Source organism: Orcinus orca, chromosome 8 (genome assembly GCF_937001465.1).
Source record: "Orcinus orca chromosome 8, mOrcOrc1.1, whole genome shotgun sequence".
NCBI classification, from domain to species: domain Eukaryota; kingdom Metazoa; phylum Chordata; class Mammalia; order Artiodactyla; family Delphinidae; genus Orcinus; species Orcinus orca.
This window is the reverse complement of record NC_064566.1, coordinates 20,096,467-20,168,555: the sequence shown is the minus strand read 5'-3', so window position 1 is coordinate 20,168,555 and position 72,089 is coordinate 20,096,467. Positions and strand designations below refer to the sequence as shown.

Genomic DNA, 72,089 nt, shown 5'->3' with positions numbered 1-72,089 from the left:
TGGCCCTCCAATTTTAATTTCAGAAATTACAATATTTCTTGGTTCCTCTCAATGAAATTTTAAAAATAACCAAATCAAAGGCAAAACAAATGAAAACAAAAGCAAAGCAAACCAACACACACACACAATTATAAAATAAGTACAGCAAAGTCCAATAAAATCTTGGTATTTTCTCTGAAGATAAATTAAAATATTTTTGAAATTTCAGATTATTTCCAAAATATTTGTATTGATACCACTGCTTTGTAACTCCACGGCCTGTATTAGCTTACATGAGAGATAGAATTATAAAATAGCTCCCAAGTTTCCCTGCCTTTTGTTGTCCATGCCACACAAATCTCTAAGAGGGTAAATATGAGAGATTTTATTTCCATGATTAGATTATGTTATGTGAAGCAGTTGACTTAAAAGAAGATTATCAAGGTGGACCTAACTTAATCACAAGCCCTTTAAAGAGCAGGAAGTTTTCTCTGGCGGGTAGAAGCAGTAAAGGAAGTCAGAGTTTCAATGCATGAGAAGGATTCAATATACCATTGCTGGCTGGAGATGTAGGGGTCACGTGAGAAGGAATGTGGGTGCCCTCTAGGAGCTGAGAGCAACCCCTGGCCAACAGCCATTAATTAAATGGAGGGCTCAGTCCTATAACTGCAAAGAACTGAATTTGCTTAACAGCAAGAATGAGGTTGGGAGCAGATTTTCCTCTAGAGCATCTATATGAGAATTCAGCCTGGCCAGCACCTTGATCTGAACCTGAGATGCTAAACATTGAACCCAGTGGAGCCCATTATACTTTTGACCTACAGAACTGTGAGCCCAAATACAGATTTTTAAAAAGAGGCCAAAGTTTGTGCCAGCACAAAAAAAATAATAGCTATAAAAATCACAGTTAAAAAAAAAAAAAGCTAATACAGCTAATATTACAATACTTCAGAGTATCTGATGCTATAGGCCAAGGTATTAGTTTTCCAATTTATTTTAACAGCATTATTCACTTTTGAGATGAAAACTGATATGTACTCTCAATACCTATAATAAACAAATGTGCACCACTATAATAGAATTGAGACAAGCCTGTCTGGATTAAGGCAGGTTCTGTTCAATATTAATTTAACAAAGTATTAATTTCACTAATAATGCATCACATCATACTTTATTCCATATTCTTAATACTTACCTGGTATTTATACAGCACTGCCAAAAGGTCAGATGATAAATGTTATTAGAAAACAACAGGATAAAGAATAATTAGCATTTAGGGGGACCACTTTTGTTGAGATAGTTAGGGAAGGCCTGGGTGGGAAAGTAATATTTAAGCTGAAATCTAAATGTCAAGATGAAGCATACCAGGTAAACTGGTGATAGAGCATTTCAGGTAATCTTCCACTCATCACCATGAGATGCCTACTACAAATTCTCATTCCTTAAAATAAGTTGGAAAACCATTGGCTTAAGACAAGAAGTCATTATAGGCAATAATTATAAACTGTGTTTTTTTCCCAGAACCCAACAAAATTAAGGTCACAGACTGATTAATCATTGACTATTAAGTTAACCTCATGAATCCATGAATACTGTCACTCTCTCAGTGTCATTAACTCAGCTGGAAAGGATGTAAAGGACAGTTTACAACCAGAAGCACAGTTACTTCCAGCATTTAATATTCCATGGCTCCATATGGAGCATGAGCAAGTAGGACTATACTGAGGAACTATAAATTGAGTGATACAGAAAAAATGCCAGCTATGATAGCACTAATCTTACACAATAAAAGGAGTAATATCTTGTGGAACACATCATAAAAATGTATTTTTCTATGCCCCCTATTCCACTTGAGAAAAAGTAGATCATGCTTATCATTGTGAGATTTAGTGTAATTTAATCAGTTTTGAGGAGACTTGGGGACCAGGCTCATTTCCTATTCACTTAGCCACTTCAACCTGGGTAGGACCCTTTTCATTCTAGAGGGGAAATCTTTTTCCCTTTAGTGAATTCCATAACATATGCTAACAGGGAGGAAAAGAAGGATCCAGTGTAATTCCCCCTTTGACTTTCCTTTGCAGAGTTTACTCTCTGTGGCTCTTTGTACAAATGCATACCACATAATTTTTTTATTATAATTACTGGTTTATACAACTGAATCCCTCCCGCACATGATTGTGCATGTTGCCAAGGCAAAGAGAATATCAGTTGGATATGTTCCAGGATCCAGGATAGCAATTTAACAATACATGTTTGTTAAATGAATAAACCTAATTTGCCCTGTAATGTTATTAGCTGATGAGAGTTCCTTATGTTAATGCTTTAAGAGCAATGGGGGTTGACATAAAGTTGGCCCTTAATACAAGTGTGTAGACTGAATGAAGATAATGTAGACAAATATGAATCTTTTGGGTTTTTTCCCCTATCGAGTAGGTATAATAAATATAAATATTTCTTTCTATGTGTGTAAGTAGGGAAGAATGATATGAGAAATTATGAGTAAGCCAGAAATGAGAACAGGAAACACTCATCATTGGGTATTTGACTCACAAAAATACTATACACACACAATTATGTATACATGTCTATACATAAATAAACATATGTCTCTGTGTATATTTGTAGCAAGGAGTACAATATTTTGTTTTTAGTCCCAAGGGATATACACTGTGCTGCATTTAATTTAGTTCACAATGGAGCCTATTTTAATTAATCTCTGATTAGAGCTGGGGTGGAGCAATTCAGGAATAGAGAACTATTTCAAGTTTATTTAGAGCAATGTGCATGCAGAAATATTGGAAAGTGGTCAGGGATTTTTTTTCTGTCTTACTTTTAGGCAAAACAGGGCAGATCTCAGATGCCCTCACTGGGAAAGAAAAAAGAGGAAGCTGAATGCTTTCTAAAGATCAGATGTAAATCATAAACTCTGAAATGTTTGCTGTCAAAGCACTGATTCTCTGTAAAAATAAGGCATTGTGCATTTCTTTCTTGTTTTTCATTTTCATTTGAAGTGGCTCTGATTTCTACTATTTGCCAAATGTTAGCCTCTCAAAACTGTAGTGCTTGATAGCCTCTCAAAGGGAATTTCTTATAGAATAATCCACTGACATTAATGCTGAGGGAAAAGTAATGCCCATGTCAAAACTATAGAGCAGAATACAATTAAGTGAGACAGCCTGTATGTTATAAAATGAGAAATAGATTCTTTCATTATTTTAAACCTTCCCTATCTCAAGGCAGGATTTATTAGCCACTCTTTTATTTTCTATGAGATCTACAAACTGTCATGGATCAATGAGAAAACAGACATTGGCTTCTGTGTCATCGATTTTGCCCACATGTTAGTATTCTAAAATTCCCATTGCTAATAAATTGTTCTTTGTTTTAAATTAAAAACAGAGAAATCAGGGCATCTCATGTAATTTGTACACATTTAGATTTTTCTCATAGAAGTATTTTTTAGAATCTCAAAAATGTTATACACACATACTAGAAAATGTAGAACATATAGAAAAGTGTGACATATAGAAAAGCCAGACAGCAGGTGAATAAGCATCAATATATAGACGTGGGCAAGAAATATTCTATTTCTTTAGGTATTGGAAAGCAACATCTAGCTCCACAACTGAGCACACGATGGAAAACTTAACCTTTCTCCTGGATCACACCACAGTTTGGGGATCTTTCAAAAGATGAGATTGGGGGTGGTCCTGGCAAGTTGTAATTTGTCCATTCAACTTACCACTGAGACAGCCATTAGCCCATGGCAAGGATCAGTTTACATCCAGCTCTTCGTTGCTAGTTCTCTGCAATCAGTGAACAAGGTGATTGTCTATATGGCTGCTTCCGGTCCTGTCTTATTGAGACTAGGTCTTCTTCTCAGAGTCTCATCCATCGTTGAAGGGCAATCAGCTAACCAGTCTTGCCAATATACCTGCTCTCTCTTCTCCATGAATTCTGATGCTTCAGATCTCCAAATGTTTTCTTCACATTGGGAAATCTTTTCTTCTCCTTTCTTCAAGCCTCTGCTCGATCTCCTCAGAAAACCCTCTTCATTTTTATTCTTCTACAATAAACGTCAATGGTCCCTTGACCTCTGAATCCAAATTTACAAAAATATTCTTGATTGTTTTCTTTCCAGACTAAGGAAAGAAGACTTGACTTGTAATTATTACAAATTTGACAGCAACAAAAATGTGGGATCTTCCTGGACCAGGGCTCGAAGCCGTGTCCCCTGCATTGGCAGGCAGATTCTTAACCGTTGAGCCACCAGGGAAGTCCCCTAGATATTTGTATTTTCTTGAAGAAAGAAATTAGCAACATTGGATCAGAATTCAATTCTTGCAATGCTTGATAATAACAGTGTAGGGACAGCAGCCCCTTCTAGTTGGGGCACGTTTTGTGAGTTCCCTGGTTTACCACAGTCTCCACTGGTTATTTCCACTGACTTTCTTTATCTTCCTGTCCCATAGTTATTTGTATCTGTGATTCCTGTTATTCACAGGTTTCTATAAAAGAAGTGTCCTTCATGACAGTAATGTATAATGTACAATAATGTCTCAAACCAATCTATATATAAAGCTGTGGTTTTCAATATGGGTTGGGGAATTTGCCTTGCTAGGGAACATCTGACAATGTCTGGAGACATTATTGTTTGTACACTGTGAGGGGACTGGTGGATGATTATATTAGAATCTAGCAGGTAGAAGCCAGAGATGCTGCTGAATATTCTACAAAGTATGAGAAAGCGCCCACAAGGAATATCCTTGATGTGGATGATACATATAGTGATTAACTCTTAAATAATAAAGTAGATTCCTATAAAGGAGATCAAAGGATAATGGCAGGTTTTATATAATTGGTGGCCATTGTCAAATTTCTCTCAAGAAAGGCTTTTCCAACAGATGCTGTTTTAATTTCTTATTTATTTATTTAATAAGAATATTCATAAATAAATAAATACAGGATAGATTGTGATCGAATTTGAGAAAAAAAATCCTGGATACATAATCTTGCCTTGATGTACTTCTGAGGTCAAGAATCTCTTTGAAGTATAAACTTTTCCTGTATCTTCTTTACAGTGTTGAGGACACACGTCAAGTTCAAGAAATATTTAATCACGATAATGGGACATTCTGAGGCTGCCTGCTAGAAAAACATTGTAGTAAGCAGTTCAGTGTTAATTAGCATTTGTGGGCATTAACAATGCCTGGGGACTACACAGAAGCTGAGAAGTTATGACATTTTTAAAAGTAATTTCAAAATAAGTAAAAGACTTCTCTTTCCTTTAGTTTTTATTTACTTTCCTCTTAAAAAATATTGTAATTTTTTTTCCCTTAATGATGAGGTTCTGAATGTTCTGAAACTAGATTCAGGAATTAACCAGAGATAAAATTTCAAGAATATCTAGTTTATACAAATAAGGAAATTGAGGGCTAGAGAGAGTATTTTCAGCTTGACCCAAACTCTGATGTGGACTCAAATGACTCAAACGAAATCAAATGGACTGAGGTGTATGCCAGTGTAGGGTAGGGGCCATTGGCTGCAGCAACAGTCTAGTACAGGGAGTCAGAGGGCAAACAGAATGAGGAGGGTGTAGGGAAGTGGGGAGAGCAGTGGCATTGCATGGTATTCTGAAGCCAAAAGAGGTTAAAGAGGATGGGTCTCAGGGAAGCCAGTAGGGTTAAGGCATCCATGAAATTGTGGCACAATGGTGGTGGTGGCCTGGCGTCATGTGTCATGGGCTGAAGTGGGGTGAGATGGGTACTATGCCTAGGGCATTGTAATAGCTCCCTGGCTGAGAATTGCAGTTCAGTCAGAGTTGGGGGCATACATATTTGAGTGAGTAACAGTAGTAGTAGCAATCCAGCATAATGTGTCATGGTGGATGTGGAATGTGGGAGCTTGAGCAGGTACAGAGGGCTCACCTCTGGTGAAGGAAATGATAGATGGTCAGAAGTTCACCGTGTTGGTAGATTGTTTACATATAGGGGGATAATCACATAAGTAAATATACTAAGGAAAATAGAGGCCAATTTTCTGGCCGTCATGGAAGGAATTTGCAAATATGCAAAGGGAGAAAATTACAATGACTCCTGTATGGAAGATTGAAATAGAAAGTATCAGTGTTCAAAGTTTGTAGTATATATAGATCGATATTAAAATTCAGATGCATGTGTGTGAGTGCGTGTTTACTGTGAGAGCTTTAGGGTAACAACACCTCAGTAGCTGTGAACGAACATATCACCCAGAAATCAGTTTCTAAATTTGATGTTCCACCGAAATTAAAGAAACTATTTGAAGATATGGTAAATTCCAGGGCTGGGGTACAAAATATACCAGATGATCCATGAATACCATGTCATGCCTAAGAGTAAGGAAATGCTGAAGGAATGATGGGTACAGGTGAAAAAGACACCTGACCAACTTGAAGACATTCACTGGCCAAACTGGAGACAATCTTAGACACTATTAAATAATAATAATAACTGATTATAAACCATTGAATAAAATAGGAATCCACATGTTCATGGTGATAAAAATATATAAATGAATAAATGAAAAGACATGGAGAGAGAAATTTTTTTCTTAGAGTAAAATGCCACTTAATAAAAGTGGAAAAATGATTGAGTTATGATCAGATTTTGACAATTATGAAAGTAATAACTAATTCAGCCAGGTAATATCAATGAATGCTAAAATAAGCGGGTAGAAATTTGATAAGATATTGGATATTTATATAGTCATAAAACACCTCCCCACAAAATAGTATAATTACTGTTAATTATAATAGTAAAAAATGTAATTTTTTAAAGGAGAAACACTGAAAGTGTTTTTTATTTAAATAATCAAAGTTAACATGGGAAAAACCAAATGGAACTTGGGATAAATCAAAATTATATGCCACATGGCAAAATACAGTGTTGCTAGCTCGAATATCATCATGCAGAAACATTAGAAAAACTAGTTTAGGGATGTTCTACAAAATAATTGTTCTACAATTCTTAAAACAATATCCGTCCTGAAAAATCAAAGGAAGATTAAGGTGTTCCAAACTGAAATAGAGCAAAAGGATATGACAACTAAATGTGACACATTTTGGAATAGATTATTTTGCTATAATGGAGATTATTGAGATAATGGGCAAACTTGAAATAATTCTGTGAATTATCTGATAGTTTTAGTTTCATTATATTGATGGTACATTGTAGTTATATAAGAGATATACTTGATAGTATGGCATCATGTTGGCTACCTATATTCAAATAGTTCATGGCAAATAATTACCTTGCAACTTTTTTGTAGGTTTGAAATTATTTCAGTGTATACAAAAAGATAATATTTACTTTTAAAATAAATTTTAAATTTCTTCAGTGTATTATGCTAAGAAAAGAAATGTGACTGTCAGAAATAATACCTTTTATGATTATCTTCTTTTGCTTAGTAATGTGCATTTAAGGTTCCTCACTGTCTTTTCATGGCTTGACAGTTCATTTCTTTTTAGTCTTGAATAATATTTTGTTGTCTGGATGTACCACAGTCTAGTTATCCATTCACTTACTGAAGGACATCTTGGTTACTTCCAAGTTTGGGCAATAGTTAGTAAAGCTGCTATGAACATCCATGTGCAGATTTTTGTGTGGACATAAATTTTTAACTACTTTGGGTAAATACCAAGGAGCACAATTGCAGGATCATGTACTAAGATATGTTTGTAAGAAACTGCCATTCTGTTTTCCAAGTTGGCTGTACCAGTTTGCTTTTTCACCAGCTCCACATCTTGTCAGAATTTGGTGTTGTCAGTTTTCTGGATTTTAGCTATTCTAATGGGTGTGTTATGGTATCTGATTGTATTTCTTATTTTAAAGAACATAATCGACACTCAACATACCATAAGTGATGTACAATGTTTTCTAAGGAAAATCAAAGTCAAAAGTGGTTAATCATAAATGTAAAAACATAGTGTCATAAAGAGATACTAGTTATAGACTTAATTTTTTTTAACCAAAGTATATGAATTTTTTAATAATAGGTGAATAAAATAGAGGATTTAAACACAAATGTATATGTTGTAATCATGCTGAAAAAATGGGATGGATCCCCACCCAAAATTTGTTTCAGATACTGAGACTAATTGTTAAGTAATTAAAAAGGGCAACTCTCATTGAACTCCATTCTATGTGATGTTGACAAAGCCTTCTATAAAGTAGATGAACTCAACTGCCGTGACTCACTTCATCCTAAGGGGCTCCCAAGTAACCAGTGGATTTGGAAGAAGGCTGAGCCACTCCAGGACCAAGGTATCTGGCAACGGAGTAAGGATACGAGAAGCCTCTCCCTTTTGCAAGTGGGATATACCAGAGGGTTTATCTTTCAATCCATCTTATAGCAAGTAAATCTTGGTAGTCTTACTGAATCTGTGGGGTGCTGCTTTCATGGTCAAAGGAATAACAGGCCGCGGGGTACAGAGTGTCACAGGTTCAGGGCCTATGAGATACAGGAGAACCTACTTATGTGGTTAGCAATTGCTGCATCAATGGTGTATATAGCACAGGGCTGAGGAGGGCAGTTTCTTGTATCAGAAGTCAGTGGGCAACTTATGGCCCTCATGGATTGTCTAGAGATTCCAGGAATCATGAGAGGATGTTGCTAAAGCACCTACAGATAGCAGTCTCTGGGACCATTAATGGAATGCTTGTTGTATTGCAGTTTGGACAGATTCTAGAGACTTGTTGGGAGGAGACCCATACAAAATGGGCCACTTTGCAAGTAACAGTGCAAATAGGCTAAAGTCAAATTCATAAATGAGAAATATGTTGCCTCTCAAGACAGAAAGAGTTTAAAAGAAGTTGTGGATGCTGAAAGAGTCAATCGAGAGTCAATGCTGTTTCTTGTCAGTGTTGGGGTACAGCTCTCAGTTTACCAAATAATTTCCAGAAATTTAACTGAGGTGGTGGGGTCTTGCATTATGTGTAGGCAGTGGTTTATCCTCTTTCTGTGAGCTCCTTTGTCAGTATTTGTTGTTTTATGATTGAATGGGGGTCAGTAATTTCAATAATATTGTCTAAGGAGGTCTTAATGGGTAATACCACAGCATTAATATGGCTAAAATGTACCAATTGACAACCTTCATGGTCCTAATTAATCCTGGGGATCAAATTACAGTTATAAATTGGGATTCCACTAAGTTTTTCTGTGGTTTGAAATTTTCTTACTGCTTTCACAAATTTTAAGTATCAAACTAAAAGTATTGTTAACCTAATCACACTCAGAAAAATAAGTACTAATTTGATTCTCTTTTGATTTACCCACATGAGATTTAGTCTCAATTCCAAGGCTGATGACACCACACATATAACCAAGAAGATACAGGAAAGTTTATAACTTACATAGTGGAGGGCTTCTGGGGAGAGAAAGGCAGGTTTCCAAAGATGGGCAAAACTGACTTGAGAGAACAGGGAAGGGAGACTGACTTGGAGCTTTAATGGTGCTTAGTGGGTGGAGCTCATGAAGATTTTCACATAAGCTGGGACTTGAAGTTTGAATCTCTTGCCAGTGTCAAAGGGGGGAGCATCCAGGCTTTCTTGTCAGCTTGCCTAGATGTGGGACAAAAGGGGTAAGAAAGAGTGGTGAGGATAAAAACTGTCAGCAGTCAAATATCAAAAGATGGAGTCTAGCTCTTTAATACAGTATAATTAATTTCCTGCTTAATACATTCTTTTAGAATATAGTTCATAATTTTTGTTATGAATTCATTGTATCTCAAGAATAATATAATAAGTTAATTGTAAGGTTATAGCAAAAAGCAGAGCTCTCTGAGCCATTTGGAAGAAACTCCTAATTTTATAGTGAGAAAAAGCCCCCTGAGGTTTACTGTTTTTCTCAAAGGGCAAATTCAGTGAATATTTCACAAAGAGTTCTGGTCAATATATTTAGGCAGGAGTCTAGATGCTTTTGTTGAACGTAATTCTTGCCCTCGGGTTCTTATAGTCTAGTAGAGGAGACAGACCAAAAATAAAACAAAATGAATTCCAACAGAAAGAGATGTAAGGAAGTCACATACACATGATATTTGAGCAAAGAAGAGAGAATTCCATGTTAGAAAACATGGTCAGGATATGTTTCACAGGGAAGAAAACATCTAGGAGGTAACTTTCATAATGAGTAGAAGATTTTGAGCCAAGATTTCTACCTTTGGTAGAGGATCCATTACATATAAATAGTCCTTCACCCTCAATATGAGAGAAAGCAGGGGTAATAAAATATTTCTCGGGCACACGATTTATATGATAAAAACCACAAAACATTAAGTCAGTCTACTCACTTTTCCTAGTATAACAAAGTATATGTTTATTTTCTTGTATTTGCATAGTAGATATCCTAAATTTAATACAATTTAAGATTTTTAAGTGGTGTATGTATGTCTCTGTGCACAAGAGTTTAAACAAGAAAACAAATTTTATTGGATTCATAAACCAGCAAAATATTCATAAAGTCAAAAGATGTTGAATTTATTTGTTTTGCCCATTTTGCCCATAGGGGAGTACACAGTGGGATTTCAACCTGAAATCATGAGCTACCTCTACTAATTCCTGCCAAGTTATTGAGAAAAATTTCTCAATGTTACAATTTTACCAGGTCTCTTTCTACATTTTCCTTTGTTAATTAACTCACTAATCACACAATGATAATAGCAGGTATAGAAATTAATTCAAAGACATTTATTTATCACTTTGTATGTGCACGATAATGTACTACAAAGTGAAAACGAATGGAAGAACAAGACATGGTGATCCCTTTTTCTTATGAAACTTCCATAGCATACAAAAACAAAAAATCTTACAAAGGTATACAAAGAAACAAAATAAAAGTTATGTTTCATTATGAATCAAAATAGACTCAAATCTGTACTTTAGTTTTCTAACTAAAACTAACATTATTTTAGGGTTTTTTAGTTTTTTAGATCTATACTTGAAATTTATGAAATAATAAAATTTCCAACCATAGAAAACTTAATTGAGGGATACATTATTTTTAATCCAAAAGAGAATTTTCAGAGCAAAACTACCAATTCAGTTAGCTATAAGTCAATTATTTATTCCTCAGTAAGGATTTTCTAAGTACTCCCTCATCTACCTTGGCACATTTTTTCCAGACTGCATGTCTGTACTTCAGCATGCAGCCAGGAAAGGGAGTTAATGTTATCTATCGCTCCGTTAAAAAAAGAAAAAAAAAATCCTCAAAATTTATTGGCTTAAAACAAACGTTTATTATCCCACAGTTTTTGTGGGTTTGGAATCCAGGTGTCCCTTACCAGGTGTACAGTGCTTAAGTCTCTATTGAAATTATGGGCAATTTGTTGGCTGGGATATTAGTCATCTCAGGACTCAACTGGGGATAAAAAATATGCTTCCAAGCTCCTTCACATGTTTGTTGGCAAACATCAGAAGATCAGCTTCCAAACTCATTAACTTCACGTTTCCACAGGGCTGTCTCACAGCATGGCAGCCAGTTTCCTGCAGTCAGTGATCCAAGAGAGAGTGAGATAGTGGCCAGTCTTTTTATAGCCTAACCTCAGAAGTAGCATCCTTTTACATCTCCCATATTCTGTTCATCAGAAACAAGTCAATAGGTCAAATGCATGTTGGAATTCCATCTTCTAAATCAGGTTTAGATGTGGAGGAGGTTGCTTGGTGATTGTTCCTTAAGTACAGCTCCTCATGTGAAATCTCATTTTAAATGTATATCAGAGATAATAAACAGACAATTATCAACTCCATAAATACCCAATCTTGGGTCAAATGGCATAGGACAACTATTATAGATAATCCTGTACAAAAGGAGTTAAATGAAACTGTTTTGAGGTTGCCTAAGGTTTGATTTAATCAGGTATGGTAAGACACACAAAAATGGAAATGACTGTCATAAAGAAATAAGTTAATACACACAGTTACCTAGAAACAGGGGGCACAGCACATGACACCAGAAAGCACTGGAGCCAGTCAAAAGGCAGAGGGAACAAGGGAACTAGTGAGCTAAAGCTTTTATTGTGGTTTCTGTGGGAAGGAGGGGGTAGGGTAGGGCAAGTAGACTTAGTGGCTAGTTTGAATAATTTCAGTGGGCTCTGAGTTGTATGGGCTGTCTTTAGTTGTATGGTGACTGGCCTGGAGTAATTAGGGCAGGGGTTAGTTGCCCAGAGTATAAAAGTCTATAATGGAAATGCTAGGGTTGTGAGCTCTGGATTGGTTGGTTTGCATTTGAATGGTACATTTAAGAATGTTATTCATCCACATCTCTACAAATGACCCAGTTTTGTTCCTTTTTAGGGCTGGCTAATATTCCATTGTATATATACAGAGTGAAGTAAGCCAGAAAGAGAAAAACAAATATCATATATTAATGCATGTATGTGGAATCTAGAAAAATGATACAGATGAACTTAGTTCCAGGGCAGGAATAGAGACATAGACATAGAGAATAGACGTGTGGACACATGGAGGGAAAGGGAGGGTGGGATGAGCTGGGAGATTATGTTTGACATAATTACACTACCATGTGTAAAATAAATAGCTAGTGGGAACCTGCGGTATAGCACCGGGAGTTCAGCTGGGTGCTCTGTGATGACCTAGATGGGTGGGATGGGGGGGATGGGAGGGAGGCCCGAGAGAGGGAATATATGTATATACATATAGCTGATTCACTTCGTTATACAGAAGCAATTATACTCCAATTAAAAACAAAATGTTCATTGTCTCTAGTAATTGACTAACCCAGGGGCAGTAATTGGCAGTCCCCCAGGATGAGCGCAAGGCCCCAGATGTCAAAGCATCAGAATTTTAAAAAAATTAAAAGACATGGTTAATTTAAGGAAAAGTGGGGTCACTGATCCACAGCAATTCTGAAATCCAGTTTGGTGATCATAGGAACTTCTTTGATTAACTATATGCCTGAGAATAATACTTCATGGCACTCAACTTTGCCCTCCATGGTCTTGGTTTTGACGTTTGAGTCAACTTTCCTTTTTCATGAAAAGAAACATGTTTGCAGCTGAGCAATTCTCTTGGCCTCAATTCTGCCAGTAGTACTCAGGGGTCCAAATGCTTCTCAGTTGGTATCGCCTCTATGCCCCTTAGTCAAAGCAGGTGATGCTTCTGCATTAGACAAAAGCCACACCCCTAACTCTCTGAAAGAGAAGCACTCCTCTCTTTTGGGATCCTGCTGGGAGAGCCTAGGAACAATATCCTTAAGCTTCCTGATTCTCATTTGTTTGATAACAGGATCCTGGAGGCACACATTTTTAATCTTTTTAAGCGTCTTTTGTGTGACTGAATATTTGATACACCACCTTTGATCTTTCTGAGGTCTTAAAACATTTTACAGTCATGCCTTTGGCTTCATCTTTTGACCAAGTTTTCCTGGCAGTGGACTAGATTCTATGTTTGCTTAAAAGCTATTCCTTAATTTTAGTACTTCTGGTTATCTGGAAGCGTTGAGGGTTTATAAAACTATTGAATTTTGGCTCCTTTTAGTTTAACAATACTCCTTTCCATTTATCTGTCACCTCTTGCATTTTATTATAGTAGCTAGAAGAAATAAGGGGGCACCTTTAACATTTTGCTTAGAAATCTCCTTAGCTAGATCAGCCCCTTCATTCGGCATATGCTCTACTTTCTGCATAACTACAGGCAAGAATGTTGCTAAATTTCTGCCTTTATAAAACTGTCACCTACTCCTCACTTGCTTTTGAGCCTTCACATTTAGCATACTTAAAGTCCAGATTTCTGCCAAAAATCTGCTTAATGCAATTTTAGATTTGTCTAACAAGTTAATCAAAATCCTTCCAGCCTCCTTCTACTTCCTGGTTTCAAAATTATTCCTACATTTTTAGGTATTTGTTATAATGGCACACCTCTCCTGGAACCAAAGTCTGTATTATCTATTTCTGTGTAATAAATTTCTTCCATATTTAGTGGCTTAAAAGAGCAAATAGTTATTATCTCATAGTTTCTGTGCCTGACGGATATGGATCTAGGTTTCTGGATATCTATGCCTGAAGGGTCTAGGTCTAGGTTTCTGGATGTCTGTTCCTGAAGGATCTGGGTCTAGGTTTCTGTATATCTGTGCCTGAAGGGTCTAGGTCTAGGTTTCTAGATATCTGGGCCTGAAGGATCTGGGTCTAGGTTTCTGGATATCTGTGCCTGAAGGGTCTGGGTCTAAGTTTCTGGATATCTGTGCCTGAAGGGTCTGGGTCTAGGTTTCTGGATATCTGTGACTGAAACTTTCTTCTGTGGTCAGAGTAAAGCCGTTAGCTGAGGAATAGTCACCTCAAGACACAACTGGGACTAAAGGATCTGTCTCCAACTCTCCCATTGGGTTACTGTCAGTCTTCAGAAAGTCTGCTTCCAAGCTCACTCATGTGAGGGCTGTCTCATCACATGACAGCTGGCTTCCCCAGAACAGGTAACAAAGGAGAGACTTAAAGAGTGTTCAAGAAGAAAGCCATTTTTTGTTTGTTTGTTTTAAAGATTTTTATTTTATTTATTTTTTGGCTGTGTTGGGTCTTCGTTGCTGTGCCTGGGCCTTCTCTAGTTGCGGCGAGCAGGGGCTACTCTTTGTTGTGGTGCGCTGGCTTCTCATAGCCGTGGCTTCTCTTGTTGCAGAGCATGGGCTCTAGGCGTGTGGGCTTCGGTTGTTGTGGCACACAGGCTCAGTGGTTGTGGCTCCCAGGCTCTAGAGTGCAGGCTCAGTAGTTGTGGCACAGGGGCTTAGTTGCTCCACGGCATGTGGGATCTTCCTGGAGCAGGGCTTGAACCTGTATCCCCTGCATTGGCAGGCAGATTCTTAACCACTGCACCACCAGGGAAGCCTGCCATTGTCTTTTATAACTGAATATCAGCAGAGGCATCCCGGCATTTCTTCCCTAGTCTGTTTGTCAGATGTGTGTAAAGAAGTCCAACCAAGGGAAGAGCATTACAAAAGCACATGAATACCAGGAAGCAGGGGTCTCAGTGACCCACCATAAGGGTTCCCGGTGAATGCTAATTTTGCTAAGGGAGATATATTCAGATCTAGGTCCTATCCCAAACAAATTCTACCAATCTATTGATATTTGTGGGAATCAGGTTTAGAATTTCTACAGATCTGGGAGGACTGTCACTCAGCGTGGATATTTGCATTTTCAATATGAGCATTGTCAGGTAATTGTTTCTGCAATGATCTCCCAATGAGAAAGAGGGGTCAAAAAGAAAGACTAGGATTTGCTCCTGCTCTCACCACTTAAATTGGTGTCAAAAGCAGTGTTCAAATAAACAATGTGATATCTCAGGCCTAACTAAAAGAATAGTGTAGGACTTCCCTGGTGGCGCAGTGGTTAAGAATCTGCCTGCCCATGTGCCACAACTACTGAACCTGCGCTCTAGAGCCTGCAAGCCACAACACGTGCCGCAACTACTGAAGCCTGAGCACCTAGAGCCCGTGCTCTGCAAGAAGAGAAGCCACCACAATGAGAAGCCCGCGGAGCACAAAGAAGAGTAGCCCCTTCTCGCAGCAACTAGAGAAAGCCCGCACGCAGCAACAAAGACCCAATGCAACCAAAAATAAATAAATTTATAAAATAAATAAATAAATAAAATAAAAGAATAGTGTAGGAAAACCAGATATCCTGTCTGTAATTCTTTGTAAAGAAATCCTTTCATCATCTCTTTTATGCTAGAGAATGGATGCATTTAATATAGGAAGGAGACGGATGGTAAATCATGCAGGGCATTCAGATGGACAGTTGCCAAATAAATATGTGGTTCATGCTGGGGTGATGGGAGACAAAACAATTGAAGCAGGGTTTCCGGCTGCTATAATGTTGCACAAAGTATATCAGCTAAGAATTATTTTCCACTAAAACCTATGGAGGGATATAAAAGCAACGATTTCTGTTCTCAATTATGTTCTGGTGTTCAGAACACTTAAAAATGATTTTCCAAACCACAACTGCAAGCATATTAACATGTTACAATGTGCATAGGACACTTTGGAATATGCTCAACACAGAGTTTTGAGGGGTTGGTGTGGTACTTTGGTAAGAGGTGTATCGTTTTTACAAGATAGATAATGGTTTAAATACTGACTTTGTCATTTATTTTAAATAATGAATACTAATCCTGTGTTATAGAATGTTTTTGAGGGTTAAAGTGGAAAATAATATTAAAGTTTCAAATAGAGCTTGTTACATAGAAAACCCTTAAAAAAATAACAATTTGAGTACCCTCCCCCTTGTTAGTAAAGCATTAAGAAAAGCTGCTTGCCTTGTGTTCCCTCTCTAGAAGCCAGATTTTTATTTTTAAATTCAATCATTTTAAACATATTTAATAATTCCTGAGTGAGATTTAACATTTATTTCATCCTCATTTCTGCACAAAACACAACATAAAGGCTAAATAATTCTGAGTAAGTTGGAGTTAACCATGTTTTAATTTCTTGACAAAAGAGCAAGTTGGTAGTTTTGATTGGTGTGCATTGCCAGGACTGAAAAAATTGAAATCTTGGAATGTGGGGCAAGTCACTTTCAAAATAACAAGGGAGCACAGATATGTCTAAGCATGTAGAATATACTTATTTGTATATTTATTGATTGAATTAAATTTGAACTTGGATTTAATATAACTTTAAGTTTTAGTCTACTTTAGGTCTTGAATAGGTAAATGCCAACATGGAAAATGTAATTCAAAGGTTTTTTTCTAGTAGTTTTGAGTACAATGAATTTGATAAAGAAAAAAAGGCAAGAGAAAACTGGAAAGCTGACATATCAGCAATGGAAAACGGGAATAGATATAACAAACACCCTTTAAAGTGCTTAAATCAATGAGTGATTCATAAGCCTATTTTATATCATGTAAGTTACAGTTGATTGAAAGAATAACTGATATAAAGCATGTGTCTAAATTAGTAAGAACTGTATTTATACATGTCATTTTAATAGGTATATATCTTCTTGTGATATCATACAATAAGGTATTTTGTTGGAAATGCAATTATGACATCTAAATGCCTTATTCAGGGAACTCTGACAGTAATTTTTTATCTGAGAAATTCTAAGGATTAAGTAGGTGATTCACATAGTCCATGATATATGTAATGGTTTTTCAGTAAGCAAACTGAGCCATTATTGCCATAGACTTCTCTGAAAGAAATTGTTGACACTGTAAAACCTCATTTACTATTAATAGGCTGCTCTACTAGCATTGCCTACCAGCTTAAACTGTTGAGCAGACCAACAGAAAAATACACAATGGGAGTGGATATTGCAGATGACCATGCTGTTCAAAAAACATATGACATTTTATATCTCATCCTCTTAGAGTGTTTAGATCATCTATTTCTAGAACCACATAGGCCTAATACTCTTGGGTTGAAACTCGGCTTGAAGTATATTTTTAAGTCATTATGACTCTGCTGGACATATTCTTTTATGCCAACATAATGCTTGGGAAATAATCTTTCCCCACTCCAGTTGAATTTTTCCATCTCTGTTTTTCAACTCCATCACTTTTTGTGGATAGTCACAAAATTCTCTCACAATGTTTTTTGGACAATGACCAACAGCTCTTCCAAAGTATTTTCTCCTGCACTTGCTCTTGGCTCAAAATAAAATGCCTGGGAGTCCCTGATGGCTTTAGTGCTCACAGGAAGTCTTTATTTCTCTCCCAGTTTTGACTGTAATTTATATCAGTACCGTCATACTTCAAAATTTCTCAGAGTTATTTTTAACTAGATTTTTCCCCTGTTTCTTTATAAAGGTGAGTGGTGGAACTCAGCCCTTGTCATGCAAGCCATTAGAGTAAAAGAAGCTTACTTGTTTCCACAGCCCCATTTATTGTACTTTAATTAGCTGGGGAAACATGAAGCCAGATCTAGATTTAACATATCAAGAACAAAATTCTAACTTTTGAAGAGTGCTGTCTCATGTGTTTGAATTTAAGCAACTCAAATGTGATTCACAATTCTAATCAAGGAACTAACATTTTGGTTATAACAAGGGCCAGTATGTTCTACTTTATATTATTGCCTTCAGAAATGTTTCTATCAATGGTAGGTTATTCTGGGAAAACTCCAGTAAAGAAGGTAGAAATTGTTATTGATTTATTTTGACATGACATCTTTCTTATCATAATTGAAGGTTGGGAGATTATACATTTTAAAGGAGAAATGAATCTATAATTTTAGACATGAAAGGGACTTGCTTAACAGTTAATCTGATATGTCAGCTTATTTTACAAATGAGAAAGTCTACTCCACTGAGGTTAAGTGATGGTCAAAGACTGCAACTATTACTGAGTAACACAGGAGAATCCATAACCTTCTGTGATTTTTCCTCCGGCGCTTTTTGCCATGAACTTTTTACTGAGATTCTCACAGGGTTGGAAATTAAGCCATTTTGGATGTTTATCTGTGTTTCAGTCATCCAGCAAGCTTAACTCTTTCTGTTTGTATGAAGCAAAGACAGAAACCTAGAAAATGGCAGCAGAATTTGCTTCTTTATATATATCATAACACCAGATGGACTTCTTTACTAGCCAACTGTTTATGCATTAACTCTTATTTCAATAGAAATAAGACTGCTTTCAGCGCAGTGAAAATTTTGAAATATTCCTAGAGGTAGGAATATTTCTAAAAGCTCCCCTTTAACACTGCTACTTCAAAGTATGATCCTTTGCACGGCATCTCTTTGTGAACTGTATGTTGCTGGTTTATACGAAACAAGTACAGAAATTGGAAGAATGTATATAGAAAATGTATAACAATTTGTATCTGTTGCAACTTCCAAGTGTATTATCAGGTACACTTTTATTGTAGAGCAGAGTATAGAATAATTCAATTGCTGTTGAACTCCCCTGATGAGGTATATGTGGTAGTCATGTGCTGGAGGACTGTTTTTTGGTCCATTAAAGGTAGAATATATTTTTTAAATGGTCCTTTACTGCATCGTTTGAGCAGCACTGGTCTAGAGAATTGAGAAGTCCAGGCCTGGTAGCTTCTTGCCACTGACTGCTTAAATATTTGTTTGGTTTCAATTCCCCACAGCCTTGTCTTCTCAAGGTAGCACACAGTTCAGCTCTCTCTATAATTATGAAATTCATTGCCTAAAGGACAGAAAATGCTAGTGACTATGGTCTTATTTCACCTGTGAGCCGAGCAGAAGTTACCTACTATTAACGGGTATGTTGGTTGAGAAGGTAGAAAACTGTAACACAACCCAAGAGACTTGTTTTGATTTTCTTCCAGACTGGAGGAAAGGAAACAATGGGAAAATATTGTATTCATTTGCTAATTCCTAGGGGAAAACATACACTTTTCCTGGGAGGTGGGACATAGTAAAGCATTTGCAGCTTCTCAGCAATGTAGTTTTTCCCAGGGGAGGAAAGAATGGGGAGAGAAAGGCAGAAAGGATTCCCCTCAGGGACAACACTAAATGCCTTTTGAGATGACCCTGGAAATCAGGGGGTTTGAAATATGCAAGCCACCTCTCATCCATGTCTAAAAATGAGCTCTAGGGATTTTGTAAGGTTTCAAAATATGCTCTTGAAAAGAATAGGAAAATAAATAAATAATATCTTTCATCACCAGAGAAATATTCTATAATCACTGTAAAAGTCAGCAGGGAGGGTCAGAGAAAGTGATGGAACATTTGTGTTAGAGCTGAGAGGGTTGGAAACATGTTTTGCTTGGGCAGCAGGCACTTTTAGGGAAGTTGTTGAGGCTGTTTGAGCTCATTGTTTATGTAAAACTCTAAGAAAGAGACCTCAGGACGGAAAATTCAGGGTAAGGATGTAAGAGAGATTTTTGTAAGATCTAAAGTTTTCCTAAGCTCTGTAAGAAGAAATGCAAAATTTATAATAATAAATTTCGTTTGTATGCCTCATTACAGTTTGGAACAGTGTTCATGTTGATTTTTCTCATTTCCTACAAAAACAGGTAAATAAGAGAGTTATTTCCATTTCACCGATGAGGAAACTTGATTACCAATATGAATCAAAGAAGCAGGACTCCACAAACCAAATTTTGCTGTGTTTTGTTTTTTTTTCCTGTAATAATCTTCAAGGGGACATAGACTATGTTATACTTTCCTTACCCCCCTTTCCTTCTTCCAAATTCAGGACACATGGCAGGTGTTGGTGAATAACCGTTCCACTATTAAAAAATATGTAGACTAACCTTGACCATTATTTTTTGAATTCTTATAGCTTTTGTCAAGGTGTCCTGCTTTTAGTCACAAAGCATTCCTTCTAAAGACATTCTAAATATATTCAGTCAACTATAGATATTCAGTCAATTTGGTGACAGACCAGATTACATGTCATGTTTCACTGTTTAGGTTGCCTTTATTATTTTGATGTCTTTACTTCACAAGTTAGAAAATGGTAACCTGAATAAGTTCAGGGATGTTTCAAGATTATTTGAAAAATCAAAGGAATATCAGTATGGAGATACCTGGGAATTTATCAGAACATAAGTAGAGGAATAAATTCTAGCAGTTCTACCAAGTTAAATGATAATAGGATATAATAACTGTTATGTTTAAAGGTTAATTGGGAAGTCATAAATATTACACAATAGAATCTAGAAATATTTCATTACAAAGGAATTCACAAAACTCTGGCTTATTTTTTGCTTTCATTTTTGAGTGAATCTTGAAATAGGTATTACATGTGTTCAAAAAGTAACTCAGAAGCATAAATGATTTGATTGAAGTCAATAAAATCTAAATGGTGTTTTTGAAATTCTGTGGGGGAATTTTTGCTTTAGTTTATCTCATGATTTATGATATTTTTGATAGTCATTGATTGTGTTACATTTTAAAAATTTTGCTGTTAGCTCTAATCATTTTCCTTGCCTGCTAAATGTACTACTTCCATGTCATTCTTTCTCCCCTAACTATACCAGTTTGGTGAACTGCTTTGAAATCAACATTACCAACATGCTAGCTATCCCCAGCTATAAAAAACTATTGCATATTTTATGATTAATATATCTACCCTCAAGATACATTTTCAACAGGTAGAAAATGTATGATGGGATGTTTCATGTATAAAGTCAGTGAGTACCTTTTCCCAATGAGGTAAAATTGATTCAGATCCTTGCTCTCATCCCTTTCATGTGGAAAGTCGTGGTTAAGGACATTCTGTAATTCCCAAGGAATGTTTCTGAAGTCTTTTCTTTTTTTTTTTTTTTTTTTACAGATACTTGCTTTTGATAGTGACCCATATGGACTGTATAGGGTCAGAAGCAAAACCCTGGTATAAAAAGAGCAGGGAAAGAGAGAAAGAATAATATGTTAATAGGAGGTGAAACCCAAAGAAGAATAGACAGAAACCTGTGAATGGGGAAGAGTTGCTAGAAATGTTCTGTCTTCCATTTGGAAATCACAATTCATTCTTCCTGCAAAATATACTGACAGTCTATTCTGTGGTAAGCATTGTGTTGGATAATAGAGGTCCACATTCAACACAGTGCTTTTCCTCAGCCCTTATATCTAGTCAGGCGGGCATTCATAGCCATCCTACTTTTATCCATCACTATTATTTCATCCACCGTCCAATCCTTCATTATCTCTTGAATAGATCATCATAACTCCCTATTTTTTAATTCTCCACCATCCTCCCAATTTTAATCTTCCCATCCATGATAATTTTTCTAAAAGGCAGATATAATCTATATTTAGGAATATAACCTAGTGTTCAGATGAACACATGTTTTTATAAGATCCAGGTCACACTCTTCAGTATTGCGTCTGAGGGCTTTTAAACCCTATCCTACATATTTTTTGATACCTCTGCCACCTCATTTCCACACATTTGTCTGCTGCTGCCCTCATGTATTGGCCATAGGTAGATTGGGGTCAGTGCCTTAGGCGCCATGTATACCTTTTTTTTTTTTCTGTTCTCATGACCTTAATAATATTGCTCTCTTTGCCTAAAATATTTTCCCCCCCATCAGGCTTTCAAACGTGTCCTCTTTTCAGTGAATCTTTCCTGACTTCCTTACACAGAGTTAATTGCTCTCTTTTACGGACTCCATCATAATTTTATCTCCACTATAGCAAAACACATTGTGTTGCAATTATACTGCCTGACTTCTGTGAATTTTTGTAAGTTGAAAACTCTGTATTTTCTTTTAGATTGCATATATCTAACTTAGTGACTGGCCTATATCAGATACTTAATAAATATAAAATAAATGAATGAACATATCTTGACAGTAGCTTTAGCTTTTATGTCTGCATATGTCAGTATACCATAAAGAAAGTATATTAATCTTTATGGGTTTTATAAAGCATGTAATTGAGTTTAAGATACAGCTTTTTTTCTATGTAGAGAGGAAAAAACAAAACAAAACCAGTAAATCTTTCTGCATATCTTACCCTACCCACAGACACAGACACACGCACACACACACACACACACATGCTCATAAGAAGCACCATTTGGAGGAGGCAATTCCCCCAGGTTAAACTATCAATCCCAAAGTCTTGGACAGTGAGAGGGTAGAGAATTGTCTGTGTCGGGGAGACCAGTTGGCCCACAACAGTCTTCATTTCTTTCTCCAGCAAGCCTTTTATGTTGCCCTGACAACATTCTGCCCTTGCCAGGAAAGCCACTGGGCTGTTGCTGGTGATTTCCCTGATGAAGAAGCATGCGGTGATTGTCTCAAAGTAGGAGAGGTGAGAGGCAAGAGAACAGAATATAATAATTTTCTTTCAATTCATCTATTTTCCCTTCAGCTTTCATCTGTTCCAAGTAGCAGGCACCACCCACCTGTCCCCACGAACCCAAGACACACATCCAATTCAAGTTGAATTTCAATCTGTTCAATCTCTGAGGCCCATAATTGTGGACCTTAGGGATCCATAATTGTGTTTCACTTCTCTAATTTCTTCAGGGATGCATTTGATGGGGGAAGATGACAGGCCCATGCTAGATTGCCAGTCTTGAAAGAAACAAACCAAACTGTTAATTATGAGGTAGGCGCAGAAGGATCTTAATGAAATTCACATATTTGATTTTTTTAAAACAATATGATATTACGACGAATCATTATTTCTCAGTTTCATATTGTGTGCTAAAGGGTTCTTTAGGGATTATGGAGTTGAGCATTTCATTTTGTCTATAACTAAGCTAAGGAGCAAAAGGATAACATTATTTGAAAAAGGTCATGGAACTAGTTGATGGCAGGGCTTGTGCTTGATTTGGGTTTTCTCCAGCTGGCCAAGAATACTTTCCACTGCATCATATTGCTTTCATTAAAATGAGATGAATTCTTGGAAGAACTAATTTAACTTAGGTGAATAGGTGAAGTATAAATTAAGCAACATGAAGCTATATGATATCCTTAGACAAACAGGCCCTATGTGATCCAGGTCAGGAAACTCTTAGCTGTCTTGGACTGTGCTTTAATGAAATCTTTAGGCTGAAAGGGACCTCTTAATTTCAATCATTTCAAATACATAAGATCATTTATTTTGTTCAACCTGTGGGATATGAACAGTATAAAATTAGAGCCACTCAAAAATTATGATAAAAACAGCTTTGTTCTTGCAAATTTAACAGTTTAAAGTGACAGTATCATCAGATGATGAATTGAATAAGCATATGTTGTTCAGTGCAATTACCATCTATTTTATATGATAAAGTGTTTATATGGGTTTAATTATGGGGTGAAGAACAATTAGAAATCCTGAACTAGGTTATTGCTGTCTATTCCGCTGGTGTCTTTTTTTCTTACGGGGTGCTGTGGGGAGGTGAGGGTAACAGGAAATTATCAACTTGCTCTTTTTTATTAGGTGCACAGACCTCCAGCTTTTGGTTCATTGGCACTGATTATATTTTATACAAATTACTATAGAAAATGATTCTTTGGTAGGTGATTGCAATCAGGATGATAATATATAATTTTGATTAATCAAAGAAGTTTGATTAATTTCAGTGTTGATCATAGCATAATCCCACGCTAGAATGAAATGCTGTTTACTGTCATTTGAGATGAGTAATATCCCACGGTGAATTGAGCCCTTGAAGTTCTCCAAACTTTGAACTGAAGTTATCTAACATTTCTAGTTATTTCTATTGATGATTATAAAAAATGTTTTAGTGCTTTCAAAAGTCTAAATCCTCAAACTCATTATAATATATAATAGCTCTCTAAGAAGGATATCTCCAAAAAGTACCGTTAAAGACGATTGTTTCCTTATTTCCTTCCATCAAAACCTTGCATATCCACAGTGTTATTCACTTCCTCTTGATATGATTGGATTTTTACTCTATTGTGTTTAATTAATTCATAATTTTTATCTACAATCACATTGCAGTTTTTATTTCACTGGTGTTCACATGTGACTTTCATCATTTGAGGCTTAAAAGTTAGATGTCGTTAACCCTAACCATTAATAATCAACAAATCAACTTTGCTTTTGGTTGACCCTCATCTCTGCTAGACAGTCCTTTTATTGATTTTTGGATATAACCTGGGTCATTTACCACTATATCTATTTGAGCATTGCTTATCTTTTTATTTTTATCAGTCACCATATTCTCAACTAATGACCCAGTTTCCTACCTTATTCAAAGTAGTTGTGCCCTGGATGATCCCAAGGCCAGATCTTTTTCAGGGTAAAAATACTTATTGTGTTGATTATAGTAAATACTTAATTCGTCCTATCAGCACTCTAGCGCAAATTTTCCTGAAAGGGAGGTAGAATCGAGCTACCTCCCTTTCATGAGGTGAAATGAGGTGATGCATGAGGTGTGTGGGTTGCTGAGGCGGCCCGCAAAGTCACTAACACCACTTCATATACTCGGTGACTCAGTAGAATGAGGACTGGGCTGATAGAATGTGAAGAGAGAGAAAAGGAATGTGGGGTGAGGAAAATACAGGCCCTGACTGTAGGATGGAGGAAAGAGGGCAGGAGACTCACCCTGCACAGAAGGGCTGGAACTACACACTCAAGCTGTGAACCTCATTGTGTAGAGAGAATCAAATGAGCCTCTCTCCATCTGTCTTGTATTAGGACCCCCTCCCCAAGTGCTCCTTTGTCACCTCTGTTCTTTTTTCCCAAATCTGTATTCCAAATTTTGCAATTTGAACCCAAGTTCTGTCTTCCGTCATTATTTATCTAAAGCATTGCTTCTCTTCCAGTTATCAACACTGTAACACACTGTTGAATTGTTGTTTCAGCACTTACCATTTTCCATAATTAGTGCTTTTATTAATTTTGCATTTGTTTGTATTTGACTTCTCCATCTACATATCAACACTATGAGTGCAGAAAGCTTTCCTATTCTGTTTACTGCTCTATTTCCAGAGTCAAGGAGAAGATTTCATCTATAATGGATATTAAGAAAGAAACGTGTTGAATGAATGAATAGATGTTCTAATGTTCCCTTATTGACCCTTACTTTTATTTCTATGATTCTATCAAAGATTATCTGCTTTTTACTTCTAATAGGATCTGCAGATTTATTCAGTCTAAGTTCAATGTACATGATCAATCCCAGGCTCCTAAAGATAATGACCTTCATATGATATTTCCTTTTTTTAAATGTTGTTAAAGCTCTCCCTCTCAATTTTTAAAACAGAGTTTACGACATGGACACTGAAATCTTACTGCTTGGTATCGTCTCTACAATTTCACAACTTCCTAGCTGGGGCACTTGGACACGTTCCTCAGGCTTCTGGCATCTCAGTTTCTCATCTTCTTTGTTGATGTTAACAATGCTACCAAATAGGTTTATTCTGGGAATTAAGAGTTCAGTCATGATGGTTCTCAGAAAACCACCTGACTCATAATAAATTCACATTAAATGTGAGCATTTTTATCATAAGAAACTAATTCTTATTTTACTTTAAAATTTTTCAATAGACAGGGAGAAGGTAAGAGAATTTGAGAAAATATTTAGATGACTTTCTTTTCCATAGTATTAGTACTTTCCTATGACCTATCTTTATTCCTCCCTTTTGGATACATGAAATAACAGTGTATGATCATAATATTCTCTTATTTTTAGGCCAGAATAGTTATGATTTTTTTAAGTTGCAACTACAAGCATCTGAACTAAACAACAGCAACTGGACTTCGTTTAAGGCCCTATCCTTTCAGTTTATCATTCCAGCAATCTACATTACCAGCTCTATTTCCTTATCTTTTTACCCTTACTCCTCACATCTAGCTTCTTCATCCATCAAATTAATTTTTCTGGTAAGAGTGTCATAAAAGTCTTCCTTGAAAACCCACAGACAACATCCTTCTTTGTCCTATCAGAAGGATAATGAGTACCGGTTAATGCATGAAATAACTGGAGAAGGAGTAACTCTTGTAGCTCCAAGGCCAGGAAAGAAACCACAGGGCAAGGCAAGACAAAGCTGAGGCCCACATATAGAAGTAATTTTGAATTAAACATACTAGATTCTATTTGTATGGTTTCTTACTCCACAGGCATATGAAAGATGAATTCCTAGAAACAAATGCGATAAATTAAGAGTCAAGTTAAAGAGCTGCATTGTCTCCATACAAGATTACTGAATTAATTAATTAAAAGGCAAAAGAAAAAAGAAAAATCTTGGAGTGCAAAACAACAGTATTCAGAGACCAAGTTGTAGAGTAGAATACAGATACAGGTGAGACTGATCTTCCAATTCAGCATGATGATTTTAGCTAACTCATACGGAAAAGTGGCAAAGAATATTATATAAGGAAGATGGGAATTGATGGTAGAACCAACTCCATTATTGCCTGAGAGATAGGACAGCATCAGCATTTGCTCTCAGAAGTCAACGAATTGGGTTCAGAGCAAAAGGTAAGCAAGTGTGCAAGAGGAAAAATTGCACACAAGAGAAACACTGGTGACTATTTCAAAACAAAATCAATACATTGAGTAGAAACATTAATTTCAGAGAGAGGATTGGGATCAGTGAGTATTTGGACTTGGTTGATAGAGCCTGAGTTAAATGTTACATTTTATTGTTTTAACTGTAACTCTTTTTTTCCTCATACTTTCTCCTTCATCCTGGTGCAGCCTAACAGTCAGTTAGCAGCCTAACAGTTGCTATTTGTCTCTCTTCCCTTCTGCCTAATAATAATTCGTGGACTTTTTCTTTGTCTTCATTTTTTTCCCTCTACTAGAATGGGAAATGTCTGAGACCCAGGCCATAGTAATTTACTCTTCTTTCTCTTATGAAAATTAGCCTTCTCGTGCTTCAATCATCATCCCTGAAGAATAGCTACCACACTTAAATTTCTGAGTCCGATCAAGTCAGTGATTTCTAATTGTGTTTGGTCTATTGTCAAGAATCTATTTCTTGCACAATGAAATATGTCTAATTGTTTCCTCTCTTAAAATCATTCTTTGTTTTCCCATTTCTGCTAATTGCTATACTATACTCTTCTTTCTTCCAAATCAGAATCCCTCGACTCAAATGCCTTCCCATTTTTTTCTCTTTAACTTGCTACTCATCAGCAATCTCATCAAATCATCTTCTAGATGATTTCTCAAATTTGTCTTTTCCATTCCATTTTGCTGTTTCATGAGCTGTTTTCAAATCTGAAATGTCCTCCCCTCTTCTAATATATTCAATAATTTCAATTCTTGAAATTTTTGTCTATGCTCCATTCTTCTTAAATATTTTTCTAACCTGCCTCCTAATCTAGCTTCATTTTCTCTAATTCCTTTTGACTTATTGATCTTATTATTAACATGTTATTTATATGTGTGATCTTATTGCTGTCCATGTCAAAGAGAGTAAAATTTCTTTGTGGGTAGATCCTTTATCTTTACTTAATTTTTTTTATCTTTCTCTTTATATTGGATAAAAGCTGTTAAGAGAATTACAGTAGTTCAAGGATTTTAAAATGAGAAAACAGGCAAAGATGTACTTAATGGTGGTAATCTCAGTATAAAACTATTTATTCAAGCCCATTCATGCAATCAATCATTAGTTAATATAAATACACCCATTTAAAGATTCATTCATTTATTTTTGAAAAACATGTTTATGTTGAGCACATGTTATGTGTCATGCACTGATGCTGGCACTTTGGGTATTAAGAAAAGAAAGACAGTCCCTGTCCATATGATCCCCAATATCTAGTAAGGAAAACAGTAAAAAAGATTTTATACTATCATCGTAATTGATATGATACAGTTAACACATGTTCTGTGAATAATACATAGGAAAAATATTGAAACTTCAGATAAACATATTACTTTACAAACTTTATAAGCATATTACTTTATCAAACTTTTGATGTTCTCTAATTAAAATAACATTAGTAAAGAAGTCATCACTATTTTTATCTTAGAAAATACATGTACAACTGTGTATATAGTTTCTGGCAATAATTGATACCAGTACATATTGTTTTAATATTACATGTTTATAATATTATCATAGGTGAAATGAGGTAATTAATGAATTAACTAAAAAATTAAAACATAAAAATACTATCATGGTAAACTTGATAATACTATGTGAAAACTTTACTTCTGTTTGAAATACTTATAAATAATCAAACAATTATAAATCAGAGAATTGTAAAATCTACTTTCCTATAATTATTTAATAAGAATTTTGCTATTACTACCTTTAAAAGTTTTTATTAAACTGCTTGTAATAAATGTAATAATTGATTTTTTCCAGTAGAGAATCTGGCTAATAAATTATAGAAATTTGTGTGATTAAAAACAATATGACTTGAATATTAAATTATCTTTATTTGTTTCTAAATAATAACATATTATAATTGTACTGTCTCAGATTTTACACTTATCTGTATGTTGACTTTTACTAAGTAAGCTAAAGGAAATTGAGGCATGTATTATGTTTTGACTCCAATAATGATGCAGTTCCAAGAATTTCTAAATAAATGGACTTGTATCCTTTTTTCATTTTTGATAGAACCAATTTGCAGAACATTTTTCCCCATCATTTATCTTTTTAGACTCTTATTCTTGTCTTAAAATTGTTTAATCTATGGCTTCTAGTATCTCCATCATGTTAATTTCTGAAGATTTATCCTCTTAAAAAGTATCACTAAAAAAATCCTCTTTGACTTATTTATATTCATTATGTGTGGTTCTAAATCAAATGAACACTAATGCTAAGTAAAACAAATGGGATCTTTTGATCTTCATCAGCTTTTTCATGCTAAAGGCTATGTTAAAGAAAGTGAAATGTATCCTATACAAAAGTTATTTGTATAATGTCTTATTAAAGATGAAAAAAATAAAGATTTGTCAAGAAAATAACTCATTATAAACAAAGAAATTACTTAGAAAAATACTCTTAGAATATAAAAGTTATTTTCTTGGACATCTAGATAGAAACTTTCAAGGTAAAAGTGATTCAACCTGGTTCTCTTGGGTATTTTATACGGAATTTAACTACTGTCATTTTCCATCTTCAAAGTTTCTCTCTTTTTCTTCTACTTTAACTAATTAATGAGTATTGATTAGTCAGATTATGATATTATGAACATAAAGCAACTCTCTTCACCTCAAATCCAGGTTTTCGCTATTCAACAAATCCTGATGATGTTGAGTTTCATTTTATTTGTTGGTGAAACTGTTGCGTTCATCAATAGAGACCATCTAACTAGTATTATCCTTATATCTAAGAATGGTTTATAGAAATACCATAAAGATCCTTCCTTTGAGCAAAATTTTATAGAAATTAAGTGTACTTTGAATCCATTAATAGGCATGGAGCTTGTTTTCTAAAATATCAGATGAACTTATTATGGGCCAGTTTTATTTTTGGCATCTTCCACAGATCGAATAGTACAGTAAATTCCTACTTTATTCTTAAAAGTGACAGTCCAGCAGAATAAAAGTGTTTTGTTAAATGTCATTTAATTATATCTTCAAGGAGATGAAATGCTAGTTTAGAAGCTTGGTTTTTGATATAAGAAAAAGGGAAAGAGCTTCCCTGGTGGCGCAGTGGTTGAGAGTCCGCCTGCCGATGCAGGGGACACGGGTTCGTGCCCCGGTCCGGGAGGATCCCACATGCCGTGGAGCGGCTGGTCCTGTGAGCCATGGCCGCTGAGCCTGCGCATCCGGAGCCTGTGCTCCGCAACGGGAGAGGCCACAACAGTGAGAGGCCCGCGTACCGCAAAAAAAAAAAAAAAAAGGAAAAAGACATAATATCACTATTAAAAAAACTAAAATAAGAAACTTAGGATTTCCCACACAAATGGATATGTCTTTTTTCCACATGTTTTATTTTAGTTTGGAGCTGATGTTTCCTTGAACAGGTGTTTGTCAAGAAAAGAAAATGATTTAAATGGATATTTTACAATTTAAAAAACAAATTTAATTGCATTCTCAGTGCAATAGTTTTATGAATGCTGTATATATTATCTTAAAAGATAAAATATAATTGAACACAGAAAAAGTCTTTATGACTAAATTATAACTAGAAAATTGGCATATAATTATATTAAAACATTTAGAACTGTTTTTCACCCTCCACACCATGAAATTCATAATTTTAGCTGAAAGTACAATGTCCTTCACTTCAGAGAATCTTCCACCTCTTAATTTGCAGACAATTTCACTAGAAAAATGTAAAGAACAATTAACTAGAATTAAAAGTTTAAGAAAGTACCTCTATTCACATGATGTGTCAATAGAATCGTTTTCAGCATTACAGTAAACCCTCCTTTAAAGGAAGAATATTTGATGATATCTTTAGAAAACAAATCTATTATCTTAGTTAATATATTGGGTTTCCTATTGTTGCTGTAACAAATTAATACAAATTTAGTGACTTAAAACAATGCAAATGTATTATCTTATAGTCATGGAGGTCAGTAGCATGAATTGGGTTTCACAAGGCTAAAATCAAGGTGTTGCAGGCTGTGTTCCTTCCATAGGCTCTAGAGGAGTGTCCATTCCCCTGCCTTTTTGCAGGTTCTAGAGGCCGCCCATATTCCTTGGTTCCTGGGTCCCCTTCTTAATCTTCAAAGCCAACAGTGTAGCACCTTCACAACTTCAAACCTCTCTCTGACCCTCCTTCTGTTACCATATTTCCTTCTCTTATTCTGACTCCCCTGCCTCTCTCTTTCCCTTATTAGGACCCCTGTGATTACATTATGCCCACCTGGATGATGGAGGCTAATCTGCCCATCTCAAGATCCTTAATTTAACCACATATGCAAAGTCCCTTTGTCAGATAATATAGTCGCAGATTCTGGGGATAGGGAGGTGGACATCTTTGTGGGGGAGTCATTATTCTGCCTACTGCAGTTACATATGTGGAAAGGTTATTTAAGAATCCCAGTCTGTTTCATTTACTTAATTTTCTTTTCTGGTAATACAGTGACAGTGATGAAAAGGAATATTGTCATTTAGATTGTTGTCCTTATATTCCCCAGCTTGTGACCTCAAGAGAATTATGAATTTTAGTGGCTATATTAATGTCCTTGTAAATTGCAGACAAACTAAGTCAATGGAGCCTTTTTGAGGAAAGGAGATAAAATATTATTAATAGCAATTAATTATTGACACTAGGATTATTTTAAATATTTTTTAAAATTGGAAAGGATTGTTCTAAATATTTTAAACATTTTACCATTATTCTCCCCATATTACAGATGACAAAATTGAGGCTTTGAGAGATTAAGGAACTTGCTTATCAGACTTACATTTAATAAGTGTCAGGCCTCTGTCTACTGAACCTGAGTTTTGAACAACTGCAGCATATTTGTTAATTTGCTGCTCATCTTCCTTCTGAATTTATTATGTCAGTGAGAAATCTTAATCACTTTTGTAATTTTTCAGTCTATGGTCAATACATTTGCTGATATTATCCATTTTGAAATGTCAAGTAAATGCCTTTAAGTCCTTTTATATTTGAATACTTATGTTTCTCCAAAAGTGATCTTGAATTAAATGCAGAGTTGTTACTGTTTTTGATTTTATGATTATGATTATTTTCCTAACAAACTTTATCCTACCTGATGAGGCAGAAGAGTATAAAATATGTCAGTTTTAGAGTTAGGAAAGATGTACTTTCGTTTTCTTGTTTGTTTGTTTTTTGCGGTACGCGGGCCTCTCACTGTTGTGGCCTCTCCCGTTGCGGAGCACAGGCTTTGGACGCGCAGGCTCAGCGGCCATGGCTCACGGGCCCAGCCGCTCCGCGGCATGCGGGATCCTCCCGGACTGGGGCACGAACCCCTGTCCCCTGCATCGGCAGGCGGACTCTCAACCGCTACGCCACCAGGGAAGCCCAAGATGTACTTTTGAATTTCACCATTTCCTGGTTGTCTGGTCTCAGGTAAATTATATATCTAGGCCTCAGTTTCCCCTTTGGCATATTGGTGATAAATAATACTTGTTTCAGAAATGGGTTGCTCTTTATAAACTACATAGTAGCAGGTAGTTTCCTGTTTTCAAGATGATGAGGTAGGCCACTAATTTTATCCATTCTCCATCTCTAAATACTATTGATAATGTAAAGGATAATTAAATACAGTAGAAAAGTTATTGTAGCAGTGCTGGGAAATAGAACAGTAAGATATATAAAGTAAAATCCACAAATAATTTAAAGATGGCATTAAGGAGAGAGATCACTACCAACCAGTTAGGAAAATATTGATTGAACACTGACCGGTATTTGTCACATTCTATGCTCTTTGCTTGTACTGTACTATCTCATTTAATCCTTCACACTCTCATGGATTAGGTACCAAAGGTAGCATCATCTTATATATGAGGAAATTAGGGCAAAAATAAATGAAGTAGCTTATGTAAGAACACACTGTTACTAAGTGTCAGTGCTGAGATTTTAACCCAGGAATTTGGCCTCAGAGGCCATGATTTTAACCACTACACTCCTGCTTCTGAGTTTCAGACCTCACACTCAGAGGAGCATGGGTGAGGAATAAGGGTGTGTCTCAGGGAAGTTGTGCAGATGGAGGATGTGTCAAATGCAAGGATTTGTGGGCCATACCAGTGTCCAACCCACAGTGAACATTCCTAAGGTAAGGGTTCAATTTGAAGATTCACTGGACTTACTTTTTGCTAAATTAAGTAAGAAATTAGTTGGGAAGAAATGCCTCATGTAGTGTATGTAGAAAGACAAGAGGAATAAGAATAGAAAAAAATGTAAAGAAATAGACATTTCTCTCCTATTCAAAATACATGTCTCACCACATAAACTCCTATCATTTTTTAATGTATGGCATGCGTTTTGATAGCATGGAAGGCATTCATGCAGGGCCAGCTTCATGGGCATGTGTCTTATGCAGTCTCATAAGACCCTGCATTCAGAAGAGCCCCACACTTGGTTTAAGACTCTGGTGTCTCTATCATGAGTAAAGTCAGATGGGGCAATTGAGCATGCAAGTGAGCAGAAGAGATCTGTCCAATGCATGCCTGCTACCATTCCTGCCACCCTCTTCACGTAGAGCATTCGCAGTGCCCCAGGAGCAGAGAAATCTGGTGGACTCACAATGTGTAGGGGTCCATCAGGACTCAAACTGAGTACAAGGTGTGTTTGTATCACTCAGTGAGTAAGATGATAGCCCCAAGAGGCTGTGTTTTCTGTTATAAACAGAACTTTCTTCAAATGCAGTAAGAAGGCAATGGAACACTGAGAAACACAAGCAACAAAGGAAACTTGCCTTAGTCTTTCTTATTTTTTACTTTTCTGTGTTAGCCAACCATGTACACTGAGAATGATGATAAAGGAAAGGGAAAGATAGCACAACTGAAAGTTCCTTTAAGTCCTTCCTTACTCATCAGTAGGGCAAAGGTAAAGTGTGTTGATGGAATATGTGTGTATTAAGACATGAAATAAAAACATTTGAGTTATTTCTATGCAGTACTTTCATGGTTCTGGTAAGAACAAAATATGTGTGTTTGTTGGAACGACTATGTACAAATTGTACAATATTGGTGATTCCGCATATGAGTTAAATTCTCTTATATTTGCGCTTAAAACTGACCGTACACAGTGTAAAGATAAACAGTAAAATTCATGTTAATAATTTAAAATTTAATTTTTTCTTTACTTACAACAACATTAAATGAAAAATGGAAAATTCCATGGCAGTTAGAGAGAGGTCACAAAGAAAGGAAAAATCTTTATATTTTTGTACCTTTAACAGAAGGGTTTTTGTTTTTGTTTTTGGGTTTTTTGTTTGGTTGGTTGGTTTGCTTTCTGTTGTTGTTGTTTTGTATTTTGAACATCTTTATTTTGCACCAGGCCCCACAGATTATGTAGGTGGATTTGCATCCAGGGAATGCTGAGTGGCCCAACAATCTCAGGAGAATACCTACTCTAGTAGGTCTTTCCATGGTCATGAGGAAACTGCAATGAGTATTCAGAAAAAGGAATTCTGAATGAAAGAATATTCTGCATTTTTAGCCACTCCCACAGAGGACACAAACCAGCAATTTGTAGGCATGGGGATTCACACAGCAGCAGAATTGGGAGGGCTGGATCAATGGGAAAGAAGCGGGGGAAGGAAGGGGTTTCCTAGCCACCTAGTAGGTTTAACAAGTTTTTTAATTCTTTGGTTAAGTTTATTAACATAATAATATTTTTCAAGTATATATATATGTATATATGATGGGAAAATATTACCAGCTTTAGTGATATGGAATTTCACTGTCATGGTCATTATTATTTAACTCTCAAAATAACTCTGAGGAAATTATCATCATTATCTTCATTTTATAAATGGTAAAGCTGAAGATTAGAGAGATTAAGTACCCTATCCACAACTCCATGTCTAGTCATGGGCAGAACTGAACATGAAACCCATATTCATAAAGAAGACTGCTTTGCGTTCCTTAAATGCCTCATTTCTAATGATGTTGTCCTTCATGCCACCTTAGCCCCTGACATCTGTGTTTTGTAGATCTTAATAATAGCACATTGCACCTCCTCCATAAGCAGGATTTTAAGTACCTCACTCTCTGACCACTGATTTCTAATTTCCTGCTCTTTCACTCTAGGTATTACTAAAAATTCTTTGTAACCACCCTACTTGATAAAATTTAGAGACAATTCTATAACCTTTTCCTGTTCATTCGCAGCCTCATGGTCTCACCTCTTTTTTGCATACAATTATAGTTCACTTACAACTTTCTCCCTCAATTACACTCAACCTCACAAAATTTCAACTATCTTTTAAATCTGAGTCATTGCTGCTACACACATGCAACATAACCCTAACCCTAACCCATCATGCTTTAAATTTGTTTTCTTGAATTTCAAATTTCCCCTCAGTGATTTCTGACAGTCTTAGTTTCCTTAGTTAATTCATTCTCCCGCGCTCCAGAGGTGATCAGTTCACACCTTGTGTTTACTCCTCAAAATTCCAAAGATATTCCTATTCCTGTCTTCCTTATTCTTGGTTGTTGACCTTGATTCTTGAAAGAAAATATGAGCAATTAGAAGAGCTGTTCCACATGCTGCCAGAACTATCTAACCTCCCTGCATCTAGTGTGTGCCCCGTGCCACACCTCCTGCTTCTGTGGATGCTGTTGCACCTCTTCTTCCCTCCTGTTAAAAACGGAGGAGCGGGGCTTCCCTGGTGGCGCAGTGGTTGGGAGTCCGCCTGCCGATGTAGAAGATACAGGTTCGTGCCCCAGTCCGGGAAGATCCCACTTGCCACGGAGCGGCTGGGCCCATGAGCCATGGCCACTGGGCCTGCGTGTCCGGAGCCTGTGCTCCGCAACGGGAGAGGCCCCGACATTCTCTCCAGGGCTTTATTTTTGAAATAGTTGAATCTTTTTCTCTTATATTAACTTATTTTTCCCTTTCTACTGGATTGTTTCTATCATCAAAGCATTAATCTCTGTATTGTAAAAATAAAAACAAATTAAGAAAACAAAACAAACCCCTTATTTAACCTCACATCACCTTCCAGTTACTACTGCATAACTCTTTCCTTGTGTACAGTATAAGACTTTGAGTTTGGAAGTCCACTTTCACACCTCCAGGTCGATCTTGAATCCACTATGATCCAATTCCTATCTCCAACATTCTACTAAAAGAGTTTTTGTAAGAGTTATTGGTAATCTCCATGTTAGTAAATCCAAGGTACGTTTTGTCTTCATTTTTCTAAACTTCTCATCAGCAATGGAGAGAGCTAATCGTTTTCTCATGTGATATTCTCTCTTCCCTTGAATTCTGGGTTCTGTTCCTACCTCTCTGGCTTGTCTTTCTCAGCCTACTTTCTTGGTTCAAATATCAAATTGCTGGAGGGCCAGAGAGCTCATTCTTCAGAACACTTTTTCTATGTATCACTTCCTGCCTAGACAATCTGATCCAGTCTGCTCATTGTCTTTAAAGATTATCTTTATGTTGACGACTCCCAATTTGCATCTACAGTCTCCTCCTTTACCCTGACCTACAGAAAAACATCCATTGCTGACGTGACCTTGTATTTAGATGTCCACACAGACCCTGTGAGTGCGACCTCATTTGGAAATAAAATTTTGCAGATGTAATTAGATAAGATAAAATGAGATTATACTGGATTAGGGTAGGGTCAAAATCTGATGTAACTGATGTTTTTATAATGGGAAATTTGAACACAGAAACACAGACTCTCAGGGGAGAAAAGCATGTGAAGAGAATGGTTGGAGTGATGCATTTACAAGCCAAAGATTGCCAGCAACCACCAAAATCTAGAAAAGGCAAGGAAAAATTTTTTCCTGGAGCTTTTAGAGGAAATATGGCCCTGCTGACACCCTGATTTTAGACTTTTAGCCTCCAGAATTGGGAAAATACCTTTTCTGTTGTTTTAAGCCTTTCAAGGTTGTAGTAATTGTTATGGCAGATCTAGGAAAGTCATTACATCTAGATATAGACATAGATATAGATAAACTAATTATATATATGTGTATAAACTAGTTATATGGATAGATAGATAATCTCCTATATATCTCAGGTTTAACCTTCTGTGACTTTTTGAACATTAGTTTTTAAAAGTTGTTAATAGTAATTAGCAATAGCAATTAATAGTTAATAAATATTAGACATACCAGGTTTTTGGATAAGTTCTTTTACATGTGAATGTTACTTAAAAGTAACATTGTCAGCTAGAGAAGAAACTATTATTTTCACTTTTTAATTAACCAAATTGAGATTTAAAGTAGTTAAAGTAATTTCAAAACACCAGCAAGTGGCAGAGCATGGACTCATATTCTGGTTTCTGTTGTTCCAAAACTCAGGTTCCCTGTAGTAACACTCCATTTGAAGTAAGATTTTCAAGGTACAGTTAAATATTCATTTTAACTGCAGCATGTTTAAATATATTGCCACACTTAACTGTTAACAAAAGTTAGGCACATTTAGGCTGTCTATAAATATTTATTGAATGAAAAAATACACCCAGCATTGCAGGATTTTTTATATGATAATATTTCTTTAAAAAATTGTTTTGGCTGCAATGTGTAAAAGTACATTTTAAAGTGGGAAGAAAAACTGATTTTATGTCATTGTATCTCTTACCCCAAAACCAGACTTTTTTCCTAATGAAAGCAGCTGCTTCCAAAAAGTACAGAAATCAACACAAACGTTTATAGGGGCCTCTAAGACCCATAAACTACTCACCAGGCACGAAGAGCTTTTCTTCTAAGAATGCTCAAATGGATTATAAAACAATACATTACTTTTATGTTCTCAGGGCCCATTAAATCTCCTTTAATGCAGTATTCTTTTGAATCAGTAAGTGTTGAGTATGCAAAAGCAGTGGCACTCGCTCTGGTTTTCATTGCAGTGGAGGGTTATTGCTCATTTGCTTCTATCTTTGATTGTTACCTCCATAAACAGTATTAATTCCTCAGTTTATAAACATTGAATTAAAAATATCTATTTTTTTTTACTAAAGCAAGGAAAGAGTTTTAGTCTTGTTCCCTTGAAAAAAATGTGAACTCTGACTCTATGCTTAAGCCTACGGTCAGAAAAAGTAGCATGCAACTGATCAAATGCTTGACTTCCTGAATATCATGGATCCAAGAATCTGAAAGTATCTCACTTGGGAATTTAACATATAAAGGAAATGTCTGATGTGAGGTGAATTATATCTCCACAAAATACATATTGAAGTCCTAAGTCCCAGTACCTATGATTGTGACCTTATTTGGAAATGGAGGTTTTGCTGATGTAATTAAGATAAAGTTATACTCCACTAGGATGGGCCCTAAACCAAAATGACTGGTATTCTTATAAGAAGAGAAAACAGAGACAGAGGTGAGTGCCATGTGAAGACATAAGAGACATAGAGGGAAGATGCTTATGTGGATACAGAGGCAGGCATGGAAGTTATGCTGCCACAGACCAAGGAATGCTCGGGGCTCCAGAAAATGGAAGAGGCAAGGAGGGATCTGCCTGTAGAAGCTTCAAAAGGAGGAGGTCCTGCCAAGACCTTGAAATTGAACTTCTTGCCTCCAGAATTTTGAGAGAATAAATCTCTGTTGTTTTAAGCCACTCAGTTTGTGGTACTTTGTTATGACAGCCCTAGGAAACTAAAACAGCATCTAAATTTTTGCCAGTATTTCCAGGCTGAAGTGATTATACACGTTAAGAATCTTAGTGTGTGTGTTTCCTATCATTCTAAGGAATGTGGGGCCTTAAATCTAACTAAAAGAGTTTGTAGCTGCTGAAGAATTCTTCATTTTCAATACATAAGTAGATATTTATTACACAATATTGAGGCCTCTGGATTGACTTAGCTGCTATGAGGGAGCAAATATAAACCATGGATCACATTCCTCAGAAAAATCATGAGAGGCATACATGAAACACTTGAAACATGCTAATATTTTAAAAATCAATTCCCTTAGGTAGTTATTCTGACATATTGCATGTGGCATACTGCCCTCTTCCTGAAATCTGGGCACCATCTGCAATCTAATATATTGAACATACGGTATTACTTCCAATTCAGTTAGTAGAAGATACCTATTGCTGTTAATATCAATCATATTATTTGAATGTTGTAGTAGACCCCTAAAGAAGATGTCAGGGTGATTGTGGCTTGGTAATGCCAGCTACTGATGTCCAAGGAAGACAAACTGTATACAAATTTCAATCTTTGACTAAACTAGACACATCTTCCAATCTTCCAAACAATGTGTTTCCTACTTCTGATCTTCATATGGCATCTAACAAGGAGGCAAAGTCAGCCCTAAGTCTTAAACCAATGGGTCACAGTTCTTAGTAAATCTGCAGGACCTTAGCAAAGGCACATGGACCTCAGCAAAATCAAGGGCAGAGGCACTCTTTGAAAGTGGAGCTGAGCAAAAGTAAAGGCTAGCTTAATTGTACACTACAGTTTAGAGAAAGGGCATACTTTTTGCTGTTGTTTTTAATGTAGTTGACCACCATGGAAGTTATCTTTGCAGAAACAGGACTTGGAAACAAAAAATACTAAAGCAGTTCTTTCCACGGTTAACATGCAAGGCAGCTGAGTCTCATGTGCTCAGTCTATAGAACACACTTTGTTTTAGCAAAGTTTTAGGTTTGAATTTTATGACTATTCAAGATAAATAGCAATACCTCAGCTGATCCAAACTTAATTCTTTATTTAGGATCATAGTGGAAACTTTCTAGAGATGAATTTTGCATTCAGGTTGAAGAGGCAACCTCACATCCTGATTTTAAGATAGCTCCTGATTTAAGTTAGCTTGAATGGAAAAATCACCCTTAAGATGTAAGTTTCTTAGGACTAAAGAACTGCATAGCAAGAAGTAATAGAAACACTCTGTAGCATGGGATGAAAAATACCCCCTCACAATCTAGTCATAGTGCAAAGCAGAAGAATTGAGGAATTTGACTCACAAGACAAATATGGGGGAAAAGCATTCAGTCTTTGACCGTTAAATATGTTGTTGGTCCTGTAATTTCATAACATGATGCGTGCTTATTTCGTTGTTGTTGCTTTTGTTTTGTTTTGTTTATGAAAGGGTTTTAGATTTTGTCAAATGTTTTTTTCTGTATCTGTGGAGATGATCATGTGGGTTTTGTTCTTTTTTTCTTATTAATATGATGATATCTTACATTAATTGCTTTTTTGTAATTTAAGCCAACTTTGCATTCTAGGGATAAATGTTTGGAATCCAGGATAAAAGATGACTTAACTGAGTGATGTGCAACCCTTTCTATACGTTGCTGAATTTGATTAGCTGGTATATGGAGCATTTTGCATCCATATCCATAAGATATGGTTATATCCATATCCATTACTTTTCTTGGTATGTCTTTGTCTGGTTTTACTAAGGTAATACTGGCCTTATATGATGAATTGGAAGTGCTCTAATTTTTGTAAGGATTTTGAAGGATTGGTAAAAATTTTTTTTAAACATTTGGTAAAATTTATCAATGAAGCCATATGGACCAAGATTTTTTTTTTTCAAGAACACTGCAGAGTAAATTGAAACACCACAACTTCCTATATCAATGGGAAGTATTTTATTTACTAATTCAATTTCTATATTTTTATAGGTCAATTTAGATTTTCTATTTCTTCTTCAGTTAATTTAAGTAGATTGTTTCTTTCTAGGAAACAATTTTTCTAATTTTGTTGCATTGAGTTTTTTTCTGTTGTTTTTCTATTCTCATTTCACTATTTTTGCTTTAGTCTTTAATTTTTCTTTAGTTCTGCTTGCTCTGGGTTTAGTATTCTCTTCCTTTTTTAGTTTCTTAAGATGGAAGTGTAGGTTATTGATTTGAAACCTTCCTAATTTGCTAATAGAGACATTTACATTAAAGAATTTCCTTCTAGACACTGTTTTAGCTACTTAAGTTATATATATTATCATTTTCACTCATATCAAAGTAATTTCCATTTACCCTTGTGATTTCTTTTTGGATCCATTTGCTATTAAGAATTTACAACGATTTGACTGTTAAGTATTGTGCTGTTTGATTTGAACATACTTGTGAATCTCCTAAATTTCCTTCTATTAACCACTTCCATTGTGATGAGAGAATACACATTTTGTAATTTCAGTACTTTTTAGATTAATGGAGGCTTGTTTTAAGACCTAGCATATAACACGTCCTAGAAAAAGTTTATGTACCTTTGAGAAGAATTTCTATTCTGCTGTCATTGAGTGATGTGTTCTACAGATATTTGTTAGGTCTAGGTGGTTTATGGTGTTAAGTCTTTTATTTCCTTATCGCTCTTCTGCCCAGTTGTTTTATCCATTGAAAGAAGAGTATCAATGTCTCTATTATTTTTAATTATTTATTTCTCACTTCAGTTCTTCCTTTATGCTTTATGTATTTTTGAGCTCTGTTTGTTTTTTGTTTGTTTGTTTTTTTGGTTTTTTGCGGTACGCGGGCCTCTCACTGTTGTGGACTCTCCCGTTGCGGAGCACAGGCTCCGGACGCGCAGGCTCAGTGGCCATGGCTCACGGGCCTAGCCGCTCCGTGGCATGTGGGATCTTCCCGGACCGGGGCACAAACCCATGTCCCCTGCATCGACAGGCAGACTCTCAACCACTGCGCCACCAGGGAAGCCCTGAGCTCTGTTTTATATGTGCATAAATGATTACAATTGCTATGTCTACCTGATGGATTGATCCTGTAACATAAAAAAAAGCCTCTTCTTTATCTCTAGTAACAATATGTCTTAAAATCTATTTTGTTAGTTTCAGTTATTTGATTTATCTTTTTTTATTTGTCTTTCGCTACTAATACAGTGACTATTTCTTTCGTTTACTGTTTACACGATATACATTTTTAAAAATTTTGTTTTACTTTAAATCAATTTGTCTTTGAATATAAAGTGTGTTTCTTGTAGACACTATATAGTTGGATCATTTTTAAAATCCATTATGGAAATTTGTCTTTCCATTGGAGTATTTAAGCCACTCCATTTACATTTAATGTATAATAGTTACTAATAAGATATGATTCACATTTGCCATGGCTATTTGTTTTCTATAGGTCTTATATCCTTATTGTTCCTTTATTACTTCTTTTCTGTGTTTTTATATTAAATGCATATAATATATTTCTAGTGTCCTATATATTTTAATTTCTTCTCATTTTATTTATTATGTTTTATGAATTATTTTCTTTTTCAGTGCCCTGGGGTCACAATTAACACTTAAATTTAATACAATTTAGCTCAATTTAACAACTTAAATTCAATACTATATAAAACTTTACTGCAGTGTAACTCCATCCCACCTTTTATGATGTTACTGTCAAACAGATTACATCTTTATAAATTATAAGACCATCAACATATTTTTATAGTTAATTTGTTACGAAGCTATGTTCATATCATATAGGGGAAGAAAATAGTAACAAACAAAATACATGTGTACCACCCAACCTTTATATTTTTATATTTACAAATGTAGTTAACTTTACCACAGCTTTCTGTTTCTTCTTGTGGGCTTGGATTACAATCTGGTGTTCTTTCAGTTAGCTTGAAATACTTCTTTTAGTATTTCTGGTAGGCAGACCAACTGATTTCTCTCAGTTTTTGTTTGTCTGGGGATTTCTTAATTTCTCCTTCCTTTTTGAAAGATTGTTGTGCTGGATATGGAAATCGTTATTGATGGTCTGTTTTTTTTTAATTTTTATTTAATTTATTTAAAAATTTTAAAAGTTCACCCATTTATTTCACCCCACCATTTCCCATACCTTGTTCCAATAATATTTTGAATAAAATTAGTGAGAGTAAAACTCCTTGTCTTGTTCTTGATTTTAGAGGAAAAGCTTTCAGGTTTCACCATTGAGTATGTCAGCTGTGAGTTTGTCATATATTGCTTTTATTATTTTCAGTTATTTCCCTCTATACTCACTTTGTTGAGAGTTTTTATCATAAATGGATGTTGAATTTTGTCAGAAGCTTTTTCTGCATCTATTGAGATGATCATATAATTTTTATCCTTCATTTTGTTAATGTGGTATATCACATTCTGATTTGAAGATGGTGAACAAGCTTTGCATCCCTGGAATAAATTCCACCTATCATTGTATATGAGCCTTTAAATGTATTGTTGGATTCAGTCTGCTAATATTTTGTTGAGGACTTTTGCATTTATGTTCATCATGGACATTGACCTGTAATTTTCTTTTTTGTGGCACCCTTATCTGGTTTTGGTATGAAGGTAATACTGCCTTCTAAAATGTGTTTGGAGAAAGAACAATAAGTGGCGCTGGGAAAACTGGACAGCTACGTGTAAAAAAAATGAATTTAAGACACTCCCCAACACCATAGACAAAATAAACTCAAAATGGATTAGAGACCTAAATGTAAGGCCAAACACTATAAAACTCTTAGAGGAAAAAAACATAGGCAGAACACTCTTTGACATAAATGGCAGCAAGATATTTTTTGATCCACCTCCTAATGAGAATAAAGACAAAAATATACAAGTGGAATCTAATTAAACTTAAAAGCTTTTGCATAGCAAATAAAACCAAAAACAAAGGAAAAAGAGAACCCTCGAAAATATTTGTAAACAAAGCAACTGACAAGAGATTAATCTCCAAAATATATAAACAGCTCATGCAGCTCAGTATCAAAAAAACAAAGAACCCAATCAAACAAATGGGCAGAAGACCTAAATAGACATTTCTCCAAAGAAGATATACAGATGGCCAAAAAGCACATGAAAAGATGTTCAACATCACTAATTATTAGAGAAATGCAAATCAAAACTACAATGAGGTATCACCTCACACCAGTTAGAATGGCCATCATCAGAAAAATCTACAAACGATAGATGCTGGAGAGGGTGTGGAGAAAAGGGAACCCTCCTACACTGTTGGTGGGAATGTAAATTTGTACAGCCACTATGGACTGTAATGGAGTATGGATGTTCCCTAGAAAACTAAAAATAGAACTACTGTAAGACCCAGCAATCCTACTACTAGGCATATACCTGGAGAAAACCATAATTTTAAAAGATACATGCACCCAAATGTTCATTGCAACACTGTTTACAATAGCCAGGACATGGAAGCAACCTAAATGTCCATCAGCAGAGGAATGGATAAAGAATATGTGGTACATGTAATGGAATATTACCCAGCCATAGAAAAGATCAAAATAATGCCATTTGTAGCAACATGGATGGACCTAGAGATTGTCATTCTGAGCGAAGTAAGTCAGACACAAAAAGACAAATATCATATGATATCACTTATATGTGGAATCTAAAAAAAAAGGGTACAAATGAACTTATTTACAAAACAGAAGTAGAGTCACAGATGTAGAAAACAAACTTATGGTTACCAGGGGATAAGGTCGGGGAGGGATAAATTGGGAGATTGAGATTGACATATACACACTACTATATATAAAGTAAATAGCTAATATGAACCAACTGTATAGCACAGGGAACTCTATTCAGTACTGTATAATGGCCTATGTGGGACAAGAGTCTAAAAAAAAGAGTGGATATATGAATATGTATAACTGATTCACTTTGCTGTACACCTGAAACTAACACAACATTGTAAATCAACTATACTCCAATAAAAATTAAAAAATAAATAAAATTGTGTTTGGAAGAGTTCCCCCCATTCTGTCTTTTTTTGGACAAGTTTGAGAAGGAGTGGTATTAATCCTTCTTTTAATATTTGGTAGAATTCGCCAATGAAGCTGTCTGGTCCTAGATTTTTGTTTGTTGGAAGGTTTTTGAGTAATAATTCAATCTCTGCTAGTAACTGGTCTGTGAGAGTCATCTTTTTTCTATACTTTCTGTATAGAAAAGGCATACTTTCTGTATGCCTTCCCACTGGAAGGAGCTCTCTGGTCTCCATGAATTTTGAGGAGAAAATATATGTTAATCTTATTGAGGATCCCTTATATACAATGAGTCATTTTTCTTTTGCTGCTTTCAACATTCTCTCTTTTTTTGGCCTTTGACAGTTTGACTGAAATGTGTCTAGGTGTAGATCTCCTTGACTTAAACGTACACTTTTATCTATTTTTGGGTCAGACTTTCCTATTTCTATGTGTGCCTCATGTATGTTTTTTGGTGAAACTGGATATTTTAAATAACACAATATAATAATTCACATTCCAGCACCCACCCTTCCCAGGTTTTTTTGTTGTTGTTCCAGTTTACAGTTGTTTCTATTTGTTTAATGACTTTAATAGGTGAATTCTATTAAGTCTAAACTCTTTGCCATATGTGGACACTGGAGTCTTTGCTTATTTAGCTTATTGGTCAGCTAATTATTGGACAGAGCTTCCCTTTACTATTTTAAACCAATACACCTCCCATCCTTTGCCAAGGGACACTCAGTATGTGCACACACAGGTGCATGCCTATACCCCTGAGATGTGTGCAGCCTTCTTGTACACCAGGAAAACTTCAGAGCTTTTCAAAGCCTGCTATGAACATGTCGTTTCCCAGATTTTCCTTTTAAGTTTTTTGGCTAGCCCCTTGTTTGCCATGGCTTCTATCACTCCCTTAGTAGCTGCAGTGTTAAACAATTTCTGTTCATTGTTTTTGACAAACACCCTGGAAATAGGGTTTTTCTCACTGATCTGTCTCTGAATTAGATCAAATCAAGACAATATCCATGAATGTGTCATGTCAAAGGACTAGTCTGAAAGGTTAAATCATGATAATCTCTGAGAATAAAACTTGCTGGGGCACTGTTGACCTCTTTGGCTCCTAAAAATGGCTTCGAGGCTGTTCTTTTCATGGATAACCTGGTCTGATGCTCCTGGTTTTCAAGACTACTGCAGAGCAAGTGGAAATACCACAAAACTCACTATTTTTGCTGCAATTCAACCAGTTTTTTTCTTGAACAGACATTTTCTGGATTGTTATATCTTTCGGCTAATTTCTGAAAAAGCTGATTTTGACAATTCCTCCAGTGTCCTCATTACTTTTATGAAGAAGCAGATTTTTAAAATGTAAATTCTGCCATTCTAGAAGCGCTTCTGACCAGTGTTGCTAGAATTTTAGTATTGGGTTTGTTTTTACATGTGTTATTTTTTTGCGAAACTTTATGATGTCTTTTGAGCCCACTGCAGTGCACCTCTGATAAGAAATATTGAACTTGTGGCCAAACATAAGATGCTGTGTAATATCAAAATCAGGGTAAATATTTCAGATCTAGGTATAGAATGGCCTTAAAACTTATATCATTTTTGAGGTCGTTTGATAAATTTTGGAGTTTTCTGAGAGAAAAAATGTATATCAATCAACATTAGACCAAGGAAAATAGCTTAAAGAATGGTTAATATTGGGGATTAAACTTATACAGATGTCAGCAGGACTCTCATACATACCTGCCCGTATCCTCCCTTGAGAGAGTGACCATTTATCTGGCCAACAATTGCCTTGAGGTTACCAACACTGGATTAAGAGAGCCTAACCTTGAGAATGTTATTTAGGATTATTTCTTCCCAACTCATGATATTTTCTTCTATGTGAAAGTATTTCTATTTATGGAACACATCTGACCCTTTTTTTAACCAATTTCCTAATCATTACATCTGAGAAGATGAGTAACTTAACTGATTATTGGGTGTGGAAGGAGAAACTATGCATAACAGCCCATGCTTCTTTTTCATCCTCTCTTTTAGAAACAGTTCTGCCTCTAGGAATCAAGATCGGTTCTCTTCCTGCAAGCTGTGAGTTTTATTAGAAAGTTACTCCTTGGGAAAGCCCTTCAGGAGTGAAAAAAATGGTTGCCTCATTATTACTTGCTTCTGTATTAATAAGTCTAGTTGGCTTTAGACAAAACATTACATTCTTATATATCACTGTTAGTTTTCAGTTTTTTCAGAACTTGTGCAAGAAAGTGGGCCATTTGTTTTGGACCTCTTCAAAGTCCCACTGTTAGAGTCTGTAGTCAATACGAAAAATAAAAATACAGACCCACAACCAACCAATGTTACCAGACTTCATAAAAATTATAATAATCTTGGAAATCTTCTGTTCACAAAGATATAAGCTTGAGAACAAATTCTGCATCTTACTAGTCATGTGACTGAGCAGTTCATAGGAGCCCTTCAAGTCTCCAGTTTCATCATCTTTCACATAAGAATATAGTGACACTGACTTTATCACATTTGGGGGTTATTGAAATGAGATAATGATTCTAAAAATATGTTTTGATATTTAACAAATACCGCAAACAAGCATATTGGCTCTGAGAGTTGGTGGATAGAATATACCTGACCAGGAATGAATGAAATGGAGAGTAGTCAACAAAAACATTGATTATGCATGAACAGAGGATATGAAGTGGGAATGGTAAATCTAGGTAAGTTGGAAAAGAGGCATAGGTCTTAAGGAATAATTGTCCCATTGAACTTTAACTCTTTTTTTAATGTTTCTCTTTCCTACTAGACTATGAGCACAAATATCTTACTTATCATTATTTTCCCAGAGCCTGGCACAGAATAGGCACTCAGTAAATTTGGCTTCATTGAATTGACTGACTGAAGGTAAATAATCTGGCTAATGAATGCATGCCAGATCTTCTTTACCTGTAGGTTAAGCCAGGTAGAGAAGCAATTATAAAAGAGACTAGGAATAATGCCAAGCTTCAAAGAAAAAGGTAGGAGAGGACTCGTTTATCCTGTGATCTTATGCTGCCTATTCTCCAGTTTTAATTTATTTTAATTATCTATTATATTTTAGATACTGTGTCAGGTACTGAACATACAGAGAAGATTGAAAGGCATCTTTTGACCTTAAAAAGCTTAGATTCTTGTGATATAGAAATTGTACTAAATGAAATATCCAAAATATGCATGAGAACAGCAATTTACCAAGCAGTTTTTGTGTGCCACACCTGTACATGGACATTTAAAGGATTATCTCTTTAAATTCACACAATAAGCCCATGTGATTGGTAGTTAATACACCATTTTACAGATGAGGAAACTGAGGCTTAAAGAAGTTATTTAATTTTCACCTAGGGTATGAAGTTTTGGAAATAGCTTTGCCAACAATTGAAAGTAGGTTTGTTGAACTCTAAATTTTAGCGCTCCTTCTAATGCTACATACTGTTTCCCATGAAGAAATCATGAAGTGCCTTGGGAACATAGAGATGAAAATGGGAAAATATAGGTTGATAAACTCAATGATAGGAAAAAGTAGCATGATTATATGTAATCATCCTCAAGGAATATGCATTTTAAAACAGGATCACGGAGAAATGTCAATAAATATGATAACTATAGATATATTTGTGATAGAGTTTCCTTGATGAGGCTGTCAAACCATTTCATATGTAACCAGGCCCTATCATAGACCAGCCCTCTGGGAAGCAGTGGTGGTAAAGAGGATGAGGGGAAGTCACATTGCCTCCTACATGGTTCCGTGCCATAGAAGTGGCTCATAATCCCTCCTGGGAAATACTGGTAGTCAGAGAACAGTGCCAGAGGCAAGAAAAGTCTCTTTCTGAGCCCTGTGTAGAGGATTCCTTCCTGGATTTCCTATGACCATAGCTGCCCCATGGGAGAAATTGCCCATGGGGTCAAAGAACCACGACCATCTTGTCACATGACTTCTGCTTCTAGACTTTTAGGGGACACCTAGAATTCTCAGCCTGAAGAATACTTAGCTCACTGCCCCAGAGCCTCTTCTGAGAAAATAGGCCATCAAGCACATCTCTAAGCATAAGAAATGGCCAAGGAGCAGTTAGTTATTTGTGGAGTATGTGAGCTTGGATGAGTGGGCTGTGGTATCCATGCATGTACCTGAATCCCCTTGCAGTATTGAGTACAGTTCATGAATAGAAAGAGAAGGGGCCAGTTGAGTGAGGGACTAAATTAGCTCTCCTTGTGTTACTACAGAAGACTTTGAGAATTCTAATCTTGGCCTTTCAAGTTATTTTTAAGATGTGTTTTTAAAATATTTTAAGATTATTGAGATAAGATTACATTAAGAGAGAAGAACATTTTACTAGAACATTTTTGAACATTTTATGTATATTTTATATACATCAACTTTATATAAGTATATGTAAATATATGTAGATATTTATATGTATATATACACACACTAGTTCCATGTTGTCCTAAATGTCAGGAGCAGAACTATTAGAAAGGATTCTGTGGAATCCACTAAGGAAATCTTGCCCTGAGCCCTAGAATTTGAACTGGAGAGCCATTGTATTGAAATTTTAAATGCCTGAAGGGGAACTTTCTTAATTCTTCCCTCCCTCTAGGGCCTAAAATTTAAACCTATACCGGGGCAGAATTTCTTGTAATTTAGGTTGTACCATTTTACGTTTATTTCACTTCTACATTCTCAATTACTCTTTCCTCGGATTAATTTTTAATATGTTATTTACTTGAAAATTAAGTACAGTGTAATGTAGTTGCTAAGAAGTAGGCCAAGGGATTGAGTGAGTAGTAGATTTTCTGTTAACAATTCTGCATGATATGTAGCATAGAAAAGTAATCAATTTAGATTGGAGATATTGTCTCCAGGGAAGCTAGTAAAAATGAGCTTTCTTTACTTCTTGAAGCAATATTCTTGAAGCTACTGAGATTAGGATCAAAAGAAGTTCTTGGTTATACTTTGGGGGCTTCCTCCTCATTACATCTAACTCTACATATCTTTTCCAAATGTGTACTTGCTGCATTGTTTCAGAGGACTCCAGCATTTCTCAAACAGAATATGAAAGAGCTTGTGCCTTTTGTTTTTATTTCCCCTTACATATCAGAGGCAAGGACATATCAAAATGGAAGTATTTACTGTAACATAATTTGTGACTAATGCTTGAGTTATCGCTGTTAGAGTACAAAGATTTTACAAACGTGACATTCAAAACATCTAACATTAAACACAACCATAAAAATAAGCGAACAGTTACATTCGTTCCAGTTATCTGTCTGGTTAGTGATTACGCATTTAGGCAGCGTCTGTACATTGAATCTTGCACTTCTGTGGAGACTTGGTCAGCATCAGCTTCACCTCATATTATACTAAAAGGAGGCTCTTTCTTTGCTTATGCAGCATCACATATCTTCCAGTTTTCTTTACGTCACAAGACCTAAGATACAAAGATTTGTCTGAAATATATAAAAGACCTAGGCTTTGCCTCTGACTATAGTGTGAGCAGTTTGGAGGACCAGGTTTTTACTTCACTGTACTCCCCATCTCCAATAGTAAAATCAGGGAATCCTATAATATTACCTTTTAAGTCTCATCTAGGTAGAAATATCTGATACCAATATTTTTTTCTCTCTAGATTAAGTAACAGATCTTGAGATGAACTTATGCATACCTACGCATACCTTGAGAGTATATTTTAAGAAAGCTTCTGTTATACAATTTAAAAACATGTAAAAATGTTTGATTTGCATTTAACTGATGTAGGATATAGTCTTGCAATCCTTATTAGGCAGGAATTAAGTAAATTATACTTGCTTAGGGCTTTAAAGGCTCTTGGTCTGGTTTAACCTAAATTTCTATTCCAGTACTGATAGTATTGGTGTGAGGGGCAGGAGTATTGTGGATATTACGATCATGGTTGGTAGGAGGGTTATTTGTTTTGTAGAGTCAAAATGCCATTTTATTCTCATGTTGTTTGTGGAGGGGAACATGGTCAGTGCTGTGGAGTATGTGAGTCGCATGTAGAAGTACAGGTTAAGTAGTGCTGTGATGGCTATAAGTGTGGGTAGAATAATATTATTGTTTTTTGTTATTTCTTGAATAACTATTCATTTAGGCATGAATCTTGATAGCGGTGGGAGTCCCCCTATTGATAGTAGAGTGGCTATGGTAAGGGTTGTGGTAATAGGTATTTTGTTTCATGTGTGTGATGGTGACAATGTAGTGGTGGCCGAGCTGTGAATGTATAATATGAATATAGTGAGGGTTATTATAATGTAGATTACTAGGTTTAGGGTTGTTATAGTTGGGTTGTATAGTAAGACAGCTGTTATTCATCCTATGTGGGCAATTGATGAGTAAGCCATGATTTTTCAGAGTTTGGTTTGATTTAACCCATCTCACCTTCAGATTAAGATGGACAGTATGGATACGGATAGTATTAGGCTTAGGTTGATTGATAGCAAGATTTGATAAAGGACTGATAGAGGCGCAAGTTTTTGTCATGTCAACAGGATTAGGCCTGCCCTTAATGGGATGCCTTGTGTTACCTCGGGCGCTCAAAAGTGAAAGGGGGATAGTCCTAGTTTTATGTCTAGGGCTAATACTTTCGTAATGGTTCATTGGCTGGAATAGAGTAAGTTAATGATGGCTGCTATTATAAGTAATATGCATGTGACGGCTTTTATTAAGAACTACTTAGTGGAGGCTTCTATGGCTCATAGGTTAAAGTTTTTTATTATAATGTGGATAATGGCTAGGATATTTATTTCAAATCCAATTCAGCCCAGCAATCAGTGGGAGCTGGTTATTACAATCTTAGTCCCTAAAACGACAGTTGTTAAAATAACGACAGAGATAATGGGGTTTATTAGTACGGGAAGGGTATAAACTAGCATTTTCAGGGTACAGGCCCTATAGCTTATTTAGCTGACCTTACTATAGAATGGGGTGTAATATGGTAGCATGGAGAATTTTTTTTTTTTTTTTTTTGTGGTACGCGGGCCTCTCACTGCTGTGGCCTCTTCCGTTGCAGAGCACAGGCTCCGGACGCGCAGGCTCAGTGGCCATGGCTCACGGGCCCAGCAGCTCTGCGGCATGTGGGATCCTCCCGGACCGGGGCACGAACCCGTGTCCCCTGCATCGGCAGGCGGACTCTCAACCACTGCGCCACCAGGGAAGCCCGCATGGAGAATTTTGAATTCTCAAGGGTAAGTTCGATTCCTATAATTCCAGAAATAAGAGGGCTTGAACTTCTATTATTTATTCTATCAAAGTAACTCTTTAATCAGACATGTTTCTTATGTTTGTGGGGAGATGCTTGCTATTATGATGGGTAGTGATACGTGTCATATGCACAGGGCTAGTGTTAAAGGCAGGACATTTTTTCAGAGTAGGTGTTTTAACTGCTCATACCGGAATTGAGGGTAGGATGCTCGAATTCATAGGAAGGATATTGTTAACAATAGTGTTTTGATGGTGAAGTTGACTGTATACAGCTCTGGTGTCTGTGGGTTGTGAAATGCTCCTAGGAACAGAATTGTTGTGAACGATTTATTATAATGATGTTAGCATATTCTGCTAGGAAAAATATACCAAAAGGGCCTGCTACGTATTCTACATTAAAGACGGATAAGAGTTCGGATTGTCCTTCTGTCGGGTCAAATGGGGCTGGGTTAGTTTCTGCCAGGGTAGAAGTAAAGCATTTCTTGGCTAGTGGCCATGATGGGAAGATCAACCATAGTTGTATTGTGGTGAGGGTCGATAGGATGAAAGACCCATTTATTAAGAGCACAGATAAGAGAATAATTGCTAGTGTTACTTCGTATCAGATTGTTTGTGCTACTGTTCGTAGGGCTCCGATTAGTGCATATTTTGAATTGGAGGCTCCTCCGGATCATAAGATAGAGTATATGGCTAAACTTGATATGGCTGGTATGAATAATACCCCTAGGTTTATATTAATGAGCAGATATGGCATGGGTAGAGGGATTCATACTGTTAGGACTAGAGTCAAAGCTAGGATTGGTGCAATAACAAATATGGAGGTGGAAGATGTAGCTGGTCGTAGTGGTTCTTTAATGAATAGTTTGATTTCATTGGAAATGGGTTGAAATAGACCATGTGGTCCTACAATATTTGGTCCTTTTCAGAGTTGTTGCTCTACTAATGTTAAAAATGCTACGGCTAAAAGAATAGGAATAACAAGCATTAGGATATTGATTATAAACATTTTGTTAGGGAGAGCGTTTGAACCTCTGAGTATAAAGGCTTAAGTTTTATGCAATTACTGGGCTCTGCCACCCTAACTAAACCCTGGTCTTGCGTGGTTATTTTGTGTTTGCTTATGAAATTGAGATTACATCATTAATTGTTTTGAAGGCACTTATTCAAAGTGGGTCGTGTTTCTCTTGTCCTTTCGTACTGGGAGAAATACATAATAGATAGAAACCGATGTGGATTGCTCCGGTCTGAACTCAGAGCATGTAGGACTTTAATTGTTGAACAAACGAAGCTTTAATAGCGGTTACACCATTGGAGTGTCCTGATCCAGCATCGAGGTTGTAAACCCTTTTTTCAATATAGACTCTAGAATAGGATTGCACTGTTATCCCTAGGGTAACTTGTTCCGTTGATCAATTTTTTGGATCAATAAGTAATATTATGCTTTGATTAGTGGGTCTAAGTTTTAATCACTCGGAGGTTTTTTGTGGTTCGAGGTCACCCCAACCAAAATTGTGAATCCATGTGAAATTTTGTTATCTCTTGGTGGCTTAACTATGTTTTTTTGGATTGATTAATTGAAGCTCCATAGGGTCTTCTCATCTTATTTTGTCATCTCCGCCTCTTCACGGGGAGGTCAGTTTCACTGATTAAAAGTAAGAGAAGTAAAACTCTCATGTGGCCATTCACATAAGTCCTTTTTTTTTTTTTTTTTGCGGTACGCGGGCCTCTCACTGTTGTGGACTCTCCCATTGCGGAGCACAGGCTCTGGATGCCCAGGTTCAGCGGCCATGGCTCACGGGCCTAGCCGCTCCACGACATGTGGGATCTTCATGGACCAGGGCACGAACCCGTGTCCCCTGCATCGGCAGGCGGACTCTCAACCAGTGTGCCACCAGGGAAGCCCCATACAAGTCCTTTTTTAGAGAACAAATGATTATGCTACCTTTGCATGGTCAGGATCCTGCGGCCATTTAACAATTCTCACTGGGCAGGCGGTGCCTCTAATACTAGTGATGCTAGAGGTGATGTTTTTGGTAAACAGGCAGGGTTTGTGTTTGCCAAGTTCCTTTTACTTTTTTTAAATCTTTCCTTGGGTGCACACCTGTGTTGGATTAACAGTATGTTCAATAAATAGTCTAGTGTTGGGTTATATTTGTTTACTCCTAATTATCGGTATATTATTAGTTGCTGATGTAAACTTGTGAAAGGAGAAATACTTCTTGTTACTCATATTAACAGTATTGCTTCTATAATTGTATAGATTGGTCCAGTAATAAGACTGGGAGCTGATTTATTTAATATTGAAATTAAGATATATTGTCGAGCTTGAAGGCTTTCTTAATTGGTGGCTGCTTTTAAGCCAACTATGGTGCTGTTTATTTTTACTCTTTAGTTAAGGTTGTACCCATTTCTTAAAAGCTGTACCTTTTTAGACTAATGTTTAAATATACATTAAAACTTATAAGGGGTTCTTAGTATTATTTAACGTTGAACTGAAATTCTTTTCCTGGACAGCCAGCTATCACCAGACCCGTTAGGCTTGTCACCCTACTTATAAATCTTCTCACTATTTTGCCACATAGATGAGTTTTTTCTAGTAACTATTCATAAGTAGCTCGTCTGGTTTCGGGTAGTTTAACTTAAGTTCTCTTTTTAAAAATTTTGCTAGTTAAATCATTATGCAAAAGGTACAAGGGGTAAGCTTTGCTTTTTGTTACTTTTAATGTTTCTTTCATCATTCCCTTATGGTACGTTCTCTATGGCTCCATTAGTATTTAAATTTCTATCTCCTATACTTTAGATGTTAGGTGAATGTTTTATTTGATTGGTTCGTGCTAGTATGATGGAGGGTTGTGGGCTAGATTTAGTTCAAGGCATTCATAGGCTATGAAATCTTCTAGGTGTAAACTCGGTGCTTTATTTAAGCTATGCTTTGGTTTATCCAAGCACACCTTCCAGTATGCTTACCTTGTTACAACTTATCTCCTCTCATATAATTGACTAGCATCTGTTAATAAGTTGTGATTTTGTCATAATACTTGAGGGAGGGTGACAGGCGGTGTGTGCGTCTTCATGGCCTTATTCAATTAAGCACTCTATTCTTAATTTACTACTAAATCCTCCTTTGGTTTTTAAGGATTCATAAAAACTTTCATGCAGATAAGAGAGTGTTCTTTGTGTAGAAAATGTAGCCCATTTCTTCCCACCCCATGGGTTACACCTTGACCTAATGTTTGTACATGCTATAGTTGTGCTTACTTTTACTCCTTTTTAAGGTTTGCTGAAGATGGCAGTATATAGACTGAATTAGCAAGGGCTGGTGAGGTTTACCGGGGCTTATAGAACAGGCTCCTCTAGAGGGGTGTGAGGCACCGCCAAGTCTTTGAGTTTTAAGCTGTTGCTAGTAGTACTCTGGCGAATAATCTAGTTCTTGTAATTATTTGGGTTTAGGGCTAAACATAGTGGGGTATCTAATCCCAGTTTTGGCCTTAGCTGTCGTGTAATCAGGATATGCTAAAGTCACTTTCGTAGTCGACTTTTACTTTAATTATGGCTTTTTATAGCTAAATTAAGATTTAACTTTATTTTGTATTACTCTTTAACACGCTTTACGCCGTATTTCTATTAACTTGGGTCAATCGTATGACCGTGGTGGCTGGCACAAAATTTACCAACCCTAATTAATATGGCTTAGTCGAACTTTCGTTTATGGCTTAATTTTTATCCCTGTTGTCTCCCGTGGAGGTGTGGTTGAGCAAGGCGTTGTGAGCTACTGACATAGTGTGCTTGATACCTGCTCCTTTTCATCTTAGTGATTTAGAGGGCATTCTCACCGGAGTGCAGATACTTGCGTGTGCAATTCTATTAAAAATTAATAGAAAGGCTGGGACCAAACCTGTGTGTTTACGGGGCTAGAATGCCCATCTAGGCATTTTCAGTACCTTGCTTTAGAGGTTGTTTAAGCTACATCAACTTGCTGTGTACAGGTGGTATTTATATGGCTGTGTTGTGCAGTTTGTGTCAGATTTAGTATTAAATTTTTGATAAAATGGCTAATGAATCTGGGGGATGTCTGTCTATATGGGTGGTGAATATCTAAGTACCTTATTGGTATGATGGGAGTGTTTTTGAGACTAATCTGTTTTGATGGGAGTTTGTTTTAGATGGGGGTGGGGGGGAAGAGTGGAATGCTATGTCTTTTGTACATGTATACACATATAATATTGTTATGTCCTGTAACCAATGACTGAATTACACACCATGAATTACTGATGCTAGTAAGTAACTTTCAGTTGAAGTCCAGCTACAATTTGCTTGACCGTGTTAAGACCTTTTAAGGTCATAGCCGAGTCCAAGCATCCCCCCTAAAGCTTAAAAAATACCAAATGCATGAAATCACAGTTATGTGTGAGCATGGGCTGATTAGTCATTGGTTCATCGAGATGTCTTATTTAAGGGGTTAGAGTGGGCGATTTTAGGTGAGATGGCCTTGAAGTAAGAACCAGATGTCTGATAAAGTTCATTAATAGAAACCCCGACAGATTATGGGCCCAGAGTGAGAAGAGGGGTACCTGCCAAGCGGGTTGATGGTCCTGGTGATTAAGCTTGTGGTCTAATGGACGGGAAATGCATGTTGACTGGAATTGATTTGACTTAATGTACTATGTACGATTAATTATCTATATGTACTATGTAATACTAATAATAGGATGTGCATACTTATAAGCATGGGGTAAGTAATGTAATGTACAATTATACATATAATGTAATGTACGTATAAGATGTATATACTTATTAATGTGGTAATACAGGTATGTACTATGTACATAATAGTTTATGATAAAATGGGCTGTTTTGATACTGATATAGTACTTAACAATTCTGTAAATGTCTTGTAATATAATTTCAGGGAATAGTTTAAGTAGAATTTCAGGTTTGGGTGCAGGCGGTGAAGCTCGGGGCTTCTTCCTTGAGTCTTAGGGAGGTGTGTTGTTCTCCTTTTCTAGTTTACAAACCAGGGTAATATGATATATTACAGAGACTCTTCTTTTCAGGAGATTGTTTTCAATGATGGTATTTACTGGTATTAGTACTAGAATTAAAAGAAAGTATAAAATAGATGCGAGTTGTCCAATAATGATGAAGGGGTGTTCTACAGTTTGTCCACCAATCCATGTTAGTATTAGTAGGTTTGCCCTAGCACACAAAATAGGAATTGGCTAAGGGGTCGGAATGTTACACTTCATTGTTTGGATGTGTGAAGTACTGAGATAAATGCTAGAATTAGGATTGAGAGTAATAGGGCTAAAACTCCTCCTAGTTTTTTGGGAATTGATCGTAGAATTGCATATGCGAATAGAAAATATCACTCTGGTTTAATATGCAGTGGTGTGTTGAGTGGGTTTGCTGGGGTGTAGTTGTCAGGGTCTCCTAGCAAGTCGGGTGAAAATAGGACTAGTATTAGTGAGACTAGGATTAGTAGTAGAGTGCCTAGGATGTCTTTAATTGTGTAGTAAGGGTGGAATGGAATTTTGTCTATGTCAGATGGGATTCCTGTGGGGTTGTTGGATCCTGTTTCATGGAGAAATAGTAGGTGGACAGCTGTTAGTGCTGTAATGATGAAGGGGAGGATAAAACGAAAAGCGAAGAATCACGTGAGTGTTGCTTTATCTACGGAAAAGCCACCTCAGATCCATTCGACAAGAGTGGTACCAATATATGGGATTGCTGAGAGCAGGTTTGTAATGACTCTTGCCCCTCAGAATGACATTTGTCCTCATGGTAGTACATAGTCTACAAATGCAGTGGCTATAACTGTAAGTAGTAGAATAATTTTCTACTTAACAATCCCTGCTTTAAGATGAAACAATCTCAAGGACAAAAAAAAAAAAAAAAAGAGAGGAAAATAGTAGCAAGCATGCTCAAAAGCATATAGTTAGGATATGAAAACAAGGAATTATCATCAAGAGTAAAGGAAATCAAAGTTAACACAGAGCATTTCTGCAAAAATATCTGAGAAAAAGTTGATAATGGAGATTAAAAAATCCCACTTAAAAATTTGGAGGGGACATGAAATCCATAATTATACTAAATACTGATGGTATCAAAGAGTTTTCAAAAATTTATCATTAATTGAAATGTCAAAAATGTGCTTTAAAATAAAAAATCTATCTTTCCCAATTATAATGAATATGGAATGGATAAAATAACATAGCACATTTAGAAAACTGAAAAGAATGCCCGCATCTCTGGTAAAACTAACATTATGACCTATTAGGCAAAGAAGGCCTAAAATAATTAAGTCAATCATTTAAATATCTAATTGACATTGGATAAATAAACTAGGGTTATGTCTATACTTAGGGCAATTTAATATTAGTCTTTTCAAAATAAACATTATATATTTATTTTCCTTTTTTAAAAAAGATGTCCACTCATTCATACTTAATTCAACCATTTATTCAACAAATATTTTTCAAAGACCCAATGGGTGTCATGAAATATGAAGAATATTGAAAATTCAGAAGTACATATGATTATGACAAAACCATACCCCTAAGAAGTTTCAACACTGTTAAAGAAGGAAAGAAAAACAGAGGATGTTAAAACAAAGTAGAAAAAATGAGAGAAGTGCCTCCACGAGGAGTTTCTACCACAATATTACAGAAACTTAGAAGATGAGTAGCTAATGAAGAAAGCAATTTTGAGGCAGAACACTTTGAAGGATGAGAAGTCAAGGTGGGGATTGGGGGTGGAAGAGTAGAGGTAAGACTTTCCAGGAAAAAGGGATTAGTTAAAAGCATTGGTACACATATTTTGCATTTGTAGCCCATTTTAGAATACTAGATATTTTTTTAGTAGCACACGTAAAGTGATTAAAAATCTCATAAAAACATTATATGAGAGAATAATAAAGAGAACACAATCACCATACACTGTAACAGCATTCCAAATTGTCTATAAAGGTATCCACAGTTATTGCATTGTTGAATTGGTGGTCCTTCAACATTGTATTACTTTTTGAGTTGAACTGTTTACTGCCCTGACCAAGCTTTCTTATATACTTACAAAGCAATTATTATTGATCCCAGGGAGCAAGGATTTGTCTTTGGTGTGGTTTGACATTACATTTCTTACCTCTGTCTTACGGCAAATTACATTCTGTTCTACCCCACTTTGAATGACCTCTGCTAAATAGTCTCTCTAACAGGCCTGATCATAACTGCAAGTATTTTTAGTTATATCAAAACACATTTTTTAAATGGAGCAAAATTTGGCCACATACCTTTGAATTATTTGCTGCTCACTGATGAAGAAACATTGTACTATATTTAATGCGTGCTGAGCTCAGCTCATCTGAAACCTATCAGAAACTGAATGGTTGAAGTTCACCTAGAGTATATATGAAGTTGACTGGTAGAAGTTTGGGAATTAAAAGGGATCAGATTGTAAAGTTTCTTGAATGCTCCACTAAGAAAATTAAGTTCTCTCTACTAAGCAATGGGAAATATAATCAAGCAAGGAATCAATCTACCCAAACTGTGCTTTAGGAAGATTAATCTATGAAGCTAAATATACTATGTAAGCCAAGATAAAATGGAGAGATCAAAGACAGGGTGTTCCATTAGAATGTTGTCTTTGAGAGCAAGTACCAATGCTATTAGCTTAAATAGAAGAGATGGCTGAGGGAATAAAATGAAAGGGAATGTCTATAAAGTTAAAACGAACCATATCCAACACTACCTGTGATGTAGAAAATCTACAATACGTTCTCTGTTTGGTAACATTTGCTATGATAATTAAGCAGGAGGCGACATCACTTTTATCATTATCAAACCATCATTTTAATTATGTCTAAAATTTGTCTAGATTATAACCAAGTTTGAGGATATCAGTAAATTATGTCCAAGAATATTTTTCTATTACTCTTCAGAGTGAGTTATTAGCTGCTCTGTCTCTTAGGGGATTGCTAATCTTTAAGACTGCCTATGCATTAGCTATTATGGAATCTAGAAAACTATAAGTTAATAGCATTGTTTCCTCTGCTTAATGTGATTTAATGGTAATCAATGTCACTCACCAACTCATTAAAAAGCCTTCTTCACAGCTCATGAAAAACTAAAACCTGGGGGATTTGAAACTTTCCAGTCAATTAAAAGACAACAGTACCCAACCGTTTTTTCCAAATACAATTTAAAATGAGCATATAAAAGCATAGCTAAGTGAAAATATTTATTAGTATTTGGAAACTCTGCTTTAATTTGATATCAATTTTTATAAAGAGGCTTAGTCTTATAAAAGAACAATATATAAATTGAAGCCTATTGTTCAAAGAAAGTTTGAACTTTTGGCACTCACAACTTAAACCAAGAAGTTTAGAACAGTCATTCAAAGTTAACTCTCTGTCAGGGAGGGGAAAAATTCTCTTTAGTTCTTGTGGCTGGACTAATAAAAAATTTGGCACAAGACAGATTAACAGGAGAAAAAGAAATACATTTCAATTCATGTTCATGGAGGTCCCATAGAAATGGGACCTAAGAAGTGGCCAAAGCAGGCAGCTTTTATACTTTTTAGACAAAGAAACAATAAATTTGTGAGCAACTGATAGGGCAAAGAAACCTAGGTTTTGGGTGCCCAATTAATGAAGAATCTGAACAGGGTTTGGGCTTGAGGAAATAAATAAGTAACAGGTTTGTTTATACAGGCTACTTAGCCCCAAATTCCCTATCTTCCTATCTTTGGTGACAAGGGTATCCTTCTACCTTTAGATGCAGGGAGTGCACCTTTCATATGGGAGATTTCCTGTTTTTAGGGAGACAGAAAAGAGGGTCAGAGTGTCCCTCTTGTACTGGCCATTTCTTAAGTCACTTTAATTCAAAATAATAAGTATGCCATTTTGGGGTGGCCTTCCCTGGACCCCAATACTTCTAAACTGCCAAAAAAAATCCTCTTCTCATTCTTAAGGGCATTTCCAATTTGATCTTCTTCAAAGTAGGGAGAGAGAACTAAAAGACTATGACTCAAAAGTTGTATAATAACCTACTGTTGGTAAAAGCAAGTATAATACAACCTCCACCCCAAAATCTGAATTAAATTTCTTGATTAATTCAGTGAAGTTAACTTTTTCATTGTTTTGGCTTTATTCCCTGTTTTGTCTCTGTAGTCTATAATATCATACAACCCACCATATTTTCTTGGAAATGTGGTCTTAACTAGAGGGAATATTTGTGAGATTTGTGGGAAAATTAAGTAAAATTTACCTTTTCCTTCCCATGAGTTTTCATGAACATTTTCCAGAGGAAAACCATTTTTCAAAGGGGTAAATAGGGACTTCCCTGGTGGTGTAGTGGTTAAGAATCCGCCTGCCAATGCAGGGAACACAGGTTCGATCCCTAGTCCGGGAAGAACCCACATGCCGCGGAGCAACTAAGCCCGTGCTCCACAACTCCTGAGCCTGCGCTCTAGAGCCCACGAGCCACAACTACTGAGCCCATGTGCCACAACTACTGAAGCCCATGTGCCTAGAGCCTGTGCTCCGTCACAAGAGAAGCCACCGCAATGAAGCCCGTGCACTGCAATGGAGACCAAACACAGCCAAAAATAAATAGATAAATAAATAAATTTTTTAAAAGGGGGTAAATAAAGGGATTTGAGAGCTATATAACTCAGCTACTCTGTGTATACCTGAACACTCCCCACTGCTTCCAAGTGAAGAGGACTGCTGGAGGTGACGTAGGAAGGGGATTTTTTTCCTTGTATTGAAAGAGCATGCAGTTCTACAGCCAGTTGCACTGGAGCAAATCTTCTTGCTTTATTTGTAGGGAAATTTTAATTGCCAGAACACATAGGAAACTTGTCCTGTCTCACCAGAAAAACAAAACACAACAAAAAGCAACAACAAAACAGGATTTCCAAAATAGCATTGATTCAATGTCACAGAAAACTTTCCACTTACAGGCTTTTATTCTATTTCTAGCCAACAAAACTTTAAAGTAAGATATAGAAGATACTCTTATATTAATTGTGTTGATATAATTCCATGTTAGAAACTTGTATTGGAATATTAACTTGTAATAATTCCTTTCTTGGCAAATGTAAACACATTTTTATTAAAGATCCTGAGTGGTAACTCTCAGCCCTCTCATGGTATGTCTTAAGAAAGAACTAGTCTTTTAGTCTAAACTATTTTTGAAGAATGGGAAAACACTAAAATGTTTTTAAAGTTATCACTTTCTTATTTCTGTTACAATAGAGGTTGTATGGAAATATTTTCTGACAGTTTGAAATTAAATATAGGTTGCTGGAATAACTAGTTCATATTTCTTTTTGTGTCTTTTCTGGTAATTAGGATAGAAACAAATATCCAAAGGGGAAAACATACATATTTCCATTTGTACATACATATTCACAACTGGTATACTCTACAGAGCCAGTTAGAGGAAATGTCTTTAAAAATCTCTTCAAATTCCTGCTAAACACTCCTGATTTGAGTAAGTTCACTAGCTAAAACAAAAATTCATAGGCTCAGATAAACAAAGTTCATATTAATGTAATGCTAATATACAAGGAAAATTGTGATTTTTTTGTTCTTGTTATTGTACATAACTACATTAATTGTGGTCTGGAGAAGTAGCCATTGGATTTGACATTTTCTAGTCAAAGAAGGTAACATTCTCAAGTGGACAAGTGGAGACATAGTTATCAGCTCCTCTACTCTCATCCTTTCAAATTGGATCACACCCTCCACTGTAATGAATTTCATTATTCCACAAGTTGCCTCCATTGCATATATGCCTCTGTCTGCACAAGGAGTGGGGGAATGGGACAAAAAGAGAAAGACTATCTCACATATGACTAAGGTTGAGGAATTAAACGTTAAAAGTTTTTACCACCCCAAATATTTCCACCGATGATGTATTTTTTTGTTTCTTTTCAAGTTATTACCAGAAAAATGTAGTCTACTAGAATATGTTTATTAAGTAACATTCAATTTTGTTTCTTATTTTCTCTTTGTCAAAGCCGTATGCATCTGCCTATCTCAGCACTTGGTCAGAATGAGATCACCACTTTTGCCACCTCAATTAAACTCCACCATCAAGTATGATAATACCAGCTGATAAGAATCTTATTAATTGCAAGTAAATACAATATTTTAGTAAGCCTGATTGATCATGAAAAGAGGGAAATAAAAACAAAAGGAACTGAAAAATAGCTCCTCTGTGTGACAGGCACTATGAAAAGTGATGATTTCATTGAGTCATCCCATCAACCAAATGAACCAAGTACTGCTTTTATACAGATTTTACAGTTGAAGAAATTGAGTCTTAGAGAACATATCTTCTAAGATTCCGGAGATAGTGAATGTGGGATACAAGCTTAACATGCATGCAGTCTGATGACAGAACCCCACATGCTTACTCAGTTAAGATACATTAATTTGAACAGATTTATCACAGATAAGTATACTGTTTCCATTAGCCCTTAAAAACTCACATTATTAACTTATAGTTCTTAGGAGAATCAATGCTATAAACTGCTAAGTAAAAGAACTGCTAGTCCCTAAACCCTCCTTTCTCACTGAAATAATAAATTGGTTTAAGAGATGATCTGTAAGTTCTTTATTAAGATTTTTTTGCTTTTGTTAGTGTTCTAGTTTTTTTACGTGAACAAGCCAATGATTGGGCAAGGACACGAGTGAACAAGATTTAGATGATGTAAATTTTTTCCTGCAAAATTCACTATGGAGAGAAAAAGACTAAAAAATCAAATGTCTGTAATTTATATAATTGGAGATCCATTTTACAAAAATGTAAATAGCTTGAGCAATTTTTAATACTGCAACTCTGCTCTTTTAAAAAATTTTTGGCCTTTAACGTGTTGCTGAAGAGATCTTCTGTTTCCACAGAAAAGCACTTGACATAGGTAAAACAATTTTACTACAACAAGACATCTCTATTTTTTATTGTAATGTCATTCACTTTAGATGCAACTTTAGTGTTTACTTTTTTAAGACAGTGTTTTAAACCAAATATGTGAAAAGCTAACAGGGGCTTTGATACTAAAATATGTTCAATATAACCTTAGTAGTGACTGTAAATCATTTTGTTCAATTTAACTTTAGCTCTAGGATATATGGAGCACTTATTCTTTTGTAAGTCATTAAATAATCATTTATTGATCATGTCTTAGTCATTACGCTAGACAATGGGGATACAATGAGGTAAGAAATTAAAAATAAAATCTGTCGTTCATGATCATTATTGTTCTATAGAGTAGACAGATAGTTAAACAAACAATTATCATATAATATGTTCATTCTATAGTAGAATTTGATATAGGGTATCATGAGAGCATTCAGATGAGGGGAGCTGATTTTGTTTAGTGTTTGTACTAGGTTGCATAGTGCCCCTTCCCTGCCCCCCAACTCATGTCCATCTGGAAACTCAGAATGTGACCTTATTTGGAAACAGTCTCTGCAAATATAATTAGTTAAGATGAGGTCATACTGGATTAGGATAGGCTCTAAATCCAGTGACTTATGTCCTTATTATGGAGGGGGAAATTTGAATACAGAGACATAGAAAGGGAAGATAGCCTTTGAAGAAGGATGTAGAAATTGGAGTTATGCTGTCCCAAGTCAAGGAATGCCTGAGGCCTTTGGAAACTGGAAGAGGCAAGAAAGGTTTCTTCCTTAGAGCTTTGAGACAGAACCTGGCCTTGCTTATATCTTCTAGTCTCCAGAACTGTGAGAGAATAAATTTCTCTAGTGGTAAGTCTCCTAATTTTTGGTAATTCCTACAGTGACCCTCAGAAACGAATACAAATCTTGGTACCAGAAGTTGTATAGCTATTTAACAAACAGCTAAAAATGTGGAAGTAGCTAGGAATTGGCTAGGAAGTCTGGAAAAATTTTGAGGAGCATGATTAAAAAATCTTAGATTGCCTTGAGAAGGCGGTTTATAGAAATATGAATGTTAGAGGCAAATCTGGTGGGAGATCAGAAAGAGTAAAGAATAAACAGTAAGTTAGAGAAATCTTCTGTTGTCTTAAATTACATATATCATCATTCACAGAATCAACAGGTAGAAATATGAACATTAAAGATGTTTCTAGTGAAGTCTCAGAAGGAAGGAAGAAACTTATTACTGGACATTAGATGGCAAGTGATCTTTGTTATAGTGGCAGAAAACTTGACTGAATCGAGTTCTAGTATTGTGTGGAAAGTATAACTTGTAAACTATGAACTTGGATATTTAGCTAAGGAGATTCCCACCAAGCTCTGGAATGGGTGGCCTGTTTGCTAATTTAGTTTATAGCAAAAAGATAAATTGAGAAAAGAACTGTTAAGTAAAAATGAACCAGTACTTGATGATTTGGAAAATTTTCACCCTATTGAGATAGAATGCTTGGGAAACATGTCCATGGTTGTGCCTTAGTAACTTTTGCTGAGAAGATTATGTGTGTGACACATGGATACAGTCACCCAGATCATGGGTGGTGGGTTATGGAATAGAGATGGGTTATGCCGGCACGATCTTTAAAGAACCTTCTTGTTTAATGGTATGGATTCCTTAATGGTATGGATTCCTTCAACATACATGGTAAACTGACAAGTTTTTTTTTCACGTTCTCATCAATTCATGGAGGGAGGGGAATGAAAATACAAAGAGAAAAAGGAAACATGCAAACTGTCTATTAAAGAAGAGCTTGTTCTTATATTTTTAAATGCATCCTAGTATCAAATCATGGCGGTGTTAATACTTCCTGCATTATATTTAAAATATGATGTGACCCGTTTTGTTTTAACACATTACTATTTACAATATGCCAACCCCTGCAACGATTGCATAATGGCAACGGTGTTAGATGCCCACTTGAAAACATGCGAGGGTTACCTCGCTTTCCAGAAATTCTCTGAGAGGTGCTCAAACAAAACGGCCCAGGGCTTCCCTGGTGGCGCAGTGGTTACGAATCCACCTGCCAATGCAGGGGACACGGGTTCGAGCCCTGGTCCGGGAAGATCCCACATGCCGTGGAACAACTAAGCCTGTGCACCACCTGACAAGATTTTTGAGAATGTTTCATCAACAGAAACACTGTCAGCTTGAACTGAAGGGGATAGAAACAGCATGAAATGAAGGAAGGCTGTTGGTCTTCTAGGATTATAGGCAGGAAACAAGTTGAAAAAACTATTCAGGTACAATCATGAGCTACCCTTCAAACAAAAGCAAAATTACTTTGAGGGAAGAAGCAGAAGCCAGATAGGTCGACCCAAAGGCACAAATAATGGACTTAGTTCTGTAGGCCCAGAGGATGAGCTGTTGAGGCCTCCTTACACCCAAAAAAAGACCTTCCATAAATCCAAAGGGAGATCAAACCAGAGAATTATTCTCAAATTGTGAAACCTAATGGAATTTACTTTGCTGGATTCCAAAAATGCTTTGGGTCAGTAACTCCTTTATTCTTTTCATGTTCTCCAGTTCAAAATACAAATGTCTATCCCATGCCAGTCCTATATCTTGTACTTTGGAATCAGATAATTTTTCCAGTTTCACAGGTACAAAGATGGTGAGAAATTTTCCCCTAGGATTAATCATATCCAGAATCTCACCTGTAGATGATTTAGATTATTATTAACTTTTTAAATTTAGAGTACTTAGATAATGAAATTTGAAAAATTTTAATTTGATATGTATGTATGATTTTGGTATAGAGTTAATGCTCAAAGAGATCAAGACTTTTGGGATATTGGGATTGAATGAATGTATCTTGCACGTAGGATGGATGTGAATTTTTGGTGGCCATAGGGTGGACTCTGCTGGGTTGAATAGCATCTCCTAAAAATTCATGTCCACCCAGATCCTCAGAATGTGACCTTATTTGGAAATAGGGTCTTTGCAGATTTAATTAGTTAAGATAAAGTCATACTGGTTAAAGTGACTCTAATTTCAGTACGACTGGTGTTCTTTTAAGAAGAAAATTTGGTTAGAGAGAAAGAGACACACATAGGGAGAAGACAGCCACGTGAAGACAGAGGTTAAGATTGGAGTTCTGCTGCCCCAAGGTAAGGAATGCCTGAGACCACCAGAAATTGGAAGAGGCAAAGAAGGAGTCTTTAAAACCCTCACAAAGGACAGGTCCCTGCCAACACCTTGATTTCAGAGGTATAGCTTCCAGAACTATGAGATAATAAATTTCTGTTGTTGTAAGACAACAAGTTTGTGGTCATTTGTTTTAACAGTCTGAGTAAACTAATACCGTGTAGAATAGATCAAGGAAGGCTTCACAGGGAAGGAATAGTCAAACTGGCTTTTGAAGAATAATTATGTTTTTTTACAGGCAGGAAAGACTAAGATGTTTAAGAAATGGATGCCCAAGTCTTAAAAAAAAAAAAAGATATGTTTAATTTCTAAAGCAAATGGTGGCTTCAGGAGTTTCACAAGAGTAATACAAAAGTAATAACATGTCAACTGTCAGATTTATAAGATTGAATACCATTGGGGCAAATTTGTCATGAAACACCCAGCGATACGGCCTTTGTATGTCGTAACTTTTTAAGAAACTGCCGAACTGTTTTCCAAGGTGGTGATATAATTTGAAATCCCCACCTGCATAATAGTTCCAATTTTTCCACATCCTTGACAATTCATGATATAGATAGTCTTTTCAATTTTAGCCATGGAGGTAAAGTGGTATTTTATTGTGACATTAATTTGCATTTTCCTAATGAATAATGATGTTAAACATCTTTTTGTTTTTGCTATTTAAAAACAAAATAAAGTAAGTCGAATTCAATGACTTACTTTAGGTAAGGTAGGTCTTAAGGTAAGACTCCGACCTCATTAGAAATAAAGGGAGACAAATTCATCTTTCACAAACTACTGCATTACTGCATATTTTTGTTTGAATCCCTCTACTCCTGATCTAAACTGTCCCTAGAGTTTAGTAAAAAAAAAAAAAAAAATGAAGACACGTGCGAATATTTTTACAAATATTTTTTATCTTAAAGACTTGCTCTCCTTGATACTCACTAAAAGATCTTATACTTAAATTCTCAGTTTGGGCCCTTTCTGCTAGGTTTTCTTTTTTTTCTTCCTTAGTTGCTTCCAAACTTATTTAAAGCATTCTTTTTCTCCTTTAACTTTTATTCATTTATTATTTTTTAAATAAATTTATTTATTTATTTTTGGCTGTGTTGAGTCTTCATCGCTGTGCACAGGCTTTCTCTAGTTGCGGTGTACGGGCTTCTCATTGAGGTGGATTCTCTTGTTACGGAGCACAGGCTCTAGGCGCGTGGGCTTCAGTAGTTGTGGCTCTCAGGCTCTAGAGCACAGGCTCAGTAGTTGTGGCACACGGGCTTAATTGCTCCATGGCACGTAGGATCTTCCTGAACCAGCGCTAGAATCCGTATCACCTGCGTTGGAAGGCTGATTCTTAACCACTGTGCCACCAAGGTAGGCCCAATTTTTATTTTTATATTTTTATTTTTTTGGCTGTGACACACCTCTGGCAGTATCTTAGTTCCCAGACCTGAGACTGAACCTGCGCCCTAGGCAATGAAAGCATGGAGTCCTAACCACTGGACTGTCAGAGAATTCCCCCCCTTTTTTTTTTTAATTTTTGAATTTTATTTTATTTATTTTTTTCACAGCAGGTTCTCATTAGTTATCCATTTTATACATATTAATGTATATATGTCAATCCCAATTTCCCAATTAATCACACCACCACCACCACCCCCAGCCACTTTCCCCCCTTGGTGTCCATACATTTGTTCTCTACATCTGTGTCTCAATTTCTACCCTGCAAACCGGTTCATCTGTACCATTTTTCTAGGTTACACATATATGTGTTAATATACGATATTTGTTTTTCTCTTTCTGACTTACTTCACTCTGTATGACAGTCTCTAGATCCATCCACATCTCTACAAATGACTCAATTTCATTCCTTTCTATGGCTGAGTAATATTCCATTGTATATATGTACCACATCTTCTTTATCCATTCATCTGTTGATGGGCATTGAGGTTGCTTTCATGTCCTGGCTATTGTAAATATTGCTACAGTGAACATTGGGGTGCTTGTGTCTTTTTTAATTATGGTTTTTTCTGGTATGTGCCCAGTAGTGGGATTGCTGGGTCATATGGTAATTCTATTTTTACTTTTTTAAGGAACCTCCATACTGTTCGCCATAGTGGCTGTATCAATTTACATTCCCACCAACAGTGCGAGAGGGTTCCCTTTTCTCCACACCCTCTCCAGCACTTGTTGTTTCTGGATTTTCTGATGTTGCCCACTCTGACTGGTGTGAGGAGATACCTCACTGAAGTTTTGATTTGCATTTCTCTAATAATTAGTGATGTTGAGCAGCTTTTCATGTGCTTCTTGGCCATCTGTATGTCTTCTTTGGAGAAATGTCTATCTAGGTCTTCTGCCCATTTTTGGATTGGGTTGTTTGTTTTTTTAATATTGAGCTGCATGAGCTGTTTATATATTTTGGAGATTAATCCTTTGTCCGTTGATTCATTTGCAAATATTTCCCCCCATTCTGAGGGTTGTCTTTTCATCTTGTTTGTAGTTTCCTTTGCTGTGCAAAGGCTTTTAAGTTTCACCCATTTGTTTATTTTTGTTTTTACTTCCATTACTCTAGGAGGTGGATCAAAAAAGAGCTTGCTGTGATTTATGTCAAAGAGTGTTCTTCCTATGTTTTCCCCTAAGAGTTTTATAGTGTCCGGTCTTACATTTAGGTCTCTAATCCATTTTGAGTTTATTTTTGTGTATGGTATTAGGGAGTGAATTCACCTGTGAAGGCATTTGGTCCTGGACTTCTTTCTGTTGGAAGATTTTTAATCACAGTTTCAATTTCATTACTTGTGATTGGTCTGTTCATATTTTCTATTTCTTCCTGGTTCTGTCTTGGAAGGTTATACCTTTCTAAGAATTTTTCCATTTCTGCCAGGTTGTCCATTTTATTGGCATAGAGTTGCTTGTAGTAGTCTCTCAGGATGCTGTGTATTTCTGCAGTGTCTGTTGTAACTTCTCCTTTTTCATTTCTAATTTTATTGATTTGAGTCCTCTCCCTCTTTTTCTTGTTGAGTCTGGCTAAAGGTTTATCAATTTTGTTTATCTTCTCAAAGAACCAGCTTTTAGTTTTATTGATCTTTGCTATTGTTTTCTTTGTTTCTATTTCTGCTCTGATCTTTATGATTTCTTTCCTTCTGCTAACATTGGGTTTTGTTTGTTCTTCTTTCTCTAGTTCCTTTAGGTGTAACGTTAGATTGTTTATTTGAGATTTCTCTTGTTTCTTGAGGTAGGCTTGTATAGTTATAAACTTCCCTCTTAGAACTGCTTTTGCTGCATCCCATAGGTTTTGGATCATCGTGTTTTCATTGTCATTTGTCTCTAGGTATTTTTGGATTTCCTCTTTGATTTCTTCAGTGATCTCTTGGTTATTTAGTAACATATTGTTTAGCCTCCATGTTTTTGTGTTTTTTTATGGGTTTTTTTTCCTGTAATTGATGCCTAATCTCATAATGTTGTGGTCAGAAGAGATGCTTGATATGATTTCAATTTTCTTAAATTTACTGAGGCTTGATTTGTGACCCAAGATGTGATCTATCCTGGAGAATGTTCCGTGCACACTTGAGATGAAAGTGTAATCTGCTGTTTTTGGATGGAATGTCCTATAAATATCAATTAAATCTATCTGGTCTATTGTGTCATTTAAAGCTTGTGCTTCCTTATTAATTTTCTGTTTGGATGATCTGTCTTTGGTGTAACTGAGGTGTTTAAGTCCCCCACTATTATTGTGTTGTTGTCGATTTCCTCTTTTAGAGCTGTTAGCAGTTGCCTTATGTATGGAGGTGCTCCTATGTTGGGTGCATATATATTTATAGTTGTTATGTCTTCTTCTTGGATTGATCTCTTGATCGTTATATAGTGTTCCTTCATTGTCTCTTGTAACATTCTTTATTTTAAAGTCTGTTTTATCTGAAATGAGTACTGCTACTCCAGCTTTCTTTTGATTCCCATTTGCATGGAATATCTTTTTCCATCCCCTCACTTTCAGTCTGTATGTGTCCCTAGGTCTGAAGTGGGTCTCTTGTAGACAGCATATATTTGGGTCTTGTTTTTATATCCATTCAGCAAGCCTGTGTCTTTTGGTTGGAGCATTTAATCCATTCATGTTTAAGGTAATTATCTATATGTATGTTCCTATGACCATTTTCTTAATTGTTTTGGGGTCTTTTTTGGACGTCCTTGTCTTCTCTTGTGTTTCCCACTTAGAGAAGTTCCTTTAGCATTTGTTGTAGAGCTGGTTTGGTGGTGCTGAATTCTCTTAGTTTTTGCTTGTCTGTAAAGCTTTTGATTTCTCCATCGAATCTGAATGAGATCCCTGCAGGATAGAGTAACCTTGGTTGTAGGTTCTTGCCTTTCATCCCTTTAAGTATATCATGCCACTCCCTTCCAGCTTGTAGAGTTTCTGCTGAGAAATCAGGTGTTAATCTTATGGGAGTTCCCTTGTATGTTATTTGTTGTTTTTCCCTTGCTGCTTTCAATGATTTTTCTTTGTCTTTAAGTTTTGCCAGTTTGATTACTATGTGTCTCGGCATGTTTCTCCTTGGGTTTATCCTGTATGGGACTCTCTGCACTTCCTGGACTTGGGTGGCTATTTCCTTTCCCATGTTAGGGAAGTTTTAGACTATAATCTTTTCAGATGTTTTCTCGGGTCCTTTCTCTCTCTCATCTCCTTCTGGGACCCCTATAATGTGAATGTTGTTGTGTTTAATGTTGTCCCAGAGGGCTCTTAGGCTGTCTTCATTTCTTTTCATTCTTTTTTTCTTTATTCTGTTCCACAGGAGTGAATTCCACCATTCTGTCTCCCAGGTCACTTTTCCATTTTTCTGTGTCAGTTATTCTGCTATTGATTCCTTGTAGTGTATTTTTCATTTCGGTTATTGTATTGTTCATCTCTGTTTCTTTGTTCTTTAATTCTTCTAGGTCTTTGTTAAACATTTCTTGCATCTTCTCGATCTTTGCCTCCATTCTTTTTCTGAAGTCCTGTATCATCTTCACTATCATTATTCTGAATTCTTTTTCTGGAAGGTTGCCTGTCTCCACTTCATTGAGTTGTTTTTCTGGGGTTTTATCTTGTTACTTCATCTGATACATAGCCCTCTGCCTTTTCATCTTGTCTATCTTTCTTTGAATGTGGTTTTTGTTCCACAGGCTGCAGGATTGTAGTTCTTCTTGCTTCTGCTGTCTGCCCTCTGGTGGATGAGGCTATCTAAGAGGTTTCTGCAAGTTTCCTGAACCCATC

The 72,089-nt window shown here is 36.1% G+C and overlaps 1 pseudogene; it reads right to left on the bottom strand.

Annotated features, from left to right (window-relative positions):
* Positions 1-56,743: 56,743 nt before the first annotated feature.
* Positions 56,744-67,403, bottom strand: LOC117197240 (cytochrome b-like; annotated as a pseudogene).
* Between the last annotated feature and the right edge of the window lie 4,686 nt (positions 67,404-72,089).